The sequence below is a fragment of the Manihot esculenta genome, chromosome 8, assembly GCF_001659605.2.
Source record: "Manihot esculenta cultivar AM560-2 chromosome 8, M.esculenta_v8, whole genome shotgun sequence".
NCBI classification, from domain to species: Eukaryota; Viridiplantae; Streptophyta; class Magnoliopsida; order Malpighiales; family Euphorbiaceae; genus Manihot; species Manihot esculenta.
The window spans coordinates 7,196,916-7,269,004 of record NC_035168.2 but is presented as its reverse complement, the minus strand read 5'-3'; the positions used below and the strand labels follow the sequence as shown (position 1 = coordinate 7,269,004).

The following is a 72,089-nucleotide window of genomic DNA, read 5'->3' as shown; positions in this document are numbered from 1 at the left end:
TAATTTTATTCATATTTCTAATAGGGAGATACACAAAATTAATTTTAATTACAGTAAAAATATTTAAATTGTCCAAATTAATAAAAATTATTTTAAATTAAATAGTCATTTAATTTATAGACTGAAAATAAATTTAAATTAATTTTTCAGCCCAAAATGACTTTCTTGAAACTTCTAAAAACGTTTTAGGTACCAAATCGTAATTTAGCAAACTCATCTTCTTCCCTTAGAGGAAGTCTGGGCGTCGTATGAAGTTTCTGCTGTGCCATTGACCAGTCCAGCCACCGGAGGGACGCACAACACTTGCGCTCCTGCCGGTGGCCTGTCAGCTGCAATCGCGCGCAAGATTGACGGCATCGCAAAGGAAGCCGCGATCTACCGCAATGTACAGTAGCTTCATCCCGCAACGTCGTAACAATCGCTATCCTTCAGCTCCCGTCACTGTTCGTCGACCCGCAGATAGCGCAACGGTTGCGCATCCGCTGCCAACCAAAGCAGCGCCGGAAACTCCTTCGTCTTCTTCGTTGACGAGAATCGAGACGGAGAATGATTTCTGCTCTCGGTTCCACCGGCAATGAAAATGACCAGCGCCTCGGTTCCAGCTTTCCTGCGATGTCGAGGATGCCCAGCGCCTATCTCAGTAGCCATAGATGTTGCAGCTGCACACGGCACGCGTGCATCGCTGGTCGCAGGGATGCGACGCCCATCGTCGGACCATCGAGCTGTCGTCCGGCATTCCAGCAGCTGCAGATCGTGTTCTAGGATTTCCGAAAATCGATGATTTCTATGTTTTTAATAAAAAAAATTAAAACTATTTTAATTTCTAACAAATATTACTCTTGACTAAAGAACTCAAAATAATTTTTATTTCAAATCAACTAATTTTTTGTGACAATAAATTTGAAAAAAATACTTTTGAAAAATACCAAAAATCATAGCACATAAAATTTAATTTAATTAATTCAATAATAAATAATTAATTATTACATTTTAATCATTTAAACATAATTTTGATATCACTATTGAGTTTTAATTAGATTAAACATAGTGAAAAAAAGTCATTAAAATTAATTATTTTAAATAAAAATAATAATATTTAAAAAAAATAAATATTTTTTATTTTTTTTACAATAAAATATGAGGTCATTACTTTTATTTTTTTTTATCGTCGCAAACCACAAGTATGATATTTATATATAATAACAAGCTACAAATACCATATTCATATAAAATGAGGATTGAAAAATTTTAAAATCTTTTTAAGAATTTTAAGATTTAGAGAAAGGAAATGTTTTGAAGGTTAACTCTATATTTCTTATAAATTCTAGAGATTTTTAAAAAAGTTTTTACCGGTCAATTTGCTAGTATAACATGCCTTTTATACTAAAATTTTAAGATTTCAGTATAATAATATATATATATATATTTATTTAACTGATTAAATAAATAAATTATAATTCAAAACTTTAATAAATATGACATATAAAATTTAAATAATTTTAATTAAATTTTTATTTAATTAATTAGATCAAAATCATAATCCTTTCAAATTACAATTAGTCAATTTATATATAATCAAATCATAATTAATTTTTTTAAAAAATATAAGTCCTAATTAATTTAACTTCTAATTTTATTTTCTCATGTAATTTTTTATATATATATGACCCATTAATTTTAAATATATTATTAATAAATATAATTAATTAATTAATTTAAATATAATTAATTAATTAATTTAAATATCAATAATATTATTTAATAACATGTCAAAACTATTCAAATATTCATAATATCAAAAATGGTTTGACTTTAACCTTTCAATATATAATTTGTCAGGTAATTAATATCATTTCACTACAAATATTTCGATTTAATATTCGAGTATGTAATATTAAATCATATTAATTTTTATTTATTAGCTATGAAATTTCAAATCTCATTTACTAATAAGGAATTTTATGATCATGCTGGTAGAAAATAAATGAAACATTCTCTAATTTAACCTAGAATGATGAATTCTATCTGAATTATATAAATACTTTTATACAGTTCCTAATATATCCAATTTATTCCCATTTGTTACTTGTTAATCAAGTAAAGTGTAAGATGAATCAAAATAAAAGAAGTCTCTATATAAGATTATTTATTGATTTCAAGTTAAAATATCACTTACACAACACTTGAGTAATTCATAAATACAAGTTATTTTTCATATACATTTCTCATGCGGATCAATTCAGTACACTTATTTATAAAATAAACATTTACATATTAGTTCTAAATATATCACATATCTCATAAGGCATTTCTCATGCGGGTCATAGTACACTTATTTATAAAATAAACACCTACATATTAGTTCTAAATATCTCACATATTTTGACCTATGAAATTAATTATTTCATCTAAAAGAAAAAAATACAATATGAGTAGTGTCAACAGTTCCGATTATTATCCAATTATGATAAAAATATTGATCAAGAATATTCAAATACGTTATTTAAATGCAATAGGAATCTCACAATTATAATCACATTATAATTTTTTTTGTACATTAATATAGTTTCATATACTTTATTTTTACTCGAAATTCAACTAAATTAATACTAAAAATAAATAATTACTTTAATAAAATTATATTTAAATACTTAAATAACAGATTAATTGTAGGTTTTTTCGTCTCTTTAATACCTTTTCTCTTTCCGTTTCCCTTATTTTTCTCTCATTTGGTTTTTTTTTTCGTAACTTTTAATGCTTATTTTTCTTTAATCATTTTATATAAAATTCAATTTATCTATTTAATTTCCCAATCATTTTATTTATCTCTTAAATTTATAAACTGTAAAATAATTTAATTACCGTCATATGCATACACTTTAAAGATTATATCTTTTTAGTTGTTCTCTATTAGAATTTAAATCCTTAGAAGGAAAAAGGAAAGGATTTGAACATTAACTTCCTGAATAAATTGACTCATATTTCAAACTATTAAAAGAAATATAAATTTTGGCTCCATTTATTTTATAAAAGAAAATTATATTTTTATATTTTTTCATAAAATAATAAAATTATATTTATTTAATTTTATTAAATTACAAAAATTTAAAATATATTTAATAAAAACTAAAATACAGTCAATAACATGTACGGTCAATTTTTATTTTTTTAATAAATTATTAATAATAGGATTAATATTTAATAACTCTCATATGAGCCGAAGCTCTCTATAGGCCCATCCTTATATATTTTCCCTTATATTTGTACGTAAATATTAAATATTTACTTTATTAAATCCTTAAGATTTCACATTTATATGTGGGATATGTTTCCATAATAATTCTAAAAAAAAAATTAAAATTCGATTTTAAGAAATGAATTGTTGATTTTACAATTGATAAAATAGAGATTTGGTAATTAAATTATTGGTGTAGCGATGAAGCAAATCTTCTTAAATAAATAAATAAATGGAATTATTGCTAATCTTGTTTTATCCAGCAGAAAACAACAGAGAAAGAGGGAAATAAAATAATGAGTAAATTAAAAAAAAAAAAAAAAAAGAGTACAAAAGGATTCCAAAGGCAACAAAAGCAAGTCAAACTTCAAAGGCGAAATACACAAGACAATGGAGGCTCAGTTCTTAATTAAATAAATAAATAAGAGATTAAAAAAAATAAAAGAAAACCCAATAATTCACTGTTGCTTTAAAGCATTAGCCTTGAAATTGTTGGAAAAGAAAAAGCTCTAAATAGTATGGAAAACAATTTAATGTTAAATTTCAATAACAAAAACATTAAAATAATATTTAAAAAAACTGTTGTTTAACTGTATAAATAATATTTATTTAATAACGGTTATTACCGATAAATTAGATTTCTAATAACAACAATACATATCTTTATTTTTTAGGGATGAATAAGGACAAGGTGGAAGGATCCAAAACCTGTATAACTCCACTTTCATAATTATTTGTAGAGCTACAACAGCTACTGCTCTTTCATAATCATTTGTAGAGCTACAATAGCTACTACTCTATGTTAAATTTTTAGCGGTCAGCAATATTTAATTTAAATTAAAAAATTAATTAAATTAAAATTTTAATTTAATTTTTTTTATTTAATTTAATTTAATTTAATTTATAATTTTAAAATTTTTAATTATTTTGATTTAATTTAATTTTAATTAAAAAAATTAAAAAAAATTAAATCAAATCGATTAACGGTAATAATATATTATTTTTAATAATATAAATATTAGATTATATTAAAATTAAAATATTTTAATTAAATTTTAAAATATTAAAAATAAAATATAAAAAATAAAAAATTTAAATTGATAAAATCGAATTAAATCAAATTAGATTGATTTGATTTGATTTAATTTTTTATTAAAATAAATTTAATTTAATTTTAATAAATATTAAAATTAAAATTTTTAATTTATTTAATTTAATTTAATTTTAGATCCAACCAATTAAATATGCAGGGGTGGATTATTATCACCACAAGGAACAAACCATTAACCTACAATTTCTTATTTTTATTAAAAAAAATATAAAGTGGGTGAAATACATTTTCAATTTATTTACTTTTATTTGACCTAATTTTAAAAATAAATTACTAAAGTGAAATTTAATATTTTTAGTTAAAATTAAATAGATAAAGAATTTTGCGAAAAGTAAGAAAAGGAAGCAGCCTTGTTGCTCTCTTTATTTATTTGTTTTTGGGTTTATATATATATATTTTTTTAGTTTGGTTTTTCTTTTTCTTGTTGCCTCTGCTAAGCATCTTTCTTCACTTTTCCTGTGCTTTTGCCTCTTTTCATCTCTCTCCATTCTTTCCTTAGTGGAATAAAACTTCTCCTGTTGTTCTTCTTTCTTTTGCTTCTCTCTTATGATCTCCCTTAAGCTTCACCTCTAATTGGCTTCTTGTTTGCTTTCTCTCTTCCTTTCTATCTAGCCATTTGGTCCTTTGATCAGTAAAGTCTAATCCCTTTTGTTTTTGGCGCGATTTTCTTTTTCTTTGCTTTGATTTTTATATTAATTTTCTGCCTTTGTAATCTGAATTCGCTGCAGGATCATTTTCTTGGGAATTTATAGTGCCAAGATTCAATTCTGGGTTATATTGATCATGCTGTAAATTTCATTTTTCTTTCTGGGTTCTCTCTCAAAGACTGGGAAATTCAGCTTGTTCAGCTTCAAATCGTTGAATTAAGTTCCTTCTTTCCATGCTTCTTGTTTAATATTTTATTTTTTAAGAATGTTTGATGTTGTTTTTTGATCACAGGACCAGTTTCTTCTTGATCCTCTTTCCCTGTATTTCTCTTGTGAAAATTTCTTTCTTCAGCTCTTCACTTCAAATGGTTTAAAATTCTTTAGTTTTCTTTGAGTTTCTTGTTCAGTCTTCAGCTCTCTTGATTTACTAGTGATTTCTTGAATTATATTTTTCTTGGGTTTCTGTCCCAATGGGACTCTGCCATGGAAAACCCATTGAGAATCAAAACCACGAATCCAACAACCATACACTCTCCATTGAAACAGATTCCCAACCAACAAATTCCCACACCAGCAAATCTTCTAACCCTTTTTACAGTCCAAGTCCCTTGCCAAGCCTTTTCAAGTACTCACCTGCAATATCAAGTGTGAGTTCCACTCCTTTGCGGATTTTCAAGAGGCCGTTTCCACCTCCTTCTCCTGCAAAGCACATTCGTGCATTGCTTGCAAGAAGACATGGCTCTGTTAAGCCTAATGAGGCAACTATCCCTGAGGGTAATGAGAGTGAGATCGCTCTGGACAAGAATTATGGCTTCTCCAAGCAGTTTGTGAGCCATTATGACCTTGGTGAGGAGGTGGGGCGTGGTCATTTTGGGTATACTTGCTCTGCCAAGGCCAAGAAAGGCAACATGAAAGGCCAGGATGTGGCGGTCAAAGTTATTCCCAAGTCTAAGGTTCAGTTCTCAACTTATTATTTCCTGTAATCTTGTCTTTTTAGGATTTTCATATTTCTAAAGTAATTTCTGTTATTGCAAAAGCAATAATGAGTTGTGTTTCTATTACTGATTTGTTTCAATACTTGGGGCCTTGAATGATTTGTATATTAAATCATATTTTGTTGGTGAGCTTTCACTTTGCCCCTTCATTCCCTGTGTGATATATTAGAGGAAATTTGTTACTAATATTTAGCAACTCTAGAGATTAGTTTCTGCAACTGTTTGTGTAACATAAGGGCTTTCTTTGTTGCTATTAAGATGCCTGTTGCAGTCATTGACCTTTTGGTGTGAACAGGAAAGACTACCCTGGATTGGTCTCAAAAGTACAATCCTTATTTTTTTTTTTTTTTTTTTGTTTAGCTAAAAGCTCAAAATTTCCAGTGCCAAAAATGCCAAATTCCATCATTTGGTCCAAAATTTGCCCTTATATTATCATTAAAGGTCAAATAAAGCAATCACTTGTCAGGATTTCAAAGTGTGCTTATGTTCTCCTCAGTCTATTTGACTTTATTGCAATACTCTTCTAGGTCTATTTGGCCTTATTTTCACTTATTTGGCTTTTAACGATAGTATATTTTAATGATAGTATATTTTAATGATAGTTCACAAGCAAATTTGGAACGACAGGTGATTTTTAATATTTTTGGCCTCTGCTATATGGTTCAGAGATAAATTTCGCCTTTCTTGTCATTTTTTTCCAACGAGACATTTACAACTTGTATGTCGGCTTTTGATTGATTGACTTTCTTTAACATGAAAGGCAGTAATGTAGTGTTGGATGATCAGTTTTATGTGAATGCAATTTTGTCTTATGTTAATATGTCATTAATGGGACTCCATGCGTCTAAGTTAGTCATGTCTATGATTTGGTTTTCAGCTTGTCTTGTGTACCTGACTCTGAAAACAACAAATTATTTGTTTTTATGTCTCATGAAAATGAGCAATTTTTGCAGATGACCACTGCAATTGCTATTGAGGATGTAAGACGAGAAGTACAAATATTACGAGCGCTATCTGGACATAAGAACCTGGTACAGTTCTATGATGCCTATGAAGACGACGAGAATGTCTATGTTGTGATGGAGTAAGTTTGGATTGCTTCATTTTCTGGGTTTGTACCCCTTAAATTGAATCTTGTTGTGGTATTCGTGTAATGGTATTACAAGTAATATGTTGAATATCAAGTTATGATTTACACTTAGATTAAGTTATTTTATTTGCCCTATATTTTGCAGTAAGACACACGAGTTTTACCAGTTGAATCTTGTATATATGTCTATAACATGCCAAATACTCATACTTGATTCTGCTGTGTGTATTGGTCAAAATCATTCCCCATAGAATTTTGTTTGAGACCAATTTACATTACATGGTTTAGTCCATAATATGATCAGTAAACATTTCCTATGACATGGAACAAGCCATCCAAATGGTTATGCTTGGTCAAAACATAAAATCTATAGCTTATAGTAGTTATAGGAAAATACTTGGAATTCCTTTTTATTAGCTCGTGCGAAGTTCTTTGGGTTACCTGATTGTAATTAGTTTCTGTAAATGTTTTGACATGGTGTAATTGAATCATAATGTATGAACTTTCAATTGTATTGCACTTATTTCATTTGGTGTTTATAGTTTCTTGAAGTTACAAAATATAACATGATATTGGAAGATATGATTTGGTGCTTATCTTTCTCCTTTGTAATCTTTTTAGGTTGTGCAATGGTGGTGAACTATTGGATAGGATTCTTTCAAGGTAATTTACTTGCAAATACATTTTATATCTCTGGATTGTTCTGCTACACTCTAACTTGTCATCTCCAATTCATGTTCCAGGGGTGGAAAATACTCAGAAGACGACGCAAAGACTGTTATGGTTCAGATATTAAATGTAGTTGCCTACTGTCATCTCCAAGGTGTGGTTCACCGTGATCTGAAGCCAGAGGTAATTAATTCACAAGAATAATTGTTTTTACATTTTCTTTTTTGCATAAGGAATTAAACCTTTGAATCATTTTTTTTCTGGAATTATTCACCTGCATGCAGATGATGCATCACATGTAGTCAGCACTGCCTTTTTTGGAGTACATGCAGATGTGCTTTCCTTGGTTTTACATGAAACTGGTTAAAAATGACATTTATTGAATTATTATCATGGAAGAACTCACAAATTCAATACTATAAGGATGTATAAGATGGGGAGACTTTTATGATTATATTTGCCAGGAGGATAATTCACAAAAAACAGGTTGGGGTAGGGAATTGGAGAATTATTTTGTTTTTTGTGATTTTTCACAATTTTGAATACAATTGGTAAGGTTTCCCATCTGATTGGAGTTTTGGTGATAGTATGGCCCATTATCCCACCGAGATGTTTCGACTTTTGACTTTTCGCATCTTGTTTATTAGACCTAACACAACTATGTTGCTGAAATAAGAAATCTCCCTTTCTTACCATGGTTATGCATGCCTTAGATTAGATGCTACTTGTCTACCTCACCTCAATCCTTAGTAGTATTTCGTTTCGTTACTTGCTCAGTTTATAAAAAAAAGGTGATAGAGCAAGCTTGCTTTGAATTGTGGTTCTCCCTTTTTACTTTTCTGGATCAAGAGCTAGACTGTAGCTTGTGTATTCAAATTTGTGAATAGATCAAAAGTTTTTTCCTAACTATTTAACCCAATTATATTTCTCTGATAATGTGGCTTATTTCTGGTTTTTCTAATTTTTATTTGCTATGTTTGGTATCAGAATTTTTTGTTCGCTACCAAGGAGGAGAATTCTCCATTGAAGGCCATTGATTTTGGGCTGTCTGACTATGTAAAGCCAGGTTAGAAATGCTGTCTTAGGTCCTCCCTTTGTCTCTCGTACTCACCTGTTTGGTTTCAAAATGGATTGGAGATTGATTATTATAGTCATCTGCAGATGAAAGGTTGAATGACATTGTAGGAAGTGCATATTATGTAGCTCCTGAAGTTCTACATCGATCATATGGGACTGAAGCTGACATGTGGAGTATTGGTGTAATTGCTTATATTCTTCTATGTGGCAGCCGGCCCTTTTGGGCACGGACAGAATCTGGCATCTTTCGAGCTGTCCTTAAAGCAGATCCAATTTTTGATGATGCTCCTTGGACTTCTTTATCCCCTGAAGCAATAGATTTTGTGAAGAGGTTGTTGAACAAGGACTATCGTAAGAGACTGACTGCTGCTCAGGCCCTAAGTATGTAGCTGAAGTCTCTCTCTCTCTCTCTCTCTCTGGTGTGTGTGTGTGTGTGTTTTTTCTTTTTTTTTTTTTTCTAAAATGCTGATTTTATCACCAACTATATGGCTACACAGTACATCAAGTTCAACAATATTTTAAGATTCTAATTTTTTTGCCTGAATTTTTGTGTGTTAGGTCATCCTTGGTTAGCCAATCATCATGAGATAAAGATCCCATTGGATATGATTGTATACAAGCTTGTAAAGGTTTATATCTGCTCATCTTCTCTGAGGAAATCTGCACTGGGGGTAAGTCATAGTATAATGACCAATTAATGTAAAAGATCTTCTGAAGAAAAGAGTGATTAATCTTCTGAAGTGCTGGCTTATTTTGGGAACTAATGTAAAGATGGACTTGCTGATACACTAACTTTTTAAATTATTCTTGACATCAACCCCCTGTTTGGAATTAAGAATTTTGCAATAATTCAATTCAATTAATTTCTTTTCCATTAAATGTCGCAAACCGTGTTTGCAACAGGAATTCAATTCCTTTTAACTGAAAAAAAAATCATTTTAAAAGAGATTGAAACTATGCATGATTTTATAAGAATTCTTTTAAATTCTTTTCTTGAAAAATGGATCGTTTCAAATGGATTTATATTCGTACATAGACTATTAAGGATCTGTAGGTGATCCAGATGCATCCATTTCCAGCCAGTGGATTTTGACCATTCTACAAATACCCTCTAAGCAATGAGTGAAATCAAGTGAAGTTTGCTTACATCATATTAATTTATTGCCAACCTATTGAGTAGAAAAATACTTCTGCATATTTGATGTGATGTCATCAATGTAAATCTCTGATCTTTCTCTGAAATTGACTACACTAAGCATGCGTGGTTACTATGACAGGCTCTGGCGAAGACATTGACTGTAGCTCAGCTAGCATACCTTCGGGAACAATTTACACTGTTGGGGCCAAGCAAAAATGGATTCATATCTATGTCAAACTTTAAGTTGGTGAGCTCTTTATCTTTTTATTTTTTTGGGCATGTATTTTGGGGCATTTTTCTTATGTCATTCTGAACGATGTTGGAATTAACAGGCTGTAATAAAGAATTCCACAGATGCAGTGAAGGATTCAAGGGTCCTTGATTATGTTAGCATGGTACTGAATCAAAATTTATATATATATAAATTTATTATTTGTAATTTTTGGTTTAACTGTTTGACCCTTCTATCAAAGTTAATGTTGAGAAGATTCTTTTATTCTTCCCTTGTGGAGTCTAATTGTCTATGTCCATTTCAGGTTAGTTCTCTTCAATACAGAAAATTGGATTTTGAAGAATTCTGTGCTGCTGCCATTAGTGTTCATCAACTAGAAGCCATGGATTGTTGGGAGCAACATGCAAGGCGTGCCTATGAGTTTTTTGAGAAGGATGGCAATAGACCTATTATGATAGAGGAACTTGCTTCAGTATGATCTCTCTCTCTCCCCCCAATATACTTGTGCTTACGTTCTCCTAAAATTTCTACATGCATGGGCAAATGATTAAGTGCCAGGAAGTTCTGCAATGCAGAGTTGGAAATTGGTGTAGAGCACCTCAGAAAAATCAGAAATGGCTCTAGAATCTTGACAACTTTTAGTTAACTTTTATTTGTTGGAGAAGGAGAACACTTTTTATTATATCTCTTAGTTGCACTTCATCCTTGTAAACAAGGATGATAAAGAAAGGACTCTTGACAACTTAGAAATTTATAGCCCTGCTAGTGAACCAAGACTGGAAAAAGATTCCTTGTGAATTTGGTGATCTTTCAGTTTTCTATCCAAGTAAATTTTCTTTGCTTTTGTATTTACAGGAGCTTGGTCTTGGCCCATCAGTACCAGTTCATGTGGTTCTGCAAGACTGGATAAGACATGCAGATGGCAAGCTAAGTTTCTTGGGGTTTGTCAGGCTTCTTCATGGGGTTTCTTCGCGCACATTTCAGAAGGCTTAAAAATACAGAATATTTTCAGTCTTTTTTTTTTTCCCACTGATTTCGCTCTCATCGACCCGAAACAATTCAAGGGGAACCAATGGCATGCCCAGTTTTACTCAAAACAGGCAAGTGTTCTGTTGATCAATATGAAGAGTGCTGCAAGTTAAAAATTTAGCAGGTGTGCATGCCTATGCTATGTTAAATGGAACCATCTTGACATGATTTCATGTCAAATATGTTGTTCCTCCCTGTTCTTACCTATATGAATGGTGCCACTGGAATTATAGGATTGTACAGATGAGGTAGATCAAAATATGTATTTAGGTTTAACAAACAGCTTTTAACTGAAGTGGATTTTTTCTTTCTCTTTTTCATCTTTCTTTCTCTTTCATGATCTTATCAAACAATTCCATCTCTGTGTATTTATAATAAGTAGTTTCTATAATATTTGAATCTCCGTCATAACTCCTCAAGAAACCAAAACAAATAAATATAACTTTCTATGATATTTTTGTATTTAAATATTTTGATTTAGGCAAAATAGCATTTATTTCTTAGGCTACATATTTTCCTTGAAAAATATTTTGTGAAAAGGGTTTTCTATAAAATGTATTTTTTAAAAATAATTTATTTTTCAGAATACAATTGCCATGTCAAAAAATAAAAATATTAATAAATTTAGTAGTATTAATAAAATTTTCAAAATATTTTTTTCAAAAGACAAACATTCTTTTAAACAATTATTTGATTTTTTATTAATTAATGTTTTCAAATATCTCAAATATTTTTTTTTGAAATGGCAAATATCTCAAATATTAAAAATATTAATGTGTTAGGGATAAATGATTCAAATAGTAAAGTTGAAGATTCAATTCTTAATTTTTATGAATAAAATAAATTTTCATTAAGAATATATATGTTTTTAAGATAAGTTATTGAAACATATTCATTATTTGAAAAGAAAAATTAAATGGTTCTTAAAATTTCCTTTATCCTACTATATTTTAACTTTTTCACTAAAATAATAAATATTTAATTCTCTAACTTTTCTTGAATTATTAAAATTTTGAAATGGGTGTAAGATTAACCATTTATTTGGTATGATTTAATTTGTAAAAAAAAATTAAATAAATTTTTATAAAATAATGCATGATTTTAATTTTTTTTTAAATAAAAGAATTTTTGAATTCAAAGATAATTGAGTTTAAATAAATTGTTAGAAAAGAAAGAAATTAATTGAATTAGATTTTTATGAAATTTTTAATTTTAAATGGAGAATAAAAAATTATTTATTTAAAATTAAAATAATTAATAAAATTAAAGCATGTATCTTATCGAAATTAATGACTGAATTGTATATTTTATGAAATTTAATTTTATGATTTCTCATGCAATCCAATATTGTATTACATAGCTGCAACCTGCAAAAAAAAAAAAAAAAAAAAGATATTTGTCAAAATAGAGAGACTACTACCTCTTCCGCATAGTAAGAGCACGAAATTAGCGGGTAGATTTCCTTGAAGGCAGAGTTTTGCCTTTGTATTTATATACAAATTAACTCTGTGAAGAATACAGTTGAAAGAAATTTGCTGGTGTGAACACGGGAGATAAACATGCAAGTAATAGAATAGACGTAAATATCACATTATCTCTTGAGTTAACAACAAGGTCACGTATAAAAAAAATAAAAGCATGGCTTTAACACTTAGCATAACAAGTTGTTCGCGAAAGAATAAATGCATGCGAAAGAATAAATGCATACGAGGAAAAGTTTAAGTTAACAATATATGAAAATCCACGAGATAAAGTGTTCGTAAACATGATTAAAGCAAAGGAGTAATGGAGTTGAAAAACAAAAGTTATATAGACTAGTTGCAGTTCACTTGTGGCCACATAGTATGTTAGGTCTAAATTACACTTAAGACTATTTTATTATTTTATTATTTTAGTATTTTATTGAATTTATTTTAAATTATTTTTATCCATTTTAAGAAGCAAATTTGTACAGTCTCGTTAAGAAAGATATTTCTTTAAAATAATTTAGGAAAATTTTTTTTTAACTGTATGACTAGATATTATTCCTACATTGGAATTAAACTTCCTACACTAGAATTAGAGTTTAAAAGTTATAAAATCACTTGTAAGTGGCAGCCATGATTTAAGATGATTGTGAATAATATTATTTTTCTGGATTAATAAAATTTTGGTGAGAATTTTATTTAATTTTATGTTGTATTAATAATTGACATTTTATCGAGATTAGTAATTTTGTAGCGATTCAATTCTTATTTTCTTGTTCGATTATTTACTTTCTTATTTATTCATTATTCAATAGTATAGTAGAACTTTAAGGAATTAATATTGGCATGTGTCTTGATATTATTGCGTATTGAAATTTTAGATTGCATTATTAATATGGAGTTTCATATCACTTGTAGTATTTGAGAACGTACTTCCAAAATACTGAAATTATAGCTTGAGTATCCCAAGGAGGATAAAGATGTGTTCACCGAAGGACTTAATACAAAATAGTAGAATTTATCTCACATTCAATGGATTGATAGCTTTCATCAAGTGCCAACTTGACCCCTAACATCCAACACTCGAGCTTCCCTGCCCATGATGATAACTACTACATTTTCTTTGCAATTCCAATTAATAAGGAATCCTTGTGATTCGTAGCCACTACAACAATACCAGCCGGTGAAAAATGATATTTCCAAACCTAATTGCAGTTTATCTTGATAACACCAAGTGGTGGAAGCTACTAATATACCTTAGGTTAGGGCATTCGGTGATGAGGGTGAGAAGACTCAACAAAAAAGCAGCTTCTTGCATGAAGCTGATAAAGATACAAATTAATGTATCAAGAAGTCATAAGAGGGTCTAGTTCTATCGAATTAAAAAATTCTTCTATTATGTTTCTTCCATATATGCCAAAAGGTGTGAGTAACTAGAGGAGTAGAAGACCGTCTGATTTCGATAAAGCTGTGTCCAAATATCTCCCACCATTTTGAAAAACTAAGAAATTCAAGAGTCAAGTTTATACTCACAAAGTCCTATAAAGCCATGTTTCCTAAGCATGGTGACGCCAAAAGAAAAATTCTCTATTATTTCATGTTGCAACTTACAAATAATACAAAGAGAATGAGCAATCATCACATATAAATTAGCATAGATCGGAAGTGCATTATAAAGTATTCTACACTAAAACAAAAAAAAAAAACTTTAACTTAGAGGGAACCTGAAGAAACCATATATCCTTCCAAGCATTTAGGGGGATATTAGCAGAAGAGAAAGATCGAGTATGGGGCCCTTGACCAAGCTTTTGACTCACCAATAATTTATAACCTGATCACAAACTATAGTATCCATTTTTCTCATAATGCCATACTAAAGAATGTAATATTCCTAAAGGAGCTACTAGGATAGATACTATAATTTAAGCCTATTGTTGAGAAAAGAATCAAAATACAATTGTTGCTTCTAGTCTAAAATATTATGAATACATTAATATTGCAACAAAGTTTCAATGGGATATCCAAAATATTATGAATATATTAATGTTGCAACAAAGTTTCAATGGGATGTCCAATTCACAAACTTAATAGTTGGAACTAGTTATAGTGTGAGGGACACAAGGATCAAACAAATAAGGGTGCTTCTTCCATCTCTAATATTCATACGAACTCCCAAGTTAAAAATATTTATACATGTTAATAGGTTCTGCCAAATCTAAGAGTTGTGCTGCATATATGTTGTTTTCCAAAAGAAGACCCGTGGAAAGTCGACCTTTTAAATTCCTTACGTATATACTAGATTAATCTTATACTAGCAGGTAATACTGCTTTACCAACAGGTAAATTTAAAAGTTTCAAAATCATTAAAATTGAGGCCTCTCTAAAATTTTGATTGATAATATCATTGCCTGCTAATCCACCACAATTGTCTATGTGTCTCGTTACCATCCCATAAAAAAATTAAATAGCATACTATTTAATTTAGTTGAGAATTATTTGGAATATCAAAAAATGGCTTTAAAATACATAGGGATATTCAAAAAAACTAATTGAATCAAAACGGAATCTTTGACCATATATTGTCCTCTACGATTTGCAAGGCTTGTTGTTTTAATATTTTTAACAACACTGAAAGACCCAAATAGTGATCAAAAGCTTGCAATTCTCATATATGAGATTTACACAAGATTTATTGCTTGAGAGAAGGGGGAGTGTATTTACTAAAGAGAATGTGTGACTTGTGGTAATTTGATCAATCGATTAGTAGCTCTAGTATAGGATTGGAGGAAATATTACCCATAAGTGTATGATAAATATAGCTAAAGCCCAATATTCCAGAGAAAATTAGGTGAAGTACACTAAATACAAAGTATGGAAAGGTATATATACCTTCTCCACCAAGACCTACCCTTAAATCCACTTCCTCCATTGCTGCTCGTACTAATAAAAAAAATCATCTGCAAATAGAATATTAGTAAGAGTTAGAGCAGAATGCGAAATCTTTAGCCCTTCGATAAAATCCCTGTCATAAGCAACTGAGAGTAGATAATAAAATGCTTGAGACACAAATAAAAGATGATATAGAGACAAGGAGTCTTCCTGTTTGTGTTTTTTTTTTTTTTTGACACATAGAAAAGAAACAATTAACTCCCCATTAATAAGAGCTGACTGACTGAATATGTGACACAATGCATAATTAGGGTACCCATTTTATCGCAAATCCCATTTGTAGTAATATTCTATAAGGAAAATCTCATTCAACCTAATCATAAGCTTTATGTATGTCTAATTTCAAGGCTATAATATGCTTACGACTCTTAGTAGTTTTCAGATAATAAAAAACTTCATGAGTAATAAATAACTATGTTATCTTGAATCGCCATATTTGGAATAAAATGATTCTGATCCTTAGGTATAAGAGAATGCATTCATAGTTTCATCAATTCACTAGAGTCTTAAAAGGTAACTTTGAAGACAAAGTTGCATAGACTAATAAGGCAATACTAGTGAATCTCAACAGGGTTATGACTCTTTAGAATAAACATAATACTAGTTATATTCAACTTTATAGCAAGTAGTCATTGTCATAGAATCAACAAATAACCTAACAAAAAGATGGGTCCACTATCTCCCAATTATACTAATAAAATAAATTTGAAAAATCATATAGACTAAGGTCTTTGTTACCTCCTAACTAAAACACAAAAATCTTAACATCATCATTAGACAAAGGTGCTAGTAGTACTACATTAAAATAAGCACAGAAATGTGTTGGGACAACATATGACATCTAACATTGAATCACAACCTTGTATTGGGCTAACATGTTAAAATTTATAAAAGTATGAGCGAACCATAAGCTCGATATCACCATCATTATCCATGTAATTACTTGAATTTAATGGATCCATGTAATGTGATTTCGTTACCTTCGTTGAATAGTAGAAATATTTAAAAATATCTTATATTATGATTTTCTTCCTAGAGCCATTGCACTTAAGAGCGTTGTTTTTCAGTGCAATTCATCTCTCTACCATAAATCATGAAATTGAGTTACCAACCAGGCTTCTAGATTCGTATTCATAGGCTCAAAATATTTAATACACAATTCCTCTAGTTGATAATAAAGATGGTGCAACTTTTCAAAATCTCCTCTAAACAGACTGATGCTAGATATTAAGTTAAGATCGATAGGCTTGTAATTTTTACATAAAGGAAAATATAGTTAAACTCTTAGTAGGAAGACTCCACGCCCTCTATATAACATTAGCAGTTTGAGGGTGTAGTAACCATTTGTTTTCAAATCGAATAAAAAACTTACACTTACTAGACCACAGTCTAACAGTAAACTCAAAGGCTGTTGATTGAATTATCGCAATGCATCATAAATAAATTGTGCCTTAAGAAAACATTCCTGCCATTCCAATGATACTAAAGCATGATCTATGTGTTCTTGAATTGCATTAGACCCAAATCTTTTATTGAACTAGGTAAAAGGGTGACCCTTCAAAGCTAACTCCATTAAGGCACATGACTAAATAAACTCATTAAAACCCACCACCTAAGAACAACGTATCGCACATCCACCCATCTTATCATCTTGATCTCTGATAGCATTAAAATCACCTATATAACATCATGGTATTTCTCGTGAAAGGTGAAGGCATTCTAAATCATCCCCAAAAGAGCTCTATTATCTAGAGTAGAAAAACTATACACAAAAGTTATATGCCATTTTGTAGTTGTATTATCATTTTGTACAAAACAATCTACAAAATGTTAGATCAAAAGAAGTGGTTCTAACAAAACGGAGTCATTTCACCATAAAGATAGACCCTGGTGCGTCCCATCTATTCCACAAAAACAGAAAAGGGATAACCACAATATTGTACCTGTTTTATTTATTTACAATGTTGTTTTATGTATGTAAGGAAAACTATGGATGTTTTATATTTACACAACACCTTTTTAAGAGCTTTACTGCTATGAGGCATCTAATTTCCTAACAGTTTCACACTAAAGAAGTAATTTGATCTTCGGTGGCTTCTAGCCAGCTATTTTTGCCTCAAATGGACTACATCCACTGTTATAACTAATGTATTAGTAAATTATATGCCTGATATCCCTAGACGTACCCCAGTAGCTTCTTATGCTCTATATTTTCAAATGTGTTATCGAATTGGAAAATGCACCTCCAATATCTTAGCGATAGAAACACTCTAAGAAATAATACTATGGTTAATAGTTGAGTCATCTGGACAAATACTATTATGATGGAATCGAAATTAAATAGAAGCTGTTGTAATATGTATTACATCTTCAATCTAAGGAGTCAAACCCACTATAATGATATTTAGATTAAACAAATTATCAGCCATATGAACTAGAAAATCAAAATAGTGAGTGTGCAAGTTGCCAAAGAATTATGATTCGAGACTGCGATATGTTCAAAAATTGGAGCCACTAAAGATGAAAGTAATTCTATCATGCAAATAGTATCATCTTACATAAAGGATAGGTGGAAGCCTTCCATGTCATTTGCATGGAAAGTGGACTAAGAGTGAAAGTTTTTTATTACTTTGCTCAACGTCCATAATGGAAATAAAAGTAGATTTGGGTAAAATCACGAAACTTTAAAATTTTTCTTAATTATTATAATTTCATGCTCAATACTCTAATTTTATTAAATTAAATCAATTATCAATATAAAAACTATAATATAATATTTATGTAAAAAAATTAACCAATTAGCCAATATGGAGAAAAAATATATATTATCCTAAAGAAAATTTAGAATCCTACTTCTCGTAGTGTTGATTCAATCTTTACTTGATAGAATTTAGGCCTCCAAATGCATATCCTATGATCCATTAACACAAATCAATATTGACAAAATCCACCACCCACGATTGAAATATTTCGTCTTCAAATTTCTCTTAAATTGTCAAAAATAAGAGACTAAGATTTTTCTCACAAGTTAAGTAGAATGAATTGAAGAGTTAACAATTAACTCTCGCAATAATGTAAAAATGTACAAAGAACAAGATAAAGAAAGAGGAAGAAATGAGAGGGAGTGAGCTCTCAAATTTTGGTGGAACAAAATGAAGCTAATGCATTCCATCCCTCAACTCCCTCTCTTTTATATAGAGTTATAGAGTTGGGGTGGATGGGTAGTGGTTAGATATTTAATTTTTAAACCATGTGTAATATTATTTTAGGTTAGAGAGAATTTTTCCTATACCATATACATGTATTAATTCTTTAATTTAATTAATTAAATAAATCTCTATTAATTTAAATACTCAATTAATCACTTAATCTTAATTTATCAATCTCATAATTATAATTAATTAAATTAATTTCTATTAATTTAATTAACTAAACTCATTAATCACTATTAATAATTTATTAGGCTTGACCAACATTTGGTCTTAGATTCAATATGAGATTTAACTATTAAATGACTCAAGCCCACATGGAACGAGAGTTTGGCCCATATATTAATTCTATAGTTTTAAGAATAATGTCTACATGAGTCATACACATATATATTATTAAATCTATATTAATTATATTAATTTAATTAATTATTCTTTTATTAATTAATCATATTACTTAATTCTGGACTAGACCAATATTTGACCTTAAGCCCATTAAGTGAATAAAATTTAATCTTTTAATTCATCAACATATATTTAAGATCCATATCATATAAATCAAGTTCATATCAAATATGACCCAATAAAATATTTTATCTTCTTCTAAGCTAAGTCTTATATGACTTTAATTTATCGTATGAATTAATTTTCTTCTTTAAGATCTATGTCCTATATGAATAAAATTCATCTTATAAATTTATTTTTCTTGTTTAAAATCTATCTCCTACATGGATAGAATTCATCACATAAATTAATTTTCTCCATTAATTTAATTTTAACTCATCATAATTGAATTTAGTTTAAATCATGCTAGGGACTTGCAACTTATGTTGCTAACTAAATTTATTAATTAAACACATCTAATTAATTAATTAATTAATCTTACCAAGATTGATCCTTATGTATGTAACTTTTCAAGTTCATAGTCAATTTACAAGGTAAATGGAAATGACCTTTTCGCATACCTCGAATGACATCCCATGCATTTTCAATTCTCATAAATCATGGTTAGTATTTAGCATAATACATCATGGCTACTCAATTAATAATGAATGCATTATTCAATTCAATCAAAACTATGACCATAAACTTTCTTTCAATCATATTCATGATCATAAATTATCATGCACTAAAATTCTTGACTTGTTATCAAGAATAATTAACTCAGTCATAGGATTTCACCCGTTTATATGGAGTAACGAATTCTATCTTGACTGATCTCTTACCTCCATGTACAACTAATTTAAGCCAATACTCGCTATATACCCATATATTGTACAAGTATATGAGCGGTATCAAATTCAAATCACTTGCACATAAGACAAGTGTAGTATCAAGTTTAAAGACTATATGTATTATTATAAACTAGATGAATGAATATTGACAAGAATAAACTCTGTATGTTCTTTATCTAATGCCACTAGTTCAGTCCATTTATCACTATGAGCGCCCACATATCTACCTAAACATCACATGTTCTATGGCATGAGACTCACCACTCTACTATCATTAATATCACTATATTGATCAGTAGAGGTAGATAGAGGTGACAGTCTACTCTAGATGAATCATTTCTAATGAGACATTGCATGATTATGAATATTTTATAGCATTTTGTATAAATATATTTCATCATCATATTCTCAACTCCTTGAGAATGAAATGACTACCAAAAGCTAATAGGCAATAGATTATATTTAATTATTTTAATAACCTTTAATCAATTAAATTACCTATCTTGACTTGTTATAAAAAATAATTAACTTAGTCATAGGATTTCACATGTTTATCCAGAGTAAAGAATTTTATCTTGACTGATCTCTTACCTTTATGTACAACTAATTTAAGCCAATACTTGCATATATACCCATACATTGTACAAGTATATAAGCGATATCAAATTCAAATCACTTACACATGAGATAAGTATAGTCTCAAGTCAAAGGACCATGTGTACCAGTATGAACTAAATGAATGAACATTGACAAGAATAAACTCTGTATATTCTTTATTTAATGCCACTAGTTTATCCATTCATCACTATAAGCGCCCACATATCTGCCTAGACATCACATGTCCTATGGCATGAGACTCACCACTCTACTATTATCAATATCACTATATTGATCAGTAGAGGTAGATAGAGGTGACAGTATTCTGGATGAATCATTTCTAATGAGACATTTTATGATTGTGAATATTTTATAGCATTTTGTACAAATATATTTCATCATCATATTCTCAACTCCTTGAGAATGAAACGACTATCAAAATCTAATGGGCAATAGATTATATTTAATTATTTTAATAATCTTTAATCAATTAAATTACCTATTATTTATGTCAGAGATGTAAGATTATATCAAATCAATACTACAATATATAGCTCCAGGACACATATTTCCAACAAAGAGAACGTTGCATGGATGCAAGCCAGAACTTTGCCCATCCACTTGCATTGCATGCTCATCATCCCTAACCTTTTCATGGAGCCAAGAAGGAGACACAACTGCCTCATGAACATGTACTGACAGTTGCAATAATAGTGAGCTTACGAAATTAGAATTTGCAATTATGCTCTTCTAGGGTGGTAGAGAAGACTGATGATGATAGCACCATTCACATAGCTAATCACATCCTATATCTAAATCAAATTGGGACTCACTAGGGATGTAAGCAGTCCCACTATTCTTTGAACATACTCAATATACAAGAATCAATTTACTACATACAAAATAGAAAATGGGTAGCTTCTTATAATATATAGAAATACAAGAATGCCTAGACAAACCTTTATCAAAGTAAAAACTAGTTAATAGGCCTTTGAAGTAGTTACTTTAACCTTAATATGAAAGTAAAGTCCACCATAATCTTGGACATCGTTATAAGCTACAACTAGTAGACCTTCAAATAATCCTACTATTCTTTTGGAATTGGTAAGAGTCCATCCACTTGATGGAAGGCTATATAATTTGATCCAAAAAGCAACAATCCACTTGATGGAAGGACATACAATTTGATCCAAAAAGCAACATAAGAAAAGCTCATCTCAATAGCTTTAGTTGATGGCCATCTTTTAAATAACATTAAATTATTATCAATAGCTCACAATCCTTCCTCTAACAGTTGATTTTCATGAGCTTCATATGAATGTGGCAAAATAAAAACCCTTGGTGACCCTCTTCTAACCTAAAAATCTGAAGTAAATTGCCTTGTGTTAACCATGGAAGACTTAATGGCTTATGGGCTATACCGTCAAGCTCCCACCATCTTCAAGACCAGTTTACAAGCAATGACTTGGTGGCCTATTGTCTCAGTCAACTCAAGGTCTAAAATAGGCTTATCACAACTCAAGAGCTTCATCCTATCGACTATGACAACTAAAAACCAATTAGAAGAACTCATATTCAATAAAGAAAATTATCACAAATTGTTGAAAGAAAAAAAATTAAGAAAATAGCTCTACATAGCCGGTGAAACTTACAACTTCACTAGAAGCCTATTGTCGTTCCTAATTTTATGTTTATAACTAAATTTTGTTTACTTATTTTTCAATTAAATTAAATTAAAATCCATAATATATAACCATTCTAAAGGATGCATAACTTGGGACACTTCAAAAGGAAGCTAATAATGGTCTCTAAAAATTTTTCTTACTTTTTTTTTATCTTTTCTTCTTCTCTCTTTTTGCTTCATTTTTTTCCTAAAATATGTTTTTAGGTTGTGATCAATGAGTTTCTCAAATAAAACTCATCGGTGATTCTCTATTCTTTTTCCAATATTTTTGTGTTTTCCTCAATAAATAATAGACATGTTCCTAGCATATTTGATTTCTCTCCCTAAAATTAGGGTTCTTCTCTCTCTACTTTTAGAGTTTTTTACTTTCCTTTATATGTTTTATTTTCCTCACTTTTGTCAAGTTTTTTTTTTCTTTTAGTAAGGTATTGTCACATCTTGTCTATTCAATTGATTTTTTGGTAGTTAAAAATATAATGTGAATCATTGATTATCTTTTATTGAAAGATTTCAGATCTACAAGCATAAATAATATTTTATATGAGTGGATGACATAAACTCTTATGTGAGAAACGCAGTGTGACTCATTGATTATCTTTTATTAAAAGATTTCAGATCTATAAACATGAATGATATTTTATATGGGTGGAAATACTTAGATGATGTAAACTCTTATGTGAGCTATAGGAGGTTAGGAGTGGGAGAGTTGGGAGTATAACTCAAGACTTGTGTGTACTTCATTTTATGTCTTACCACCTGAATAAGCAGAGGTAGACCTATAGAGTTTATGTTAACTATACAAAAAATACACTTACATGTCGTATTATTTTATATTAAACTACTAAATAGTTAAAATAAAATAGAAAAAAAAATATATGAGTTTATTAAAATTATAATTTGACACAAATTAATGATATTATTGATAGCTTGTAAAAAAATAAAAAATAGTTGTGCTAATTCAAATAAAAAATAGTTGTGCTAATTCAACAAGTGACTCATGTTTTATAAATGATAACTCTATCATTTATGAAAATTTAAATTATAAAATTAGTAAAATTTAGAATATAATCAATAACAACTGCGGGAATCATTTCTAATTTTTTTATGAGAAATATAATTTTTATAAATTTAAATATTTAATAAATTATAATTTTTAATTTAGGTATTTAATGAGTTATTCTAAAAATTTGAAGGTGTAATTATATACTTAATCGGAATTAACTGCTAACCTCATATATTATTGCCATAATAAAACCAAAATTCACATTTTGTGCATATACTTATTCTTTAAAATTTTTTGTAATTATAGACAGACTATAAAATTAATTTAATAATTTTTGTATAATTTTATTTGTTTTTTTTAATCACCATTGATTCTACATCACTTAGAGATTAACTATAGTTTATTTTATAATTAAATACATTTTTCAAAATCTCCAACTCAAATTTAATTTAACGAATCCCTTAAGAAGAGGAAAGAAAAGGAGAAGGATTACAATTTGAAAGGTGCCTCACTTAGCCCAAGTAAAGGAGTAGGTGATGATAGTTAATTAGAACAGATGTTGGAAGATGCTGGTTAGGGATTACAATTTCTTTCTTTGGTTAAATAATGAGATTAGTAATTTTTCAAAATAGAGGGCTTATATTAATGTCATATTTGATAAAATTGATGATCACGGTGATCATTGAAAACAAATTGATGTTAGCAGAGGAAAAGTTGCTGGAGAAAAAAGAAAAAAGAATCAATATGTTGAAAGGAGGGAAAATGATGCTAATCTAGGTGGTTTAGGGTTTGTAAACTTAGAAATTGCATAGAGATTCAAATGATAGGAAACTTAAATTGATGTATGTAATTGCAAAATGCCTATTTTTGCATTGTTATTTGTATTGCTGTATGGTTGAGTAGTATTCGGTTTAAATCGAAAAAATCTACCGAATTAAATTAATTTAAAATTTTAGTTTTTTTTTATTATTTTTGTAACGACCCGAAAATCGGACCGCTACCGGCGCTAGGATCTAGATCGGCATAAGGCCGCCGGGACCCGTAGCAAGCCTGACATACATCCTGTAAACCTGTTTAATCCCATACATGATCAACAGCATACATAAAAATTTGAACTTTTCTTTTCTTTTATCAAGCTCAACCTGTGCATGCACATAAGCATATATATAAACATAAACATAAACCTCACACTGGAGCTCTAACCAACTGCTCCAATGGGTATCTCATCATACACAAGCTTGGTGGAACATAAACATCATAAAACATAGATCATGTTTACAAAAGGGATTACTATACAAACTCGGTCAAGCACAATTTCTAAATCTCAATCTCAAAATCAATATTTACATGACATAACTATTCATAACTTTACATTATTTTACAATTTATCATGTCCACATTCTAACTATTACATACACATGACTTCATTCATCTTGACTTCTCTGCCTAGCCCGAACCTGCAATATGAATAGTTAGAATGTGGACATGATAAATTGTAAAATGATGTAAAGTTATGAATAGTTATGTCATGTAAATGTTGATTTTGAGATTGAGGTTTAGAAATTGTGCTTGACCGAGTTTGTATAGTAATGAGGTTTAGAAATTGTGCTTGATCGAGTTTGTATAGTAATCCCTTTTGTAAACATGATCTATGTTTTATGATGTTTATGTTCCATCAAGCTTGTGTATGATGAGATACCCCATTGGAGCAGTTGGTTAGAGCTCCAGTGTGAGGTTTATGTTTATGTTTATGTATATGCTTATGTGCATGCACAGGTTGAGCTTGGTAAAAAAAAAGAAAAGTTCAAATTTTTATGTATGCTGTTGATCATGTATGGGATTAAACAGGTTTACAGGATGTATGTCAGGCTTGCTACGGGTTCCGGCGGCCTTATGCCGATCTGGATCCTAGCGCCGGTAGCGGTCCGATTTTCGGGTCGTTACAATTTTAGTTTAGTTTTTAGTTTTAAAAATTTTGATTATTTTAGTTTAGTTCAATTTTGATCAGAAAAAATTGAAAAAATCAAACTGAATGATTAGTAATAATAGTATATTGATTTTGATAATATAGAGAGATTAGATTATAATCAAAATTGAAATATTTTAATTAAATTTTAAAATATTAAAAATAAGGTGTAAAAAATAAAAAGTTGATTAAAAAGTATAACCGATCAAATTAAACAAAACCAAACTGAATCATACCGATTAGAGTTAAATTGGTTTCTATTCAAAATCGATTCGATTTAATTTTTATAAATACTAAAATTTAAATTATTAATTTATTTGATTCAATTCGAATTAAAATAGAACCGATCGAATACTCACCATAAAAGTGGATGTATTTATGTTAATTTATTAATGAAATTAAATCGATCCAATACTTATCATAAAAGCGAATGTATTTATGCTAATTTATTAATGAAATTTGTAATTTTTGAAATTTGCCTGTTGCCTCCACTTATATAACACTTTAGCAGTTTTACCCAGGTATTTTAAAAATATTTATTTTATGGAATGAAAATATTAATTACTTGAACTACTTTAGATACCACCGGCACCTAATTTCGGTAAAATTATTTTTATTACAAAAGTTACTAATTTTACTACTATATTATTATCGCGCTCGATTTCAACATAACTGCTTTTATCGATAAAATTGATAAATCTATCACTCATACTACGACCGGCATTTAATTTCAACATAATTAATTCCATCGTAAAAATTATTAAATTTACTACCTATGCTATCATTGACATCCATATCTACTGGTCATACTACCATCCGCATTCAATTTCGATAGAATTGATTTTATCACAAAAATTATTAAATTTATCGTTCATACTATCACCGGCGCCCAATTTTAAGAGAATTAATTTTCAGACTTAGCTTTCATTTTCAGAGTTAATTACTTATATAACACTTAGATATATAACAATTGGTTGCTTTTATTTCAAAATTGGTTGCTTTATGAGGATTAAGTGTGTTTTTAAAAGGTGAAACATGATTTTTTAAGTGATGTGAAATTAATAGTGATTAAAAAAAATTAAAAAAACACATCTGCCACTAGAGACATAGTAAACTTATTTTGGTTAAAATTACTTTAAAATTCTGGCTATATTGCAACTAATTCTAAATAATGAGATTTATTATCCAAATTTAAATAGTTAAATTATAATCATGAAAAATTATTAAAATTTTATGTTAGACTTTTTTTTACATAATATAGATTGATATCTTGAATTTTATCAAAAAAATTTAATGACATCTTGAATTTTAAAAATATCACACACTTCAACTATTTAAAAATAAAATTAAAATCACTTTAGAATTAGGAGCAAATTTAAATTATTATTATTATTAAATTATAAATTATTAAAAATAAAATTAAATGATAATTTTATTTTTATGAATATATATGAATGCATTTATAATTTGTACTACTTAATTGTCTTAAAATTATAAAATTATTGTAATTATGAAATAATTAGATATATTATAATATATTTTTAAAATTTAAAATATTATAAAAAATTTTAAATAAAATTTTAAAGTGTCATAATTTTTTTTAATAAAATTTAGATGTAGAAATATGTTTAATGGTTTTACATGCAAAATATCATCGGTGCATTTTACCCGATCCGATCCGTCCCCGGCCCGGCAATTGCAGCCCTCCTCCTCCCCCTTCCTTCCATCCAGTTTTTATTAAGAAAAGAATAAAATCATGAAACTCTTTGCCCTCGTTCGATTTTCTTCCACCTTTCTCTCCCTCGCACTCTTATGGCAACAATTTCCAAACCCATAAGGCTGAAGCCAAAGCCCAGGTCCCCATTCTACACTCTTTTGATCTGCATATCTGCAATTACATTGTTGTTTCTGTTTTCCACAGATGGGTTTTCTTTCTCCTCCAAAAAGAACTCATTGAGATATAGGAAACCCCCGAGGCTGCATTCTCTCCATGACAAGTACTTGTACTGGGGCAGCAAAATTGACTGCCCTGGCAAGCACTGTGAGTCCTGTGAGGGTTTGGGTCACCAGGAATCCAGCCTCAGGTGTGCCCTTGAAGAAGCAATGTTTTTGAATAGGTAATTTTACATGCATTGTTTAAATTTTGTGACTTTGCGTTGTTGGGTGTTTTTTTTGATTTGGTGGATTTGGATTCTATGCTCTGTTTTGGATGCTGGCGAACGTGGGAAGTGAGATATGGAATTGTTAAAGAGTTCTTCTTGCACTTACTTCTGTATTACTGCCTCACTAGAATGTGTAAATTTTGGATCTATTATTCTCATTGGCAATTAGTTTAATTACTGGGAAAATGTAGGATAATATTTTTTTGTTTGTTGTATGTTTAACATATTTAACTTTTGGGATCTGAAGAACTTGAATTTGGAAATTGAGTTCCTTGCAACTGTTGACCTTCTAGATCATTTTATGGGAAATAATATGAGCAAACTATGAGATTCAGATTTTCTTTTTAGGCAGAATGTCTTAAGAGCAAAATGGAAAATTAGTATGGTTTTTCATAGTTAATCGCACTAACGCTTATGTGGGAGTTAAAAACTACCGATTCTGGTATTCTATTATGATAAATAAATGTATTCCTTTTAGTAAAATGGGTTTTTTCTTGCCTCAGCTCTGTGCTTAAGGTTTTTTAATTATCGGGTTTTACCCTATTCAAATTGAAAGTAAGACAAATATAGTTGGATCTCGATGCAATAAATGCTCTATATTCTCCATCGTCATGTTTGATAACTTGGTATAGATGGCATACTTGTGCATCTGAATGCTTAATTGATAGTGTTAAGGTATTCCATCTCTACAGGATCCTATACAAATTCAACACGTCAATATATTACTGAGTGCTTTTATATTCTCTTTGTCAATAAATTCAACTCATAAACCTTATTCCCATTTGATCAGCCATATAGATATCTCTAATCTGACATTTTTCTTTCAATTTTTATTATCTTGCTGCAGGACTTTTGTGATGCCTTCCACTATGTGTATAAATCCAATACACAATAAGAAGGGGATCCTTCATCATTCTAACAATGCAAGTTCTGAGGAAATGTATGTTCTTGAAAACTCTTTCATGGAGTTTCTCAAAATAAAAAAATTGCTATTAAAAAATAAGGGAAATTTACTATTTAGTCCCTATATTGTAAGGAAACTTTGTTTCTCGATTTTGAAAAATATATTAAAACATCCCTGACTTTTTAAGAAATTTACTAGTTAGTCGTTTTTGTTAATTTTAACTGTTAAGTCTTTTACTATTTAGTTCCTATAATTTGAAAAAACTTATTACTTGGTCCTTCAGTTTTATAAAAAGTCTACTGATTTGTCTTTTCATATTAAGGGTATTTTAGATTTTTTTGTAACACTTAATGGCTAAAATTAATGGAAGGACAAATTAGTAAATTTTTTAAAACGTTAGAGACATTTAATATATTTTGCAAAATTGAGGGACTAACTAGTGAGTTTCTCCATAATATAGGGACTAAATAGTAATTTTTTCAGAAAAACACTAAGGACCTAGAGCGCTAAAACCAATCTTGCACAGTGTGGAATGCATTTTTGTACCAAGAACTTTGACTTTAGGAATAACATCACCCTTCATAATCTTTGTTTTTGAACACAGTTCTTTCATTTCTTGTCTTTGAATCCATATGAAAGGACAGATTGAACTTCAGAGTTTAGAACGGGTTTGCTTTGTCATTTGTTGATATATACACATATAATCAATAAAAAGGTCAAATGTATCACCTGAACTTGCTCATTTTATTTGGTAGATGGGCTGCAAGCTTTTGTTACATGGACTCTTTGTATGATATTGACCTCATATCTGAAACTATACCTGTAATTTTGGACAATTCAAAAGTTTGGCATCATGTATTGTCAACAAGTATGAAATTGGGAGATAGAGGAGTTGCCCATGTTGAAGGAGTTAGTCGGGTTGATCTCAAAGAGAAAAGTCACTACTCAAATATCTTGCTCATTAATAGGACAGCAAGCCCTCTTTCATGGTAAGTTAATTATCGTTTTAGCTTCTTTCTTTTTCATGTCAAAAATGGGATGAAAAAGCATTAATTGGAATACAGGATTATGATTCATTTGGGAATTGGGAGGAATCATGAGGAAGAATATTGGCATGTTAATTTTTATTAGAGTTTAAAGAAAAATCACTTGGTTGTAGTTCATCATAGATCACTTAGTATTCTTTCAGAAACTGGTACTAAACCATTCTAATAAGCTGGTGTCAAGTTGTGATGACAATACAAAATCTCCATCAGAGAAGGGATTATGCAATATTATTCTTGTTGATGTGCTTATTTTTTATAAAATAATTTTCCATACTATCCAGGTTGAGAATGTTTGATTCCTGCAAGTTTCTATACAGCTATTAATCATGGTGGTCATTCAGGTTCATGGAGTGCAAGGACCGAAACAACCGCAGTGCTATATTATTGTCATATTCATTTCTTCCTTCAATGGCATCAGAGAAATTAAGAGACGCAGCAGAGAAGGTCTGTAACATTTGATATGTCAACCCTTTTTATTACCATATAAATAAATTTCTGGTTTAAGCAGGTGTAAGAAGAAGTGACAAGAGAAAAAGTCGAACAAAATAAAACAGGTGTAGGAAGCTATGTAACCCTGTTATTGCTTTCTCCCAAACCCTAGTGGTACACGAAACATGGTTCGTGAGGTGAACTTTTGAAGTGTAAAAATTATCTAATGGAAATTCTCCAGGCTGTTGCATGATATGGCCTTAACTTGAGATATGTTGGGAATTACACATACATGCCCCAAAACTTGTAGTTTTATTCATATATCAAAACTAGAGCATTTGTAACCATAAATTGGTCATTAGAAAATGAAATATTAGGTATGTAAAATTTGCATTTGAAGACATATAACTATCTCTATTGTGGTTTCAACCATCTGATTTTTTTTATATGCTTCGATTTTTGCGTATCTATTTGAATACTTTGCACATTTGTTGCTTCTAATGTCCCATAGATCTTATAATCCTCATCAAGCCTCAAAATCCCAAAATTCAGATCTCCTAATCTTCATTATCTAAACCACCTTTTCCTGAACCAGAAATGCCTCAAGGGAACCATAATCCATTGTTCCTTTCTTCTAGTTCTAAATCCCTACAACACAATGTTTTTGAACAAAAGTTGACTGTATTAATTCAATTGCTTGTTGTCATATGAGAGCTGTCAATGCTTTCCTAAATCACCTTCTAGCTTATTTGGTGGATCTGCTAGCTGATGTTGTCTCATGTTGTTGTTTATGGACGATAGATAGTTCGTGAAATTTACGAGTTAATTTCATTCATCGTCCCTCAATTTAGGTTTTAGGTTTTGTATCAGTAATATTCCTTAACTTCAATTTGTATCATAAAACTCTCTAAACTTTAATTTTATTATCATTAAAATTCTTGTAACTTGCTATTATAGGTTTACACGTCAATCAAAGTCTAAATTTCACTCACCATTCTTAAATTTAGAAGAATATATCACAATTATCCCTCAACTTTAATTTGTATAACAAAAATTTTAAAATTTCTAACGTAATTTTCTTTAAAATTTTTATAAAAATATTCATAATAAATTATAAATCATAATAATGTAATTTTTTATTTCAAAATTTTATAATAAGACCAAAATTACAATTTATATTTATTTATTTTCTATTTATTTGAGTTTATAACTAACTTTACCTTTTACAATTTGAATTTATGATGGTATTGTATATTTTATATTTTTTAATTTTGTAGATGTTATTTGATTAAAATTAAAATTTGTATTTATTTGTTTTCTATTTATTTGAGTTTATAACTAACTTAAAATTTTATAATTTGATTTTAGGATTGTATTATATATTTTTTATTTTTTAATTTTATAGATGTTATTTTAATGTAAAGGAATTCTATCTTTATTTTCATTAGATTTACATAGATTGATATTATATAAATTGGCCTTGATGTTAGATTTTATTAACCATAGACCATAGTATATTATATAAATAAAAAAAATGGAAAATCAACCATTAAATAGTATTTATATGTAATTAGAATAAAGTAAAATAAATTTTTTTATATTAAAATAATATGTATAAAATTAAAAAATAGAAAAATATATAATACCATCCCAAGACAAAATTATAAAATTTTAAGTTAATTATAAACTCAAGTAAATAGAAAATAAATAAGTAAATAAAAATTTAAATTTTAATCTGACTATAATTTCTCAAACAAAATTACATAATTATAGTTTAAAATTTATTATGAATATTTTTATAAAAATTTTAAAGGAAAATGAATTGAATTGAAATTTAAAAAATTTGTATTATGCAAATTAAAGTTGAGGTACCATTGTGACCATTCATCTAAATTTAGGGATAGTGAGCGAAATTTATACATAATTTGACCAAGTGCTATCATAGGGACTTTAATGATATTCAAATTAAAATTTAGAGAGTTTTATGATACAAATCGAAGGTAAGGGATATTACTGATATAGCCATATAAGTTGAGGGACGATGAGTAAAATTAGCTCTGAAATTTACAGTTTTTACAATTAATAGTTGAATAGGTCTCAGGATATGTTTTGTTATTTGTAGGGATCCTTTACATGATAATGCTTTTGATGAAGGCAATGGTGGTAATGGAGTAGATTTGTCCAAATTTTTTAGTGGTTGGCAAAGTAACCTAGTAACCATTCTGAAGTATTTTCAGGATACTCAACTTGCGAAATTTGGCATGCATTTCTCAAATTAAATGCTTCATAGCTTCAGTTAATAATTCAGGATGTAATAACTAGTAATGGTTAGGTTAAGGTGTTGTTATATCTAGAAAGTAATAGTTCATTCTGTGAGTTAGTTTTGCTTGTTTACTGACAGTCATATATTTAAAGTTTATGGTTGAATCTCAATTTAGAAGAGGAAATGTGTTGTTTCCAATCAAGTTTCTGCCAATTGATTCAAGTACCTTTTGCTTTGCATTGTTTCACTTGCTCTGCAAACTGTTGGTTGAAAAGCTTCCCAGAGTACACTTTCATTGATTCAAAAGCACTTGTTTTTTTTTTGGTTATTTCCTTGTGCAGATTAAGGCACATCTCGGTGATTATGATGCTATTCATGTTCGTCGCGGTGATAAAATAAAAACTAGAAAGGATAGGTTTGGTGTTGCGCGGAGCCTACATCCTCACCTGGACAGGGATACTCGCCCAGAGTTTATACTTCATAGGATTGAAAAGTGGGTCCCACCTGGACGAACTCTTTTTATTGCTTCAAATGAGAAGAAACCGGAATTTTTTTCACTTCTCTCTGCCCGGTAACATCTCAAACTTGTATAAGATATGCCTGGTTTAGTACTTGCACTATTGTCAATGTATATTTTGAATGTAAATCAATTATCTCTTACCATTGAAGCACAAATATGGGATATGGATACATAAGCTTGATATATGACGTGGAGGAATATCTGAAACATAACATTAAACTGTAACAAAAGAAATAAATGTGTAGTTAGAAACTTGGTTTAACTTTTTGTCATTTACATACTCATTGCAACTTATAATTGTTTGATGTGGCAAAGATCAGACTGTAGTTAAATTTTGCATGTTAAAATCATTGCTAATAAATTTGAATGAGAGTTTGAAACTCCTTAAGAATGCTGATCTGCTTATATGTAAAGAAGTTGAGCGCACAAATCTCTGTAACCTAAATTGAACTAAACTATACAATGTTTAACTAGTGGTGGTCTGTTGGAAAGATCTGATTCTCCACGAGTTGTGGTCAGATTGATGGATCCCTTTGTCATGCTTTTCTGAACACTTTAAATTAGTGACCAAGTATAAACGTGTTTAACTTAATGCCTGGAATTAAAGAACTGAAAGTTCATTTTGTTCTGCATTGCATGATGAAAAACTAGATGAAAGGAGGAATGCAAGTGCATAAGCCAAGTCACAATCTTTTTTTAAAATTTTGTACTTGTAATGACTTTTCTTTGCTTTTCCATTAAATTTTTGTGTGCTACTTTTAAAATGTTCCCAAAGTGTATCTACTATCTAGGAGCAATCACTACATGTTAGATACATTTTAGAAATTGATATACATATTTTTTTTTCTCAAATGGCTACATTTATTATCAAATACAAATCATAACGTATCCCTGCAAAATCAATGCCCTGAGTAGATATACACTGGTAAACTCCTTGTAGGAAGTCCATGGATGATGCTCATTAACTGAAAACTAATATATTCATGTTGGGAATTTGGCCAACTTTCTCACCAAAAAAGAAAAAGGGGAATTTGGCAACTGGGATGCATAAGTGTTCTCTAATTTAGGCATGTGAAGTATTTTTTTTTTTGTTGTTGATCTTAATTTTTTGTCATTAATCCAGTCAAAACAAGAGCTGTAACAATCTTATTCACACTATTGCTTGGGATTAATGGACTTGTAATTCTTTATGTACTGAAGTGAGTTTGCTTCCATAGAGATATCAAAATTTTTTGTTTTCTACTTCAATCAATTGCATTATGCCATTTGGTCATCCCCTGTTGTCACCTATATGCTTGTGCCTGTCAGCAAAATACCCTTGACCACACACACACATGCACTAGAAAATAGAGAGAGAAAAGTGAACAGAAGGATTTTATATTGTTCAGCAAGTTTGCCTGCATCCACTATTGAAAGGAGGATTTATATAATCTCCCCAATAATAAAAATGCCAATACCATCACCCAGAATTGTGCACCTGGCGGTGGAGCTCCTCCTCTTGGGTCCTCAGCTAGCTGTAAATCTCTAGTAAGCCTCAACTCCAGTACCTCCCTGAGAAGGTGCTAAATTAAGTACAAGCTCAACTTAAAGATGCCATGCAGACATTATGAGGTTTATTAGGCAAAACAAATTACATTAGTATATATGGGACTCCTTTAATATCAGAAATATAATTTCATAGAAGTTCTTCTCATATTTAAAAATCAAGGCAGGTATTGTTGTATCTCACTTTCCCTCTCTTCCTCTCTTCTCTGTACATGTACACCCCAACAATATTTTGTAGTATGTGAAGTGTGCACCTGGCAATGGCCTTTAGGCTGAAATAGTAGTTATACAAATATTCATTCAACCAGAGTTTCAATTTTAGGGGAATTAGAGGCTGCGACACTTTGCAGATTTAGCAATGAGTTGAGCAGTCCCAGACTCTCAGTACTCATCCTTCATCCTAATTTATATTATTAAGGTGTTACTGGGTTTATGTATATATCAAGTTTCCATACTGTTTTCTGTGAATTCCGCATCTCTCAAAAGTAGAAGTATAAAATAATCCACCTCCAAGTATCTTCCCCTACTACCTATTAATTCCTCCCCACCCGAACCCCCATCACACAGTAGATTCTGTCTAGTTGTGATTCTGTGAAAGGCAGATCCTATACAAGTAAAGATCTAACGCTTTTATCAGAACTGGGGATATGGAGTTCAAGTTCTCTATCCAATTAAAATCCCTGATGCGGAAAGTTCAACATACTAATAAATAATAATTACTGGGTTCCTGATTGGGCAGGAACTGATGAAAACTGAGCATGATGAGTCTGCATGCAACCCCACAATTACCTGGTCAGAGTTTCTGGGAAATCTGTTCACCTACTAACTTTAATAGCTAATTTGGTTTGCGTATAAGGATGATACACTGGTATTAATGAAGTTCTGATGATCTTTTTGTCACTTTGGGCTCTACTCTCTCTTCTTTTTGGAGTTGTATTTTGTTATGATAAAGAAACTGATTTGATATTTTGTCAACTTGAATTGCAGATATAAATTGGCATATTCATCCAATTATAGCAGGATCTTGGATCCCTTGATTAAGAACAATTACCAATTATTCATGGTTGAGAGGCTTATACTGATGGGTGCCACAACATTCATTAAAACATTCAAGGAAGATGATATGGATCTCAGCCTTACTGATGACCCTAAGAAGAACACGAAGAACTGGCAAATACCAGTTTATACAATGGATGAATGGAGAAGATGATCACAGTATAGTCCATCACTCTTTCTTTCCTCCATGTTAGACCATTATTCCTCTCAATGAATGCTATACTATACTAGCCTGTCTGGTCATTCTCCGATTTCATGGTAACGTGTGCATTTGAGTTGCATATCAGAATCTTTGTAGCGTCGACAGATCGCGTATCATGAGATGTACAAAGAGAGGCTTGCTGGTTGTGCCAATGTAAATTTCTATGTGAAATGAAACCCAGGTCTTACCTGTTTTTGTTTTCAAGTAAATTGGTTATTATTACTACAGAGAAGTTTTCTGGAGAAAGAGGCACTTCTTGATCTCAATGTAATAGCTGCTGGTGAATGAATATGAATGGAAACTATCATTTTGAATCTTCTCTTCCTTTTTTTTTTTTTTTTTTTTTCTTTTTTTGTATTTATTATATTAAGGTAAGCAAATTCTTTCAATCAATGGAGTTAAATGCATGGATTTTTCTGTGCCAAGAAATATGAGTGTTAGATTCCACTTGGTATGACAATTTGACTAGTTCTACTTGCCCTTGTATTTTAATACACTTAGAAAACCTCGTCTAATTCTGGTTATTGAATAAATAAAATTTTGATGAATAACTAATTGATTTCCTTTTTTTCGGTTATTGTTTCCCTTTCTATAATAACAAACCACTTTCTATAATAACAAGAATGATTCTTTCAATTAATAAAATAATAATTTCAACTGCTTTTGCTGCTATATCTTTTTAACTATGTGGTTTTTATTATGTATTGCAAATTTTCAAGACTTTATTTAATTAATAAAAATTAAGGTAAAGAAAAAAACATTCACAAAAAATTCAATAATTTTACTATAATTAATATCTAATAAATTGTATGAAATATAGATCAATCAGAATTCAACAAGTTAAAGAAATATCATTTTTGTCTAAGCATATGAATTTTTGGATATGAAAATTTGATAAGTAGATTAAGAGAGTTGATATCCTTTACAATGTGGGTAATGGAGATTGCGACAAGTGACTGAAACGACAATGGTAAAGAGAATAGAGTATAATGAACATCATCAAATTTGTGAGAAGAGAGGTGAAGGCGCTTACAAAAGCGAAGGCTTATAACCTAAGGTTATATGAAGAAGAATTATGCTCCATGACTATGACTAATAAGATAGCAGCGAGGATAAAGATGAGAGGATGTTGCACTAGCTAGAAGATGCAATCCATCAATTTTATATGGGAGATTGAGAGTTTGATAAAGAGGGAAAAATGGAGAAGGAGATTGATAGGCTATGAAGAAACTCAGAAATATAAAAACCATTGTTTTGATGAAGTGAATATAAGGATGACAATGTTTCAATGACTTATTTATCAACTGCATCGTCAAAAAATACAATGGAAATGAAAGAGATTAAGAGAGAAAGAGCGAGCTCATAATCTAAATAAAGTTAATTTTATTTATTATATTTTTCTTCTTTTAATATTTTTAGTGTCACATTAAAAAATTTTATCATTTTTATTAATTTAATAAAAAATCATATAATAATTATTATATATTTAATGTGGGCGAAAAGAAACAGTAAGTGATATGTCACTCTGCACCAAAAAGAAAGTGGAAAGTGAAATAGTTGGCGTTATGGATAGCCCCTTCGACATTCGAGTAAAAAAAAATAAGCGTAAGGATATTATTTGAGTTTAAGAAGAGTGTAAAAGTGCGTACCTTAAATTCTGTGAATACTTTGTTTTTATACTATAACAAAATAAAGTCAGTTAATGAATTTATTAAAAATTTAATTAGTATTGACTAGTAGATAAGAGATTTCACAATTATAAACGTAATGGGAATATGTTATATAACATTTTTTTTACAGTAATTTAAATATCATGAAAGACTAGATCGATTATAAATAGGTGAGTCTTCTATCATTTTATATAATTAAAAATTAATTAAATATTTTTTATATAAACGTAATGGTTATATGTTATATAACATTTCTTTTATATTTATTTTACATATCTATGTGAGTAGGTTGTAAGTATTTTTTTTATAAAAGTAATTAAATATTTTTTTAATTAAAAATATATGAATAAATTTATATAAAATATAATTTAATAATTAATCTATAATTATTATTTTTTAATAAGATAATTATATAATTAAAAATAATAAATATATACCATTAATGTTTTGTATTTTTATATATAAACTATAAAGTAAAAATATATTTGGTTTTAGGGGGCATCCCAATGAGAAAATTTTAAAATTTTAGAGATTAAAAGATTAGAGTAGCTAAAAAAGAAAAAAAAATTGTTTATTATTATTTTAAGTAATGTAGAATAAGCCACACATACACCTCATTAAAAAAATCTATATGTATTTGACTAAATTGACTAATTGAGAAAAATATTTAAATGTTTATGACTTTTCTGCAACGAATTGAAGTTTAGTGATAACAATAAATAATGACTAAAATTCAGTGATTATTGGTGAAGTTGTATTATATTACTATAATATATAATGTTACAGAGATCATATTGATGACGTGGCTGAATAGAACTGTGTTATGATTAGTTAAAATGAAAAAAAAGAGAATATGAGGTAGTGGATGTTCATGACACTCATTCCAAAAAAAGTAAATACAATGAATTGTTTAGAGTTTTATCTATGTGATCATTCTCCTTTTATACTATAAGAAAATGAAAATAAATATAATATTTTTAATGATCTGGCGATGATATGATCACTAGTTGATAGACTGATAATCCTGCGATTATAAGTGTAATAGGAATACGTGGGACCATAGTAATTCATGTGCGAAGAATTGTTCTATTGAGAAGAGAGCGAGTTTTGCTAATAAATCGGGTGTTAAGATTTGGGTTTTCCTTTCTCGAGTTGAATCACTTTTCTTACTCATCCAATCCTTATTATGTGGAGCTGTCTTGTAACTACTAATAGTATCATGTCGCACTGTTTTATAATAATATTTCATGACTTATTTTTGACGGAAAATAATATTTATATACTTACATTTATATACTTGCATACATGCATGATGACAAGATAAGTAATAAAAAGCTTATCAAATCTTACAATAGATATTGTCTATTTTAATAATGAAATTTAATTTTAGACTTTTATCTAATTTAAAAATATCCCTATTTTAAAATTATAATCTTATTACATTTTTTATAGATCTTTTGAGTTTTTTTTTTAAATAATTCAAAAAATAATTTGAATGATAAAATTATTATCTATCTTAAAAAATAAATTTTAAATAATAAAATTATCTATTATTTTAAAATTAAATAATATTGTAAATAATTTAAAAATTCAAAGAGATTTCGAAAAATCTCAAATTTCCTCCTGTTTTACTTTTATATAATATAAATATAAATATAATTATTATATTAAAAAAGATTACTTAACTAATATAATTTTCTTTTACGATCAAATAAAATACGTAATTACACTATATAATTTCATAATATTTTTAAAGAAATTATATTATATCAATAATTTTTTAAAATTATGTTTCAACAAAATTTAATTAATTATGTATATAATGATTGGTTTAATTTAAATTAATTTAAAAAATAAATATTACTTAATAATAAATTTTAAATTAAAAAAATTAATCTGATCGATCAAAAAAACATTAATACTTTAAATTATCATCTGATTTATATTTTTATTTAAAAATTTTAATATCACTATATTTTTATATATATCTTTTAAGATTTTTTTAATTATCTATAAAATTAATTTAAATAATAAAATTATTATATATTTTATATAATAAAATTATTAATTATAAAATAATTAAAAACTACTTTAAATAAATAAAAAATATATAAATATTATAAAAAATTTTAATATTTCCGTTCTTCGTACTTTTATATATAATATAAAAAAAAGTAAGTTGTATTCTCACATCATTAAAAATACACTACTCTTAATTGTGATTTTAAATTAACATAAAATTTATATAAATATTTTAATTCTTGATTAAATTATTAATATTAAAATATCTATATAAATCACCAATGGATTTTTATGGTATTTGCTATAATAATAATAATAATAATAATAATAATAATAATACAGAAAATTTAAGCATACATGAAAGCAGGGATCAATGGTATGTAGTTTAAATTGAAAAAATTAATAAAATTGAATTAATTTAAAAATTTTGTTAAATTTTTTATTTATTTTGATTCGATTAGATTTTAAATTTTAAATAATATATTATTTTTTATAATATAAAGAGATTAGACCGTTGAAATATTTTAATTAAATATTAAAATATTAAAAATAAGGAGTAAAAAATAATAAGTTCATTAAAAAGTCTAACCAATCAAAGCGAATCAAATCGAATTGAATCAAACTGATTCAATTCGATTTTTATTCAAAATCAATTCGATTTGATTTTATAAATACTAAAATTTCAATTTTCAGTTTATTCGATTTACTCAATTTGATTGACCCAATGCTCACCCCTAATTTGAAGAATATCTAGTTTGCATGTGACATAATATGATACTCTCTCTTTCGGGACATATTTTAGCTAGGCCAAAATTTAAAATTTTAGGACAGAAGTTTTCGTCTAAAAGAATGTTGTGAGGCTTGTGAAAAATGCCAACATCACAGTGACCATTTGTACAAACAGTAAGCATATGCATTGAATCATTATCCTAAGTGAAGTGTTTATCCTAAGCAATATAAAGATCCTCAAAATTTCCAGCAACACTGGTTCGCTCATTCAGATTTCTTTGAACTTGAATACTCTAATCGCCTGAACATCGGACAGCATCTATGATGCCGGATCAACATGACGACCACAAAAGTATTAGCAGCCAGAAACAGTAAGCTTGCTAGCCAAAGCTGTAGAAAAACATTTTTGCCCTTAAATTCAAGCATATAACCCCAGAACAACCAATGGCTCTGAGCACCCATCCATACAAGCATGCAACTTATGCCTACCCACCTCAGCTTCATATTGCTCCATGGAAGTATCAGTGGCAACAAGCAAAAGAACCAGACAAAGTACTGTGTTGTGATTACCTGAAAAAGAGGACAAGCACCACACAATTGTAAGCAAAAAGAAACCACAGTTATAAGTGAAGAGTGTAGTTGACTCGTAGTAAAAGAAACTTGATTCCTTCCTTAGTTTCAATAAAATATATACATATAAGTAAATAAAAAGGAGAATAGCTCATTTTCTCATAATTAGGAACACACTAGAAAGTGGAAATTCGAAGAAGATGCTTTTGAAAGATGATAACCAACCTTATTGAATGCAACAAATGCAACTGTCTGCAGGAAAAAGCAAAATGGAAGATCTGGTGCAAAGCAGAAAATGAGAACCAGCTGGACTATCAGTTGAGGCAAAAATGAGATGAGCTTTTTGATTAACAATGTTGACGTGAGATGTCCGACTAATGCTTGCTACCTCGTTAACGAATTCTTCTCCATTACTTTTTGATTCCTTCAAGACCTTCACTGCCAAGAGAAGACCATTAGGTAACTTGCCTTTAAAAACTATGACAAGAGCAGACTTGAGTAATTCATCACAAAGGAACTTAAGAAGAAAGGCGATCGGAAACGAGCAGACTTGAGTAATTCATCACAAAGGAACTTGAGAAGAAAGGCGATCGGAAACGAAGAAGAAGAAGAAGAAGAAGAAGAAGAAGAAGAAGAAGAAGAAGAAGAAGAAGAAGAAGAAGAGAGAATGTATATTTTAGTCTTTTTAACTAAAATTAACGGTGATTTAACTGAAAATTTAATGGGAGGTACTAATGTCATAGTTTTTAAAAATCACAGTGACTAAATTGAAGATTTTTTAAAACAGAGAGACAAAATGTTACATTTCACTAAACTAGAGGGACTAAATTACAATTTACCCTTAAATTTATTAATACTCGATTTGAATACGAAACGAATAAAACTCGAATTCGACTTGAATTTAAAATCTTTTAAACTTTTTAAAACTCAACTCTTTACACCACCATTAATCAATAAAAACAAAATTCTTGTTTACATGAATTAATTAAAAAAAACTTATAATCTAAGAGAACTTTTTATCAACTTTTTATAATATAAATGATAAAATTGCTTTTTTATAGGTAATTTTTATTCATGGTCATTGACCTTTAGTCATCCATTTATTACCATAACTAAATTTTAATATATTTTTAAAAAATTATCAATATTTAAATAATTTTATAAAATAATTATTTAAATAAGATTTCAATAGATTTTTTGGTGAAATATATATGTGATTTATATATATAAAATAATAATAATAAAAATTCATTTGACATGTAAAATAAAAAAAAAAAAAGAAATATTTTTTTAGCTACTTAGATAAATTTATGAAGAACCCTTCCTCTTATACTTCTTTAAATATTATAAAAGAATTTACTGAAATGAAAGTCTCTCATCAAAATTTAGACGATGAAACATAAATCGAAGAAAGAACCTTTTATATTTTTTAAAGTATTCAATTTAAATCTTTTTATTTATTTTTAATAAAAAATTATTTATTTTTTATTAATTAAAATTTACTGAAAAATTCACTAAAAGTGGTTATTTCAAAAAAGTATTTTAAGGTTGAAGACTTTTATGGAAGAGATTGAAGTTCAATGATTCCAATAAATAATAGCTAAAATTACTAGCCTTAGTTGTGATGTACGGTATAATTTTCCTGCAGCCCTAATTTAAAAATAGAGCAGTCGGTCGGAAGCCGAGATCTTGAAACTGAAAACGAATGCAGGATGGAGGGGTTTATCGGGTGTAAGGGATGATGGCCGAGGCTTTTTGATCCCTTTCCATTTCATTTCATTCTCTTTCCCCGGTTTGGAACCATCCATCCTCCATGTGGGCTCTTCGTCGAACTCCCAATCCACTCAAGTGAATTTCTTCTCTTTTTCTTTCTTTCTTTCTACATATATTAGTCCATTTGTTTATAAATGTATATTTACTTCTTTATTTATGGGTTTCTTTTGATTCGTCTTGATTTGAGTACATAAACAGTAATGGGAAATGTTTCTTTTGAAAACGTAGAACTTGGGTTGGTTCAGGGTGTGATTTCTTTGAGCAAAATAATACAGAAATGTTGATAATTCTTCTTTCCCAGTTGCAAGAAGTAATTATAGTTTTGTAAATTATTGTAATTGGCTTGTCCTTTCTTCTATAAGTCTTTTATTTTATTTTGGTTCTGATTTCCAGTAATAATTTTTAAAAAAAATTGAAAAAAAGAGTTGTACGGAGCTACAACTAGAGCTCCAAGATTGCTGGGGAGGGATTTCTTATTCTTTCTAGCACACAAACGATGGAGTGTGCAAACGTGGGCTTAATTGCTTTTTCATCACTTGTAGAGCCAATTTTAGTACTGTTATTAATTATTATTGATTTCTGATATGAAAATTTAGTATTTAGTCAATGTGGTACGGAAAACATTCGATTGTTAGTCCTCAGTTTTGAAAAATACATTAAAATGTCAGTTTTAAAAAATCTAATCTACTAGTTAGTGCTTTTAGTCTTTAAGTGTTTTGCTATAGTCGTTTAAGTGTTTTGCTGTTTAGTTCTCGTGGCATAGTAAAACTCTTTAGTTAGTCTCTTGGTTTCTTTAGTTTTGTAAAAGTGTCTATTGATTAATTCGTATGTATTAAGGGACTTTTCTATAGTACTTAACAGCTCATTACTAGACTTTTTAAAACCTCAATGTTGTTTTAATGTATTTTTCAAAATCAAGGGTCATTTTAATGTATTTTTCAAAATCAATAGACTAATTAATAGTTTCTTGTATTAGAAATGGATACACTTCATTAATGGTTCTAACATATTTCTTCAATTTTCAGGTTCCAGGGATTGAGTGTAGTAGCTTCTCGAGTTTGTTGTGCTAAATCAGAAATATTTTCTAATTATCTAAAAGGTAATTCTTTTATTTATGAGTCTCCTCAAGTAGCATCACGGAAATGCCTATTTTACCACATTGGAGCTATTTTTTCAAAGTTCTCTATGTTAACGCAAAGTAAATCGTCACAAGAAGGTGAGGAAAGCAGTGAATCAGAAGATAACTTAAAGGACGGGTTTTCTGAACTCAAAGTACCAGCTAGTGTCAATGCTATTGAAGAGAGAAATGCGATAAATGGAAATGAAAATGAGTTGGCTTCTGAATTTGGGCTTTTTGATGATGATGAGCATGATGTTGGAGAACACTCCGTAAAAATTATGGAATTATTAGATGCTGAAGCAAATTCAGGGGAGAAAACATCAATGAAGGGAAGTGCTGACGCAGAACTGTTTCAGGCCATCATTAGCACTCCAGCTTCCTATATCCATGGTGTTCTTGATAAGTGGGTGGAAGAAGGAAAGGATTTGGATCGATCAGAGATCTCGCTAGCCATGCTTAATCTTTATAAGTGTAAAATGTATAAGAGGGCCTTGCAGGTAATTCAACTAGATGCTGAAAGGATGAAACATGTTTTATGCCATTTGCTTGAGGGTTTCAATTCAACCAAATATCCTTCAACTTTATTCTTGATTAGCTACCAAATGTGACTATTTGTGCCAATAGACATGCAAATTGTCAATTGAAAATGCTAGTTATTATAACTTATACAGTGCAGTCATTTGATCCCTCCCTGCATTCAGGCCTGATACATTAGATCTAAACTGATTTTCGTGTATTCTCTTCCATGACTTTTCTTGTTTTTGGTTGGCTTTTGAATGAAGAGGAAGCATCTACATTGCATTTCCTTAACAAGTTTTATTGAATAAAGATCAAATCTGAATTTTTGGAAGATAAGAAATTTGGAGGGTGAAGACAAGATTTGTGTTTGAAATCTGCAATGGTTGGTAGGATTTCACACCTGGTACTGAAATTTGTGATTGTTTGCAGGATTGTTAAGAAAGCCTTACACTTAAGTGTGTATGTGGTCCAAGTTTCCAAAGACACCAACCCTAGCACTAAAGTTGCATTATACACTCCGGAAATGATAATTTCTGCAAGTTTGTACATTAAACTACTGAATAAAAATGTTTTACAAGCATGAGTTTTTATAGACTTGAACAATAACAATTATATTTGCCTCTTCCTCTTGTTCCTCCATAGAATTGGATACTTCATTTTATACTTTTGTTTTGCGACCTTTGAATTTGCACCATCTCTTAAGACTATATATCTCTTTGGTTTTAATTTGTTTTTAGATATTCCTAGTTTTTGCTGAACTTGTTCTACAGTTGTTAAATGCATTAAATAAGGAATTCTTATTTTCTTTTACAAAAGATCTTCTCGAAGCCAAAACATCTTTCTTTTTTTGGTTGGATTGTAAAAGTATGAACTTGCTATTACTTCTACATATGCTCAAGATTTTTTCTGGTTTTACATGCAAGATTTAGCAGCATGCTAGAAATGGCATTACTGTGACATTAAGTCCTTGTCTTTTTTGGTCATTTGAAGTTTTATGGAGCGGCATTGCACTTGTTAGCATATTTATGTCTATTTTCTCTTGCTTCTGCAGCTCTCAGAGTGGTTGGAGGCCAATAAGCGACTGGACTTTATTGAGATCGATTATGTTTGTCGCATTGATTTGATTGCAAAGGTCAGTGGCCTTGATAAGGCAGAGAAATATTTTGAGATGATCCCAAAATCATTCAGAGGGGAAGTAACCTACAGAACTTTGTTGGTCAACTGTGCTACTGCTAATAATGTGAATAAAACAGAGCAAGTATTCAACAAAATGAAGGTTCTTCAATTCCCAATCACAGCATTTGCGTGTAATCAGCTACTTCACCTTTACAACAGGGTTGACAAGAAGAAGATGGCTAATGTTTTATTATTAATGGAGAAAGAAAATGTCAAGCCTTCACTCACTACTTATCGAATCTTAATTGATAGCAAAGGCCAGTCCAATGACTTAGCAGGGATGGACCAAATTGTAGAAAACATGAAGGCTGAAGGCATTCAACCTGATATTGTAACCAAAGCAGTCATTGTGAAGCACTATGCTTCTGGTGGTCTCAAAGAAAAAGCTGAGGCTATTTTGGTAGAGATGGAAGGAGGAAATTTAGAAAAGAATCGTGGGGTTTGTAGGTTTTTGCTTACCCTATATTCATTACTTGGAAAAGTTGATGAAGTGGGGAGAGTTTGGAAGGTCTGCGAGTCAAGTCCCCTGCTAAAGGAGTGTTGGGCTGCTATCGGAGCTTGGGGAAGGCTGAAGAAAATTGATGAAGCTGAGGCTGTTTTTAATATCATGTACAAGACTAGGAAGAAACTCTCTTCAAGACACTATGAGGGGCTTTTGAAGGTTTATCTGAACCATAAGATGCTAGCAAAAGGGAAAGATCTCGTCAAGCGAATGGCAGATAGTGGATGCCACATTGTCCCATCGACTTGGGATTATCTTGTTAAGCTTTATGTTGAAGCAGGGGAAGTGGAAAAAGCGGATTCTATGCTGCAGAAGGCTACTCAGCAGATGCAGATTAGGCCATTGTTTCGTTCTTACATGGCCATTATGGATGAGTATGCAAAACGAGGTGATATACATAATGCAGAAAATGTATTTTACAGGATGAAACGAGCAGGTTATGTGCCTCGACTTAGACTTTTCAATGCTCTACTCCAGACTTACATAAATGCAAAGGCTCCAGCCTATGGGATTAGGGAGAGGATGAAGGCAGATAATATGTTCCCAAACCAGGAATTGTCTGCCAAACTACACCAGGTAGATTCATTTAGGAAGTCAAAATTGTTAAATTTACTTGAGTGAAAATGTAGGTGGTTTCTGATGCAGTTAATACATTACTTTGTTGAAAAAAATGGACAAGTAAAAAAAGCAGCAGTCCAAACAATGTCTAACTAGTTATCAATGTCTTGTAATCTTTCATTATTAGCAGATGAAACCATTTAGGTACTTGCAGGAAGTTTTCTTTTGGCCTTTCTTTGGGATGTTTGGATGCATGCTTGTGACATGTACTCCTGCAATATCAAATGCTTGTTACTTGGGGACATTATGGGTAAATTACATTTAAATTTAAATAAGTCATAAAAGTTAAGTTTCTATTCTAAATGTAAAAATATTAAAGTAGTAAATATTATTAATATTTAAAATTACAGAATAATGTTTTATTAGATTATAATTCATTTAGATTTAAAGGTAAAATTTAAAGAAAAAAAATGTAGTTATTTGAACTTCTGATTAAAAAATTAAGATTATTTAGGGTGTAAGGTGACAAGTTCATAATTGTATATTTTATTGAAACTTTTTTAAATTCCCAATTGCCCACATTAGGGATTAGCCTGGAAGGTAGAAGAAACAAGTGTTGGCTTAGGTAGGCTCCAGCAGTCCAGCCCAACCTAACATGAGAGCAGAGGATTTGTCTCTTATAAATTCATTCTATTATAATCCCAAACCCTAATTTCATATATAAAATATTTTAATTTGATCAATTAGGTAAAAAGTTCACTCAAAATTACTTAAATTGCCAAAACTTTAACCACTTGTTTGGAGCGAAGAATTTCGTGAAAAAAAAAAATCTTCTATTTAGAATGAAAATTTTAATAAAAATTAAATTTAATTAAAATTTTTTATTTGTTCTCTTATTTAGAATGCGAAAATTTAAATAATAATTAATATGATCTTATAATTTTTTTTTTAACTAAAAATTAAAGATTAGGGAAGTAGAACGTGAAATATTTTATATTTATTTCGATACACTTATTACCAGATTAAGTCAGTGCACGCATGTTATTTTATAATTTTTAAAGTGAGATAATTTGAAAAATATAACAGGAATAAGATATAAATTCGTTACCACATGAATGGTGGGCGAAGAATTGGGTGTATTCATTCACATGAATGAATGAAATCCATATCATGACTATGTTCAATCATCCAAATTTAATCCAGGCCATAAACATGGCTTGATACATGCCTTATAATGAATGTTTACCAATATGGTGGAAAGATTCAAACACATCTTCCAATGATATGAAGGGCTGCTTCATCTCGGACATGCTATACAGTGCACTTTACCAGTTTACATATGCATACAAATAACAAGAGGGCATGAAGAAAAAGAAGTCATTGAATATACACTTAAATTATTTAAATCTTTAAATTTTATAATATTATAATTTTATGTTTAACTCTTTAAATTGAATTGATTTGAATAAATTAAAATTAAAATTTTAATATTTTGTAAAAATTAAACCGATGAATTTTAAATAGAAACTTATTTAAATTAAATTGATTTAATTTGATTCGATTTGATCGTTAACGTTTTAATGGTATTTTAATTTTTATAATTTAATTTTGGTATTTTAAAATTTAATTAAGTATTTATTTTAATTATAGATTAATTTTTTATATTATAAAAAAATAATATATTATTACTGTAATACCCGGCTAGATTCAGACATCGGAATTCCTACCATCCGGTGGAACTCGAGGATGTCAGAGGTCTCTGGAAGGGTAAGAGAAAGTTTGTCTAAAATGTTTTCAAGTGTTTTAAAGGTTAGAATGGAAAAGGAGTGCGTTTTGAAGAGGAAAGACTTTGGGGACAAAGGCCAGGTTCGGCCGCCGAAGGTTACGTTCGGCCGCCGAAAGTGCCCAATGTTCGGCCCCCGAAGTTCAAGTTCGGCCCCCGAATGTTGCATGGTTTTGCATGCGATTCGGCAGCCGAAGTTGAGTTGGCCAGCCAGCTATTAGGCACTCCTCAGTCCGTGATTTGGACAGGTGTTGCCTCCAGATCATGGCTGGAGATGAGGCCACGTCTCCCATGAGTCATCATCTGCAGTGTTTTAATCACCCCATGCACGGGTGTGAGGGTGAAGAGTGGTGTGAAGGTTTTGAAAGACAAAGGTGAGGTTTAGTGGGTTGAAGCTTGTGAAGGGGATTTGCTGAGTTCAGATCAGTCCTCTTCTGATTTCAGGAGGTAAGGGAAGTTTTTACACTTGTGTTAATGATTTTTAACAGCTTTTTAAGAGGTTAAAGGGGTTTATGCATGAGTTGCATGCTTAAGTTGCATGCTTAGGGTTAAAAGTATGTATGTTCATGGTGAAAGCATGTATATGTGTTCTGTTTGTTGTTTTGTTAGGGTTAATAGGTAGTTTTGGACCCCTTTGGACATGTACTGGAGTATATGTGAGTTGAGGAGTTGAGGTATGCATGTGGAGTGAGCTTGGAGAGGTTGTGCACGAAGCTGAGTTCTAGATGAACTCAGGTTCGGCAGCCGAAGGGAAGATTCGGCCGCCGAACCCTTTGTGGAGGTGGTTTCGGCTGCCTAAGGTTGCCTCCGAAAGAATGGACTTTCGGATCTGTCATGCACATTCGGTCGCCAAAGGTGCCGCCGAACATGCATGAGTTGCGGCTCTGGAGAGGACCTTCGGCCGCCGAACCTGCTGCCGAATGTGTTCTGTCCAGCTTTCAGTTGCATGAGTTATGTGATTATGTTCAGAGGTTTAGAGGGGATTATGGGGAATTGTTTAAGAGTTTTTCACTGTATGTGTGACACCTCATTCGAGTCCATTTGTGTAGGATTGGACCCGAGAGTTCGAGGAGGTCATCAGCGTTAGAGATATCAGAGTCAGTACAATATCTGCCAGAGGAGCAGAGGTGAGTGGAACTAAACTACATATTTGATCTTGAGAAATGACACGATTCGAGCATGATCCATGCATCATAAACTGCCATGTTATGTATTAGGTTGTATTGCATTAGAATTCACGAAGGTGATGCATTGCATAAGATGTTGTTTATGTGGATGAATGTTGGATGATCCTTAGCCCTTGACAGAGAGCAGATACAGAGTTATGGCATGAGATACATGGGTTATATGCCAAGTTCTCGAAGTGTGAGTTTTGGTTAAGGAGCATTTCCTTCTTGGGACATGTAGTATCAGCGGAAGGGATTGAGGTAGACCCCAAGAAGATAGAGGCTGTAGCTAACTGGCCCAGACCCACTACAGTGACTGAGATTAAAAGCTTTCTGGGACTGGCAGGTTACTACAGGAGGTTCGTACAAAACTTCTCAAAGATAGCAGCTCCTATGACAGATGTGTAGGTTATCGTGGACCCTGATGTTTCTTTCCCTGTTGTCTTGAGAGCCGTAGATAGAGGGGGGTTGATAACTTCTGGGCTTAGAGAGTTTTCTTTGGGTTGGTAGACCCGAGTGTGATCCCTCTGTGGCAGAGTCAGTCTGTCGGTTCAGTTCAGAGTATGTTGAGAGTAGTGGATGCAATCCAGCTGACCTTATGGTTCTAGAGTTGACTAGTGATGTCAATCTAGGGCGGATTGGCTAGCTACTCGAGGTACTACCTACGTCTGCAACGACAAGGTAGGAGAGTTCAGAGTTCAGAGGCTAAGATGGATCGGAGATAGTCCTTGGAAGGGACAGAGTATAGGTGCCTAGAGGTTTGATGTCAGCCCAATAGGCTCAACGGTACATAGGAAAGGGTATCAGAGGGTTCTAGCTCTTGTGAGCGAGTTTAGGAGTCAGATCAGGGAATCAGCCTCAACGCCCATTGCTAGTGAGTTCTAGATGGTTGTCCCAGACGAGCTATCAGGTTTTCCATCTGTCAGGGAGTCAGAGTTTGGAATAGGAGTGGTGTCTGGACGCGGAACCATTTCTTTCCTTCTTTCCTTCTACCCTACAGCATGGCACCTGCAAAGAGAGCATAGTCAGCATAGTATAGAGAAGCTTGGTAGAGAAAGGTTATCCGACCCAGTACCTCACCCTGGAATGTTCCAGTGTCAGTGTGAGAAACGAAGGATGAAACCTTGAGATTTTGTAACGACTATGAGCAGTTACACAAAATCACTACCAAGGACAGGTGTTCCCACGCAGGATTAATGGTCTGTGGAGACAGCGAGTAGGAGCTGCTGATCCTCCACGATAGATCTAAGAGTTAGAGAGAGTCCAAAAAACACAAAAGCCAGTATAGTAAAGAAGAAAAAAGGCGGGCAAGGATCAGAGTGCGCAGCAAAAGCGTAGAATCGTTCAGAAAACAGAGAAGCATGCCCAGTAGCTACTCAATGTTGTAGTAGCTAGAGAACATGGCATGAAGGCCAAGATCAGGGCATGTCTATTCCCTTGTGTTGTGTCACAAGTAGAGTGAGTGAGCGAAGCATATCCTGAGAGTCATTGCTCCTCTGACCGGAGTGCGTACAAGGAAACTAAGGGTAAAGATCTAGCGTAGTGAAAAAGCTAAGAAGAGCCAAAGAGAAAAAGAAAGGTAGCAGTCCCTATAGAGTATGGACACAGATGAAGCAGATAAGAATCCACAGAGTCAGAAAATATGGCTAACCCGGGAGTATGTACTCCAGTGGTATCTGTGTCGCTTCTTAGAGGAAGGTGGTAGGCTTTCCTTATTTACTTGTGTGTATATGTGTTTGTTGTATGAACATTCGAGGACGAATGTTCTTTAAGGGGGGAAGAATATAATACCCGGCTAGATTTAGACATCGGAATTCCTACCATCCGGTGGAACTCGAGGATGTCAGAGGTCTCTGGAAGGGTAAGAGAAAGTTTGTCTAAAATGTTTTCAAGTGTTTTAAAGGTTAGAATGGAAAAGGAGTGCGTTTTGAAGAGGAAAGACTTTGGGGACAAAGGCCAGGTTCGGCCGCCGAAGGTTACGTTCGGCCGCCGAAAGTGCCCAATGTTCGGCCCCCGAAGTTCAAGTTCAGCCCCCGAATGTTGCTTGGTTTTACATGCGATTCGACAGCCGAAGTTGAGTTGGCCAGCCAGCTATTAGGCACTCCTCAGTCCGTGATTTGGACAGGTGTTGCCTCCAGATCATGGCTGGAGATGAGGCCACGTCTCCCATGAGTCATCATCTGCAGTGTTTTAATCACCCCATGCACGGGTGTGAGGGTGAAGAGTGGTGTGAAGGTTTTGAAAGACAAAGGTGAGGTTTAGTGGGTTGAAGCTTGTGAAGGGGATTTGCTGAGTTCAGATCAGTCCTCTTCTGATTTCAGGAGGTAAGGGAAGTTTTTACACTTGTGTTAATGATTTTTAACAGCTTTTTAAGAGGTTAAAGGGGTTTATGCATGAGTTGCATGCTTAAGTTGCATGCTTAGGGTTAAAAGTATGTATGTTCATGGTGAAAGCATGTATATGTGTTCTGTTTGTTGTTTTGTTGGGGTTAATAGGTAGTTTTGGACCCCTTTGGACATGTACTGGAGTATATGTGAGTTGAGGAGTTGAGGTATGCATGTGGAGTGAGCTTGGAGAGGTTGTGCACGAAGCTGAGTTCTGGATGAACTCAGGTTCAGCAGCCGAAGGGAAGATTCGGCCGCCGAACCCTTTGTGGAGGTGGTTTCGACTGCCTAAGGTTGCCTCCGAAAGAATGGACTTTCGGATCTGTCATGCACATTCGGCCGCCGAAGGTGCCGCCGAACATGCATGAGTTGCGGCTCTGGAGAGGACCTTCGGCCGCCGAACCTGCTGCCGAATGTGTTCTGTCCAGCTTTCGGTTGCATGAGTTATGTGATTCTGTTCAGAGGTTTAGAGGGGATTATGGGGAATTGTTTAAGAGTTTTTCACAGTATGTGTGACACCTCATTCGAGTCCATTTGTGTAGGATTGGACCCGAGAGTTCGAGGAGGTCATCAGCGTTAGAGATATCAGAGTCAGTACAATATCTGCCAGAGGAGCAGAGGTGAGTGGAACTAAACTACATATTTGATCTTGAGAAATGACACGATTCGAGCATGATCCATGCATCATAAACTGCCATGTTATGTATTAGGTTGTATTGCATTAGAATTCACGAAGGTGATGCATTGCATAAGATGTTGTTTATGTGGATGAATGTTGGATGATCCTTAGCCCTTGACAGAGAGCAGATACAGAGTTATGGCATGAGATAGCCATACCAGGTCGCCCCTGGATAGTCCAGGTCGCTCCTGGTACTATGAGTGAGACAGCTGGGCTGTCAAATCAGAGTTAAGTGTAGACCAGGTGAGACCTCGTCTCCTTGGCACAGTTAGTCATGTTATGATATCAGAGAGATAAGTGTAGACCAGGTGATGACATCGTCTCCTTGGCACAGTTGGATTATCACATGTAGTTGAGGGCTATTGGTGACAAATTCATCCTTGAGATGATATAGTTGTGATGTGATGCATTTCATGAAAGCATGTAATGAATGAACTGTTTTTATTGTTCCTCCTCACTGGGCTCTAGAGCTCATCCCACTCCCTTGACCCCAGTTTTGCAGGTTCTGAGATAGCTAGGAGAAGTCAAAGTCAGCAAGAGTACAGAGGACAGTTGTGCATGAATGTATGTTGTAATAGGATAGTGGACATGATGTAATTGAAAGATTAGTTGTAATGTAATAGATAGATATGTACTGTCATATACTGGATAGACTTATGCTTTCCCTAGTGTCACTGCTATAGTGTGATGTATGATTCATCCCTTGTACACAATCCTGTTTTACGTTTCTTGATGAGAAATGTGTGAGTTAGGCTTAATGTATGGCTTCGATGAGATACCAGTGGGATTAATCCCTGGACCACAGCAGATAGTAGTCTCTGGTACAGGCCCTGAGGGCCATTTCAGATTGACATATCTGAGTAGCAGTGGTTAAGCCTACAGAGTTTTACAGGATTGTGAGTATTGTTTTGTATTATGAATGGGATTTATCAGGTACACAGAGAGTATAGTTGGCTGACTACGGGTCCCGGCGGCCTTAAGCCAATCTGGATCCTAGTGCCAGTGATGGTTCGGACCGTTACTGAGGGGTACCGGTTTCCGGGTCGTTACAATTACTCATTAATTAGTTCGTTTTTATTTTATTAATTTTTTTCTTAATAAAAATTAAATTAAATTGAAATAATTAAAATTTTAAAAATAAAAATTAAACTAAACTAAGAAAATAAAAATTTTAATTAATTTAATTCGATTAATTTTTTCGATTTAAATTAAATACGGCTCATTCTATCATTTACAGCAGGCTAATCTCATTTCTTTAGGAAATTTTTTGTTAATTTGTCTTCTTCACCTTTTATTTACATTTGTATCTTATTTAATTTTTCTAAAAAATTCAATTAATAAGAAATATTTCTAAGCTTTAAAATAATGGTATTAAAATCATATTTTACAAAGACTTTAATCTAGTTGTTTTGAAATAAAATATACTAAAAATAATTAATTTTTGACTAAAATTAATGAAAATTTCTTAAAGCTATGTAAAAATTATGAAAATATATGCTCTAAGATTTTTTTTTAAATAATACATAATAATTATATATGTGTTGATACCAATAATCACTCCAAGCAAAACCATAAGTTCTTACATAAAATTGACAAGGATTTGATGAGCTGATACACGATTTCATCCTTTGAAAGGAAGTTTCGGACACTGTAACAATTAATTTTTCACCAAAACTCACTCTTCTTTTAGCAGGACAAATCTTTTCGATAAATTATCATTAGCAGATATAATCTAACAAATCTCTATTATATCTATAATCGCGGAATTTTAGTACTAATTGAATTTTCAAAAGATTTGATAATCAACTCTATCAATATAAAATCTAATGAATATAGAGAAAGTATGCATTCTTACACAATCATTTTTGAGTTCTAAGTAATTTTATTACATTCGCCTATTTTATCAATTTACTAACCGACTTGAATATCAAAATAATTAAGGCATATGCCAATTATTTTGGGGAGATTTACAATTTAGTTTTTAAATATTGTCATTATTAACAAGTCAGTCCCTGTATTTTTAAAAATTTATTAAAACGTCATTATATTTTCTTTCTTGTCAACGAAATAGTCCTTCCGTCCTCTTTACCCTCAAATAAAACCCTTTATTTAGTCCTTGATATTATTATTATTAACAAGTTAGTCCTTACATTTTCAAAAATATATTAAAACGTTTTTATCTTTTTTCATATCTATTAAAACGTCCTTATCGTTTCTGTCCGTCACTGATCCCTATATTTTCTCATATCTATTAAAATTTCCTTATCGTTTCTTTCCGTCAACGAAATAATCCCTCCTCATCGTTTCTTTCTGTCAACAACGAAATCGTCCCATCCTATATTTTTAGAAATCTATTAAAATGTCCTTATCATTTCTTTTTGTCAACGAAATAGTCCCTATCTTTTATTTCATCCTCTTGCTCCTCCTCCGAAAAAGAAGAAAAAGAAGAAGAAGGAGAAGAAGAAGAAGAAAAAGAAGAAAAAGAAGAAGCAGAAGAAGAAGAAGAAGAAGCAGAAGCAGAAGCAGAAGGAAAAAGAATTAATGGAGAAGAAAAGGAAGAAGGAGGAGGAGGAGGAAATAATGGGGTAATTTAGTCTTTTACTATATTTTTAACGGTAAAAATAGACGGAAGGACTATTTCGTTGACGGAGAAAAAAGATAAGAACGTTTTAATAGATTTTTAAAAACACAGGAATTGACTTGTTAATAATGACAATACTCAGAAACTAAATTGTAAATCTTCCATTATTTTATATATTGTCTTTGTTGATTAACTAATTGAATGTATTAAATTTAAAAGGGTAAAAAAGTTTACCAAAAAGAAGATATGAAATAGATATTCTCCTCAAGATGTATCTAACACGAGATTGTGGATTGATGCATTAGCCTTTTTGTTCTTGTCTTCTCTTCGTCATGGTTTTCAATATAATAACATGGAAAATTTCACCGGAGTAGCACGTGATATGATTAAATAATATTTTTTATTAATTATATTACGATATATAAATAAAATGACCGACATATTTTTTTAAATAAATATATCTGAATAAATTTAAAAAATTTTAAATTTTATCTTTTTAATTTTTATTTTAAAAAATAAAAATAAAAATATTTAATGAATTAAAATTATTCTACTTAATTAATATATTTTAATAATAAAATGTTAAATATTTTAATTTTATTAATTAAAAATATCATATCATTTATATCACGTTGTTCAAAATTTATAACATAATATTTAGTTTAGTCTTTATTTTAAATAATAAAATAATTTTTTCATTATTTAATTTATTTAATTACAATTTAAAAAATAAAAAATATTAATAAATTTATATAAAATAGTAATAATAATATTTTTAAAATATAAAAAATAACTTAAAAAATAAATTATTTTATTTAGAAAATATGAGTTAAAAAATGAAAGATAATGCTATTCCCAAAATTAAAAAGATAATTTTAAAAAAATTAAATTATTTTTTTGCTGTAAAAATAATTTAATCTTTTTTTAATAAAAAATATTTTTTTATTGATAATTATTTTAAATATTTAAAAAAGATTTCGTCACTTAAACGAGGTTAGTTAAAAAAAAACATTTAAAGGGCAATATTGTCCCTAAAATAGCAAAAAATAGAACGTTAAAAGGGAGTTAATCGGCAGAAAATCTGGGTTTTGGGGGAACTGACGTGAGCTAAAAGAGTCTCTTACGTTACGATATCTTGCACTCTTCCGTAGTCAAGCGTGCACACACCGATTATTTTTGGCGTGCCAGCGAGTTTGAAGCAGGGCTGTGCACGTATTTTTTTTAAGTTTTGAATTGAATCAAAGAATCTTACTAAATCGTATTGAAATTAAAAAAAAAATATTATAAAAAATAAATTATATAAAATCAAAATTTATTTAATTATTTAATTATAATTTTAATTCTCATTATTTGTTAAGAATCATATGAACAACTGATTTTATATATATGTATTTTAATAATTTTAGTAATATTATAATTTTATTATATAATTTTATAATATATTTTATATTTATATAGTTTCAATAATTTTAAAAATATATTACTAAAATTATAATATTTTATAATTAATCATAAAAAATTATAAATAAATAAGAATATAAACAAAATAGTTATTTCACAGTTATTCTAAATTTAATAAAAATTTAATTTATTATGTGTATATATGTTTTTTCTTTGATTATTTTTATTATTTAATGTTATCTAATTATTTTTATAAATTAAATTATTCATATAATTTAAATATGACTCTGTTTTATCTATTAAATAATTTTAGTAATATTATAAAATAATTATATATTTTAATTAATTATTAAAAATTTATAATAATATAATTTAAATACTTTAATTAATTAATTATAATTTATTCTATCTTATATATATATACATGCACATATATTTATTATTTTAATTATAAATATATTAATTACTTTTATAATTTTTAATTATATTATATAAGTGAATTACATATTAATAATATAATATGATTAAAAGTTAATCACATCTTTATATATTAATTACATATATTTTTTTTATTGAATTTATATAATTAATAATTATATATAAAATAATATGATATTGTTTTTATATATAATATATATTAATATTGATATTATTATTATTTTAAAATAAATATAAAAATATTATAATTTTTTAAAAAAATCAAGATTTAAATTACTCTTCGTCTTTTTATAAAAAATCATTTTATAATTTCAACTTTATTTTCATACTTTTTACTATTTTTTTTTAAATTATGAATAATTTAATCTATATAATATTAAAATGAGTGTATACTACCTATTAACTTTCAATTATAAAATAAATTAATTATTATACTATGATAATAATATAGAAAGATATAGAAGTTGTATTTTGAACATCCCTCTTAGTCTTTCATCGTGTTCTGATACATGGTGCTGGAAATTCGAGTCCAAAGGTCACTATTCGGTTAAGAGTGCATATAGGTTCCTGGTTGATGGCTTTCAACATAGGGAAGGGAGCGAGATATGGAAAAGGTTCTGGAAAGCTAAAGTTCCCCCAAAAGTGCTCAATTTCTGCTGGCGGGCTCTAGTTAATGTTGTCCCTTGCCTCTCGTCACTTCAGTCCAAGAGAGTCCCAGTTGATCCTTCATGCCCGTTGTGTTATGTAGCCCCTGAGAATGTATTGCATATTCTGATTCAGTGCCCTTTTGCCCGCAGCTGCTGGTTAAGCTCGCCGTTGGGTTGGCCTGCGCCTTCTGCATCTTCTTTAAATGAGTGGTTTTCTTTAGCCTTCTCTTCTGCTTCTGTGGAAAATGTCTCCCTTATGCTAATGATCTTATGGGCTTTGTGGCAAAATAGGAACAATGTTGTATGGAAGGGCCAGGGTCAGACTGCGAGTGGTGTGTTCTTCATGGCTCTGAATTTTTTGCAGCAATGGAAAGCAACCCGGGTCGTGTCCTCAGTAAGCACCATTGTCGACCCGGCTCGCCCGATCTGGTCTCCTCCGCCGCACGGTTGGATCAAGGCGAACATTGACGCCTATTTAAGTTTGCAACGAGGTTCAATAGGTTTCGGTTGTGTAATCCGGAAGGATGATGGGAGTTTTGTGGCTGCTAAAGCAGGCTCTTTTTATAGCCAGATGGATGCAAAGTGTGCTGAAACTATAGCATTCCGGGAAGCATTGAGCTGGATTAAAGAGTGTGGATGGGATCGAGTTCTTTTCGAATTGGATGCTCAGGTACTTGTGATGTCAGTTAATTGTGTTTTGTTAGATGATTTATCGTCTTTTAGCCTTTTGGTTCAAGATTGTAAACTGCTTCTATCTAGTTATGAGGAAGCAAAGTGTGTTTTTGTTCATAGATCTGCGAATGATGTCGCTCATGTTCTAGCAACATTGGCTTATTCTGAGTTAGGTCAAGGAGTTTGGATTGATATCCCTCCTCCTTATATTGTTTTTTTGTTCTCTTTGAATTAATGAAGTTTTCTTGTTATTTCAAAAAAAAATACTATGATAACACGTGAATATCACACGCTATAATTAGCATTATATTATTTTATAATTTGAAAGTTAAAAAAATAAATAAATAAAGATAAATTGAGAAAAATAAAGAAATTTTTTATAAAAATGTAAGAAGATAAATTATGTATTTAGTCAAATAAAATTTATAAAAATAAATGAGTTTAAATATTTTGAATAATAATAATAATTAATTTGAGAGATAATTTAAAATAAATTTTAATAGGATTTAATATGAATACAAATATTATATATATTAAACAAATTTAGATGGTAATTTTCATTAATACCTTAACTGCTATCATTCCTACTTAGGGGTATATATGCCATATATTTTTACAATTTTCAAAAATTAAAAAATATAGTTTTAATAAACCACTATTTAATTACTTTAAATATTATTTTTTAAATAAAATAATAAAACTAATACTTCCTTAATAATTATTACTAAATAAAACCTAAAAAAACACTTTCAAGAAAAAAAGTATTATTCAAAATATAAATCATGAATCTAAGGAGAGCTGGCAATAGCCATGCACCATCTATCTAAAATTTTAATTTTTGAATAAAAGTAAGTTAAACATAGATTTTGTTTTTAATAGATTGTACCTTTTAGCCTCTTCGATTTTTTTTTTTTAAATTAGAAGGTTGTTTTTTATTAGTTTAACTAAATAAATATTTAACTAATTTAAATAATAAATTAAAGTTATATTTCTAATAAAATTTAATTCTAATTAAATTAAAGTTAATTTAATATAATTATATAAAAAAAATTTACTATTTAATCTCTAAATATTACTATTATTAATAAGTTCATTTCTGCATTTTCAGAAATCTATTAAAACGTTTTTATTCTTTCTCTTTATTAACGAAATAATTGTTTCGTTCTTTTTTTTTAAAAAATAAATAAAAAATGAGAGAAATAAATTTTAAAATTTAATTTTATCCTCGAATAAATTTCTTTATTAAATTATTAAATATTACTTTTATTAATAAGTCAATCCCTATATTTTTTAAAATTTATTAAAATATTTTTATTTTTTTATTAATGAAATAATTTCGGATCCTTAAAAAATAAAAAAAATAAAAAAAAATAATTTTTAACTATATTTTTAACTATAAAAATAAATAAAAAAATATTTTAATATATGTTTTAAAATTAAAAATTCACGATTGATAATAATAATATTTAGAAATTAAATAATAATTTTTTTATATAATGAAAATTTATTAAATTTATATTTTAATTTCTCTGTCAGTTAATATTTTAATATTTGAGTGTAAAATTGTAGTGGGTTCTTCTTAAGTTTAAATATTGTGTTAATTAATACATTATCTCTTGGGTGTAAATTTTCTATTGGCTCCAAAGTATAGATACCATTACAGAAAGCTATTTAAAAATGTTTTGTTAGTTATTTTAGTGGATGTGGACTGTTAATTTTCTATGCTATGAAACAAATATTTAGTTGTAAAATTATCCTATGATTGGTCAAGTAATTCTGGATGCTATGAAGTTTGTTCACTGGATTTCTAATTATTTTCCCCCTATTATTGTTAAAAAATATTTTTAAATAATTAATTAGAATATTACAAATTAATTAGAATTAAAATTTAATATTTATCATATATATATATAAAAATAAAAATTTCTTAAATGACCTTTTCAAATCTAAAATAATACTTTTAAAAGTAGGTTTTCAAAATTACATTTTTTTTAACGTCAGCCATATATAAATTAGCCCTTTTATTTAGAGAGTATTTTCAAAATTTTATTGTAATTATGTTCATTTTAATATATTCTATTCATATTCTTTTCACCGAATATTATAATTTTTTAATTTGGTATTTAAATTAAATTTAGTATCCAAAATTTAAATTCGGTCTATAATTTATAAGTTTAATTTTAATTTGTAGAATTTACATATTTATATTTTAATATTTTTTCTTATCAAATACTATAATTTTAATATTATAATATTTAAAAATAATTTTTAAAAATTTAAAAATATATTAAATTATAATTAAAATTAAAATATCTTATAAATAAAAAATATTATAATATAAATGTATAAATATATATTTATCCACGAATATATCAAACTTCCGACGTCGTTTTCTCAAAGAAGTTCAAATGAGACGGCCAAGTAATGTAGTTCAAGATCCTGGTCAACCCTTGACGTTTCTTCTCTACCAATCTTTTGAATTTTTTTTAAATAAATATTTTTAAGAAAAACTAATAATTTATACTTTTAATTTTAACCATTTAATTAAGGCGAGATGAATAATTAATAGTTTAATTAAATAAAAATAAAATAAAATGCATTTTTACAAAATTCGGACTACAATATAAACAGAAGTGGGCTCTTTCAAAAAAAAAAAACAGAAGTGGGCCTAAACTGCAATAAATGATACCTACTCCACGTAGCTTAACAGTTTCCAGAAGCAAATTAAAATGCAATTTTAAACAAAGAAATAGAAGAATTTTCTACCAAAAAAAATCGAAAAATCTGAAAAAATGACACGTTTCTAAATCTATAAATAAAACATAATAAATTGTCAAAGTTCTATTAACACCAGCATGGCAACCCTCAAAATCACCCGAAAGCATCACAAGCACCTAAACAATCCTTTCCCATCAACGCCAAGATCTCTTCCTTTCATTCAAGGAAGCCTCTTCTTCAATTCCCAAACACTACCTTCTCACCAAATTTTCCCAGTTGGGAGAGATTTCCAGCTTCTTTGGAGCTCCAAAAATGGTGGGCATCTCTCAATTTCTCACCAGTCTCGGCCAACAAGAGCCCTCTGGTCCACCGTTCCTGGACAAGCTTTTGTCTCTGCAGCTCTCACTGAGACAGAGATTGATGAAAGCAGGGGATCGTTTGCTATCAAAGATGGGAATGTTCTTGTGGTTTGTGACCACCAAACAATTGAAGATATAAGAGTGATCAAGCAGCTGGATGGTAACCATTTTGAGGAGGCTAGCGATCTTGATTCTTCATCTGGTTATCTGAGTTTTGACCAGACAAAGGATTTGAAAGATACCCAGTCCCCTGTTTTGTTAATAACAGGCAAGTTATTTAGCAAAAGAAAGAAGAAACTTCCAGATTCTAGCATTTATAAGCACATAGATTTTGACACAAGGGGCCCACGCGCTTCTGCAAGGTATTGGGTTCTCTTTGATCAGAAGAACCTTAACCAGATTGGTTTTCAAGTTAGAGTTGGAGAACCCAACTTTGAATTCTCACCAAGATCTTCACCGACTCGTTTTGGAAAATACCAGAAGTTAAGGTTGAAACTACGAAGAATTCGAAAACGAAGGCTTGGATGGTTTAGATTCTTTACAAGGCCTAGAGGGTTTGTTGCAGTTTCTTCATCGGAGGAAGTAGACACTAAGGTTGCAGAGGTTACAGAGTTCAACAGAATCTGCCTTAGCTATTCAAGTGAAACTAATGAAAGGTTCTATGGTTTTGGAGAGCAGTTTTCTCATATGGACTTCAAAGGGAAAAGGGTGCCCATTTTTGTTCAAGAACAGGGAATTGGAAGAGGAGATCAACCTATTACTTTTGCAGCTAACTTGATTAGCTACAGGTAGATTTTCTTTTAACTATTGGATTCTGGTAGGTTTAGCTGTTGTAATCTGAATACTAGTTGTTTTTTTCTTTTCCTTTTGGCTTTATTTTGCAGAGCTGGGGGTGATTGGAGTACAACTTATGCTCCTTCACCATTCTACATGACATCTGAGATGAGGTCCCTTTATCTGGATGGATATGATTACTCTGTTTTCGATTTAACTAGACAGGATAGAGTTCAAATACAGGTATTGCTTTGAGAACCACAGCAACTTATATCCTATAGACCAGATGTAATTTAGAAAAGCCATGGTAATGGCCAAAGACAGAATTTCTTAGATAAGACAAGATTTGGCTTGCCAAAAAGCATCATATTTCTAAGAAATAAGTATATTTATTCTCTCTAGAAAAACTTGCTGTAGTAAAATGAGTTATCTGTGCCCTCTTGAGAATATACAGACAATAAATAAAGAAATTAGGTTAGTTCCTTGGTTATATATATTACTCAAGACAATTGAAAGGAGTAGAAAATATTATGTAAGCAAAAAATAGAAGCTCATTCAAGTTTAAACTTGCAGTTTCCTGTTTTCTGTATCATGGCGCTTGCAGATTCACAGCAATTCAGCTCAAGGAAGAATTTTGCATGGCAACTCACCTGCTGAGATTATTGAACACTTCACAGAAACTATTGGGAGGCCTCCTGAGCTTCCTAAATGGATTATATCTGGAGCTGTCGTTGGAATGCAGGGTGGAACAGAAGTTGTACGCCGCATTTGGGATGAACTTAAAGCCTATAAGGTTCCCGTCTCCGCATTTTGGTTGCAGGTACTCCCTGTAACTTTCAAATGCAAATCAAAGTTCATTTAAAGTCCAAATAATCTTATCTTCGAAACCATAAAAAATCTTTGCTTTGGGTTCTTCTATAGATATACAAACTTAACTCCCATTTATAACTGTCATTAGTTCAGGATAAACTTTGGTTGGTTGAACTACATTAACTGGTTTGATTGACAACCAGATGGAAATAGTTTGACATTTAAAATTCTAACCTCCATCTCATGATTAGTTCAAAAACTCAGCACCTTGGTGATCATTATGTAGAAGTTCTCACCGAGCAGCGATTCATGTGTAGGATTGGGTAGGACAGAGAAAGACTCTGATTGGATCACAACTGTGGTGGAACTGGGAAGTGGATACAACAAGGTATAAGGGATGGAAGCAATTAGTTCAAGATCTTGGTGCTCAGCATATTAAAGTGATGACATACTGCAACCCTTGTTTAGCTCCGGTACCATTCTTTTTCCAAGCATATACATTACCTCCACTCCATCATCAGTTTTTGTGCATTATCACTAGTGTAGGTTATCATAAATTGCTACATATTTACATAACACACATGCTGGCATTTCTTTTTCTCTGAATCTCTCATTCCCTTTCACAGACGGATGAGAAACCAAACAGAAGGAGAAATCTTTTTGAGGAGGCCAAAAAGTTGGACATCTTAGTGAAAGACAAACATGGAGAACCGTATATGGTTCCAAACACAGCTTTTGATGTGGGAATGTTGGATTTGACCCACCCAGATACCGCAAGTTGGTTCAAGCAGGTTTTGTTGGAAATGGTAGATGATGGGGTCAGAGGATGGATGGCTGATTTTGGTGAAGGTCTGCCTGTAGATGCTGACCTTTATTCAGGTAAGAATTCCTCATTCTTTCTTGACAAGAGTCAATATATCCTATTTAGTTACATAGGAGCTAATATAATGTTCGGCTTGATGAGTCAATAAAACTACAACCTCTTTGCATCCTCTTTCTGTCCAAATAACCATATGATCAGAATGTTAAAATGAATGATTGGCCAGCACCAGCACACTAAACTCGAAACCAACAATTTAACTAACTATTGAATTATTTCTAATAATTTCATCAACTAGGACTGAGGATTAGATTTCTAAATACTTACACCAATAGTATAATATTATAGAATTATAGGTAACTTTGGACTGACTGTTTCAGGCGAAGATCCCATCTCTGCCCATAACAGATACCCAGAGCTATGGGCTAAAATAAACCGAGAGTTTGTGGAAGAATGGAAAGCAAATCGTGTTGGTAAGGAGAGAGAGGACCCAGAAGAGTCTTTGGTCTTCTTCATGAGGGCTGGTTTCAGGGATAGTCCCAAATGGGGGATGCTATTTTGGGAAGGAGACCAAATGGTTAGTTGGCAGGCTAATGATGGGATAAAAAGTGCTGTTGTTGGACTACTGAGTAGTGGACTTTCAGGATACGCTTTCAATCACAGTGATGTTGGAGGCTACTGTGCAGTAAACTTGCCTTTTATCAAGTATAACAGAAGTGAGGAGTTGCTTATTCGATGGATGGAACTAAATGCTTTCACCACTGTTTTCCGGACACATGAAGTAAGTTAAACCACTCGTCTGTGATTCATTAGCATGCATCATAATCATCAAATGGAAAATAAGTGAATATCTTCTAATCGCTCAATACCGCCAATAATTCTTGCAATTTTTTTTTCTGTAATTTCATGATCCATGATGCTACCAAATATTTACAACTATCTCCACACCAATGACATTTATTTATTGAATTGATTTAGAAAAAGAGATATTTTTTAAAAGTAATAATATGATGAGTCTCATTTCTGTATGTCACATTATTATGATTGTTCAACAGGGGACAATGATTTATATGATCTTATAGTTTGCTTATTCCCACTATTTCTCCAAGCAGGGAAATAAACCATCTCGCAACAGCCAATTCTACTCAAACCAGAAAACTTTATCATATTTTGCACGCTGTGCTAAAATGTATAAAGCTTGGTATTTCTACAGAATCCAACTAGTAAAGGTGATACCTGATATTAATGTGTTTTTCACCTCAATTCAGTTTAACTTGCCTGGAGGATCTAAAAAATCTGTGTTCTTTGCAAACAGGAAGCATCCCAGAAAGGCCTTCCCATTTGCCGCCACCTTTTTCTTCATTATCCAAATGATAAGCATGTGCAAAGCTTGAGCTACCACCAGTTCTTAATTGGTACTGAAATCCTAGTGGTGCCTGTTCTAGACAAGGGCAAGCAAAATGTCAAGGCCTATTTTCCAGAAGGTGAAACTTACTCCTGGAAACATGTCTGGTCGGGAAAGCTATTCACAGAACCAGGTTCTGAAGCCTGGGTGGAAGCTCCACTTGGTTATCCTGCTGTATTTATCAAGGATGGCACTTTTGTGGGAGAAACATTTCTAGAAAACCTGAGAAAATTTGACATTCTTTAATAAATTAGTCCTCAAAGAGGGCTACCATTGACATAAATGGAATTGTAACTACTTACTAACAAATGACCGTCCATCATTCTTAGAAAGTTTGCTTCTGCAATTTGGTAACTGAACTTTGTACTTCCTTAACATCTGCCCAACTTTCCGAATATAGGTTTTGGTTACTGTTCTTTATTAACTTCATTTAATCAAGATTTGTCCAACATTCCTATGCCAGAATTGAATTACAAGCCATCTTTAAGTCGCCATGTATGCTCCAAAGGTGCTTCACAATGTGCTTCACAATGTGCTTTCTTTCCTAGTTACTCCCCAAGTCTAATTACCCCGTTCTTGCTAAAAATTGACTCCAACAGGCAGCAAGAATACCCGAAAGTTGATTTCCACGGTGACTCTCTAAATTTGCTGGGGAAAATAAATAAAAACGGGCAATGATTTTGTTGTGCAGCATCTTGAGCTTCTCCACCACCCTCTGCTTCTAGCAAAAAATTTTCAGACTGATAACCTCTTCTAATCTATGGCGAATCCAATAATTTTTATCACAGGCAAAATACGTAAACATACACACAAACACATGCATGAGTTGTTATAATATAAATTATTCTGAAGATAAATTTAAAAAATCAAAAGAAAACTAAAAAGCTACTCAACAAGAAAGAGAAGAATAAACAGAATTCGATGTTAAACACTGGAGGAATAATAACACATGAACCAATCAATATTCAATAACCATGTATGGACTTTAGCTCAAGCAGTTGGATGAAGACAAAGCCAATTGAAACAAAGCTTTCAAATTCGAACAAATGAAACCAGTTTATGTCAAAGAGGATAGTCATAAACCTTAATTTCAACTGATCAAAATCTTCTTTCAGATGATTAATCAAACAAGTCATAGGCAATTGCAAAACTAACAGAAGAAAGAAAAAGGAGCAGCAACTCTTGGTGGATTTGAATCTTGTAGAGAGAAGGCAGAAACCAGAGATCATGTAGGTGTTTGACGAAATTCATTTGAAATCCCGAAATGTTTGATTTCAGCTGAATATTAAAATGGATTTTGTTTGTTGGAATCGGATACTTGCTTTGGATATTCTCTCGCGCGCGCGAATAATTCTAGTCTATCCTATGATTGGCCCTGTACTTCTTTGTTTCATGAAAAAACCCCTTATATTTTGGTATAATTACATATATCCCCGTCCTGCTCGGGTGAGTCGGATTGGTTGACTGAAATAACTAATGCCTTTTGAAGAAAATCGAATCAAAATTGAATTATAAATTCATTCGAACCAGTTGTTATGAATAATTGTAATTTTGAAATTATAAAAATTAAATATATAGTTGTGATTTTGAATTTGTAGAAGGTAAATATACAGTTGCGGTTTTGAAATTCAAGAATTGGATAGTTATGTTTCAGAATTGTATAGGCTATTAAAAAAAAAAAATGACGTTTTAGATATTTCAAACGCTATCTTCAAAAACACAGACTAACTAACATATTTTTAAAATATAAAGATAAATTATTAATTTCGTTAAAATATAAAAAATAAACTATTAAACTTTCTAAAATTAAAAGAAATTGATTTTTTTTTTGTTTCAATTTGGTTAATTATTATTTGTAGAAAAGTTTTTGTGTTCTTAAATATATAAAAAAAATGGAATACTTATATAATTCTTTTATATATATATATCTGCTATAAATGTGTTGGAGAAAATAATTAAATATATGAATTTCAAATGATGTTCAAGCATAATCTTTATATTTGAATCTTGATAAATATATTTTTTCCTTCTTTCTCAGACAGATTTTACAAATACGATTTTAAAAGTAAATATGTAAAATAGAGAAAAAAAATTAAGAGTTTATAATGTTTTCGACGAAAATTTTTCGATACTAAAATCAGATATGAAAATAAGAGTCAAAATTTTCTTTTTAGAAGTTACGGAAAAGAGAAGGGAGATGAGAAGAGGAAGAAGAGGGAGGAAGATGATTGAGAGGGGAGAGTGATCTGGAAAAGAAAAAAAACAGGATTTTTTTTTTCACCTGCTTTGTTTTTTTTTTTTTAATATATGTGCGAATATATTTTGATATATTTTTTAGATAGAACTATTTTTTAATTAAAATAATTTTATAATTTTTATGTGTTATCAGATATTTTCACTCTTTATTGTAATCAGTTGAATCAGATGACTAAACATAAAATATACTAAGAAAATATATTTTATACTTATATAAAAAAATTTTAATAAATTGTTTTGTCCATATAACTTGAAATACGATTACAATTAATAAAATTCGTGGTTTTCTTAAGAAATAAAATTAAAATTTTAAAAAATAAAATTAAAAGTTGAAAACTTTTAAAACTCTGATTTATTTATGATACTTTGTATTTTTAATATGAACCCTTTATTTTATACTATTAGAGATTTTATTATGGTAGATATTACATTGAAATCTTATTTTTTAAAAGTTATAATATGAGAAGTCTTACCATGAGATATTTTATTGGAAGGTTTTACCTATAGAGGTCTTATTATGGGAGGTATCCTATTTTTTTTATCTAATTTTAATGGTTTGACTTGAGCTCAATTGTGATGGTTATTTGTGCAAATTGTAAGTAATTGGGGCACAATAAAAAAAATGCCAATATGTTGCAATAGGAGTGAGAAATTATTCTTATACATCATATTTACAGTGTAATGACCGCTGAGTTTCACCACCTTCAAAGTTCACGAAGTCTCTCAAGTGGGCCGGCCCAGACCATTCGGCCTTGACTCAGTCTTTCTAAACGGAACGGGCCTCCCTTGGGCCTCAGTCTCTTCACTCCCCAGCTCGGCCATGACTAGCAAGAGAGGGGACAACCGGCCCAACCACCTAGCAGTCCTATTTGCACACGTGCCAGGAAGAATTAAATGGCTGTTTAGCATGGAGCAAACGTCTGACGCTTTTGTATGTACGGATCCGTATGACAGAGACATGTGGCCTAGTGGCTGCAAGGCCGTTATACGTCATTGGCAGACAAAAGAAAAAGAATAAAAGGGGAGCAGCACCCTCCTTTCAGACCAAGCTTACTCAACTACTGTAAATCCTATTTTCCTTGGATCTCAGAACATCATAGTGTATAATTAATTATTTACACATTTTCACATTAATTCATTTATTTACATGTAATCACAATCAATAGCTAGTGTCATGAGATAACATGAGTCTCAATTTTCAGTTCAGCAGTCACAGTCCATTAATCAAGGTATATATGAAGGCAGTAGCAATCTCAATATTTTGCGGGAGTAGCTTTAATCTATTATTGGATAAATCCTTCAACTGTGGGCAGTGGAGATATCATTTTTGTTGATATTTTTGATTGATGTACAAAAGATATAACATACAGCCATATTTTATTGACGATTTTATTGATGTATTATTGAGAATGTAAATATTGGAGTGATATACATGGAGGCTGAAATTTGAGGTTATTATGATTGAGGCTGATACATTTAAAAAGACAGTATGTTAGTTCTGGTTCTTCTTGTAGAGTGATACACAGGGAGCTATATGTATGGTATTTTTTATTTGAATCATTTAATGGAATTAAGGTTATTTTTTCTTTTGTTTTTGTATTTAATTTTAATATGTTAGTATTTATGGATATGAGTTATAATCATTTGATTGTCTTTGAACCAAATTTTAGATAAAAATTATAAGCAGTTATTATGTTATATAAACAAAAACCGGATGATCTCCATTTTATAAAAATAGCAAATTGATTAGTCTTTACAATTTGAAAATAAGCAAATTATCTCTAATTAAAATAGAGAGAAGTGCATGAAACTATTTGATTTTCAGATATCAAATATATATGTAGTGCCGTTTAATCATATTAAACTATTTAATCTCTACATTAACTAAATTAAAAACTTAATGATCTAGATTACATAAATATGAAATTGTGTGGTCCCTCCAATTTGAAATTGAACAAACAAATTTTTTTTTCGATCATATGATATTCATATATAATAGAGGAATGCATAAAATAGTGTAAATAGAAGTCTAATTTTTAAATTTCAAATATATAAAAAAATATCTAATTCTTGTTATTTAATCTTATTAAATTATTTTATCTTTATATTTGACAAACATTAAATTGAATAATCCTTATATTACATCTCTGAAAACTGTTTTCCAATTGCCCCTTATATTACATCTTTGAAAATTATTTTCCTTCTGCAATTGGAACGCAAAATTATTTTAAAGTCTCCGCTTTATATTAGTATCAACAGCAAAAAAAAAAAAAACAAAAAAACAAATCAACATAGAGAAATATATAAAACAGACAATCTAATTAAGTTCTATTTTCCACATTTCAAATTACACTTTCAATATATTTTAGATAGCTCATACCCACAAAAATCAAAAATATAATCAAAAGGACTACAAGAGTCTTCAAATGCCTTAATAATGCTTCAGCTCTTTCTAATTTCAGATGCATCAAGTTCTGCTACTCTTTTATCTTCAATATCCCTTCCTTAATTTCATCCAACACCTTATGATACAATACTGCTATTTCTTCATTACCCAAGCTATGGCTTTGTGCTGTTAAATTTGGAGAGGAAATTGGAATGCACCAATCACGCTAACTCCCAGACACATTGTCACAACAGTAATAATATAGTCTTTTGGATTATTAATTGATTTTGAGATTCTAATTCCAGCTCTTTTTCTACATCTATAACTCACATTCAACAACCTAATATTCCACCCACCTATATTTCCACTAGAATCATACCACATTTTCTCTCCAAATAAGATAACTAGATTTTTCTTAGATTTAAGGAAAGAAGAAGACATTCCTGCCTTTTTCTTAAACTTATGACATAGGAGATAGAAAAGTTAAACTCACAACATAGAAGATGTAAAGTTCTATATTTTCTTGATTGCCATATAAAATGACGAGAGAAAAGAGAGATATAACAAATTAAAAATTTCAAATTGATTTAGAACTTTTAAACATTAAAAGAAGATTATTTTTGAAATACAAATTTTCTTTCTCCTCCTTTCTCACTATTAAAATTAACAATAGACAAAAATTATCGGTAAAAAACTAATTAGTTGAATTATTAAAATGTAAAGAATGTTTTAATGTGTTTTTAATTCAAGAAAAGTAATAAATTTTCCTATACCATGAGGACTAAGCAGTAATTTTTCTTAATAATAAGAATAATTCATGACAAACCTTGTATATTAGATTCATGGCACACTGGATCACAGTGATTTCTTAATTTTAATAATTTTGATACAAAACATATACACAATATTACTGATTCCCTTAGAAACCTAGAGTCAGTGCTTTACAAATAGGCTTAGCTGCCCGATGGAGGCAATTGAAGAGGCTCAGCTTAGGGAGAGTATAAATACGACAAACCACAGAAACTTGTTGGCTGCTAAGTTAAATCAAGAGATAGATGCCCTTGTCTGCTCATTGTTGCATTTACATCAGTTGCCTATGAATTTCTTGCATACCTGAAATAAATGTATCACTTACATTTAACAAATGGTTGCATAGCTATCCCAGATAATTCTACACAGATAAAGGAGTTAGTTTCATCTCAAAATCCATAATCTTTTAGAAAATAAAATTATTTCACATTTCACCTTGCACAACGGCAAAAAATACCAACAATTACGTAATGACCCTTTGTCAGATGAGAACTCAGGTCGGGTGAAACTCTGTAAATTCTCATCTGATTATCAATAAATCAGCAATGTACATGAGGAAGGGACCTCAGTGAAAATAGCAATTTAGATACTACTGCTCATCTGCCAAACATGTATCATTCATAACCTACATCACTGGCAAATGCAAAACAAGCCTACTTAGTGACAAAGGCAGTAGAAATCTAGTGAATATTACTTAAAACCACGTAAAACATATAATATTAATTATAATTTGGATTTTTATAAAACAAATTCAATTATCCATGCTCCTGAATTTAAAAACACTCAATCAGCGGTTACTTGGGAAATTTAGTATCCCAAAACCCATACTAGGAAAACAAGTTCATGAAACCAGGAATCCACTGTTATTGTTTTCTTGTGTCACAACCTCTTCTTCTGATTTGTAACACCAAAAACAGGTGTAAATTTCTCCAAAAATTCAATCATTTACGCAAATCTGTGTTTTAAACCAAATCTTTTATTAAAGCGTTTTAGACCAAGTTTCTGAAATCAGATGCAATTTTATCTAACTGAACAAATTGGTCATAATTGAGATTAAGAAATAATATTATATTCATTAAAGTTAAAATATTAACTATAATGTTTTCTTCCCTTTCCCTTGGTCTTTCCCAAAAGTTACCCCCTTCCCAGATTCACAAACCACAACTTCCCCCTCACTGCTACTATTACAACCCACCCCCTCAACAACAGAGATCTTCCTAAGCAGCAGGGCCAATGCGTGAAGAAGAGCCAAGCCACATGTTTCAGATGATGATTTCGAGCATTCCTTGTGTTGGATCCTCCAACAGAGCAACAAAAGCTTCCAACCAACTCCAAAATTTGGTTTGAGTTTTTCAGTGATGGGCAATCCTCGAGCATTCAACACGAGTCCTATCAATCCATGGTCAATGTGCATCAACGAAAAACCAAATCAGCTCCAGGGTCCTTTGGCTTTCGGAGGCAACCAGCCATGCAACGAATTTGGTTAGGGAGGGAGAGAGTGAGAGAGAGGGGAAGAAGACCAAGGGAGAGACAAAGGAATGCAACAGAAAAAAAATATATATATTTTTAGTGAATAAAATAATATTTTTAACCTCAGCTTTTATCAATTTGGTCAGCTTGGTTAAATTTTACCATTGTCAGGAATTTGGCCTAAATTGCCAAAATTAACTTCGAACAAGTAACAAATTTGCACAATAATTTGGATTTTTGGTATAATGGGACCCAAGGAAAAAATTTATATATTTTTAAATATGTGTTTCTAAAATGATTGGACAAGAAAAACCAAAACCAAAAAAAATAGATATCAAGCAGGAATAAAAATTTTTTAATTTAGTTTTCAAGTTTTGGTGTGGCATCCAGTTTTCTTTTGAAACCACTAGATTTAGGACACCACTCTCCCAT

General features: G+C 30.5%; 5 protein-coding genes and 1 long non-coding RNA gene across 7 annotated transcripts in view; 4 read left to right on the top strand and 2 right to left on the bottom strand.

Moving 5' to 3' along the window:
* The first annotated feature begins 4,764 nt into the window (after positions 1 to 4,764).
* LOC110620952 (CDPK-related kinase 1) lies at positions 4,765 to 11,543 on the top strand. The gene is made up of 11 exons (XM_021764905.2): positions 4,765 to 5,946; positions 6,942 to 7,072; positions 7,700 to 7,741; positions 7,822 to 7,930; positions 8,735 to 8,813; positions 8,909 to 9,205; positions 9,383 to 9,495; positions 10,102 to 10,209; positions 10,295 to 10,357; positions 10,499 to 10,666; positions 11,050 to 11,543. The coding sequence occupies exons 1-11, from the start codon at positions 5,464 to 5,466 to the stop codon at positions 11,185 to 11,187; spliced, it is 1,731 nt and encodes a 576-aa protein (XP_021620597.1). The 5' UTR covers positions 4,765 to 5,463; the 3' UTR covers positions 11,188 to 11,543.
* Positions 11,544 to 27,060: 15,517 nt separating this feature from the next.
* Positions 27,061 to 35,775, top strand: LOC110621783. Its single transcript, XM_021766086.2, has 6 exons — positions 27,061 to 27,449; positions 28,342 to 28,434; positions 29,154 to 29,387; positions 29,786 to 29,888; positions 32,478 to 32,707; positions 35,189 to 35,775. Exons 1-6 carry the CDS (start codon positions 27,145 to 27,147, stop codon positions 35,409 to 35,411), a joined length of 1,188 nt encoding a protein of 395 aa, XP_021621778.1. The 5' UTR covers positions 27,061 to 27,144; the 3' UTR covers positions 35,412 to 35,775.
* A 6,276-nt stretch (positions 35,776 to 42,051) lies between these two features.
* On the top strand, positions 42,052 to 46,315 carry LOC110621071 (pentatricopeptide repeat-containing protein At1g80270, mitochondrial). The gene is made up of 3 exons (XM_021765122.2): positions 42,052 to 42,298; positions 43,249 to 43,840; positions 44,914 to 46,315. Exons 1-3 carry the CDS (start codon positions 42,264 to 42,266, stop codon positions 46,159 to 46,161), a joined length of 1,875 nt encoding a protein of 624 aa, XP_021620814.1. The 5' UTR covers positions 42,052 to 42,263; the 3' UTR covers positions 46,162 to 46,315.
* A 14,322-nt stretch (positions 46,316 to 60,637) lies between these two features.
* Positions 60,638 to 65,159, top strand: LOC110621024 (sulfoquinovosidase). 2 transcript variants are annotated; one of them, XM_021765028.2, is made up of 8 exons: positions 60,638 to 61,714; positions 61,811 to 61,943; positions 62,305 to 62,520; positions 62,828 to 63,052; positions 63,137 to 63,389; positions 63,711 to 64,111; positions 64,443 to 64,559; positions 64,646 to 65,159. In XM_021765028.2, exons 1-8 carry the CDS (start codon positions 60,705 to 60,707, stop codon positions 64,979 to 64,981), a joined length of 2,691 nt encoding a protein of 896 aa, XP_021620720.1. In that variant the 5' UTR covers positions 60,638 to 60,704; the 3' UTR covers positions 64,982 to 65,159. The 2 variants fall into 2 exon arrangements, with proteins under 2 accessions (XP_021620720.1, XP_021620721.1); XM_021765029.2 differs by having other exon boundaries at positions 60,639 to 61,714; positions 62,828 to 62,983.
* LOC122724388 lies at positions 60,861 to 65,179 on the bottom strand. Its single transcript, XR_006351730.1, has 3 exons — positions 65,038 to 65,179; positions 62,351 to 64,957; positions 60,861 to 61,176 (listed from the first exon to the last, which is right to left on the bottom strand). It is a non-coding gene; the product is annotated as an uncharacterized LOC122724388 (long non-coding RNA).
* A 5,016-nt stretch (positions 65,180 to 70,195) lies between these two features.
* Positions 70,196 to 72,089, bottom strand: part of LOC110621735 (microtubule-associated protein 70-1) — a 9,804-nt gene continuing 7,910 nt past the window's right edge. The window contains exon 11 of the mRNA XM_021766021.2: positions 70,196 to 70,490. Coding sequence (XP_021621713.1) covers positions 70,472 to 70,490 — 19 coding nt within the window. The 3' untranslated portion in view covers positions 70,196 to 70,471. The remainder of the gene's footprint in view (positions 70,491 to 72,089) is intronic.

What these genes read in the sequence shown, in the direction of transcription:
- LOC110620952 (XM_021764905.2), top strand. Translation starts at nt 5,464, where the DNA reads ATGGGACTCTGCCATGGAAAACCCATTGAGAATCAAAACCACGAATCC. An exon ending in GTCTGACTATGTAAAGCCAG is followed by an intron (nt 8,814 to 8,908) that starts GTTAGAAATGCT and finishes AGTCATCTGCAG; the next exon opens with ATGAAAGGTTGAATGACATT. An exon ending in TGATAGAGGAACTTGCTTCA is followed by an intron (nt 10,667 to 11,049) that starts GTATGATCTCTC and finishes TTGTATTTACAG; the next exon opens with GAGCTTGGTCTTGGCCCATC.
- LOC110621783 (XM_021766086.2), top strand. Translation starts at nt 27,145, where the DNA reads ATGGCAACAATTTCCAAACCCATAAGGCTGAAGCCAAAGCCCAGGTCC. An exon ending in GAAGCAATGTTTTTGAATAG is followed by an intron (nt 27,450 to 28,341) that starts GTAATTTTACAT and finishes ATCTTGCTGCAG; the next exon opens with GACTTTTGTGATGCCTTCCA. An exon ending in TAAGAGACGCAGCAGAGAAG is followed by an intron (nt 29,889 to 32,477) that starts GTCTGTAACATT and finishes TTCCTTGTGCAG; the next exon opens with ATTAAGGCACATCTCGGTGA.
- LOC110621071 (XM_021765122.2), top strand. Translation starts at nt 42,264, where the DNA reads ATGTGGGCTCTTCGTCGAACTCCCAATCCACTCAA. An exon ending in CGAACTCCCAATCCACTCAA is followed by an intron (nt 42,299 to 43,248) that starts GTGAATTTCTTC and finishes TTCAATTTTCAG; the next exon opens with GTTCCAGGGATTGAGTGTAG. An exon ending in TGTATAAGAGGGCCTTGCAG is followed by an intron (nt 43,841 to 44,913) that starts GTAATTCAACTA and finishes TTGCTTCTGCAG; the next exon opens with CTCTCAGAGTGGTTGGAGGC.
- LOC110621024 (XM_021765028.2), top strand. Translation starts at nt 60,705, where the DNA reads ATGGCAACCCTCAAAATCACCCGAAAGCATCACAAGCACCTAAACAAT. An exon ending in GCTAACTTGATTAGCTACAG is followed by an intron (nt 61,715 to 61,810) that starts GTAGATTTTCTT and finishes TTTATTTTGCAG; the next exon opens with AGCTGGGGGTGATTGGAGTA. An exon ending in CTGTTTTCCGGACACATGAA is followed by an intron (nt 64,112 to 64,442) that starts GTAAGTTAAACC and finishes TTCTCCAAGCAG; the next exon opens with GGAAATAAACCATCTCGCAA.